Source organism: Lygodium microphyllum, chromosome 18 (assembly GCF_053477565.2).
Source record: "Lygodium microphyllum isolate KBCC chromosome 18, Lygodium_microphyllum_v1.1.10, whole genome shotgun sequence".
Classification (NCBI taxonomy): Eukaryota; Viridiplantae; Streptophyta; class Polypodiopsida; order Schizaeales; family Lygodiaceae; genus Lygodium; species Lygodium microphyllum.
In genome coordinates, this window is record NC_141152.1 from 57,800,871 (window position 1) to 57,872,959 (window position 72,089).

Here is a 72,089-nt window from a genome sequence, read left to right on the forward strand (position 1 = left end):
CTTACACAATGCCTTAATGAACTCTTTGGTATTGGAGCTCCACAATATTCTCTAAACCACTTGATTGAAATTAACCAATCAAAACCATTGTTTTCTCATCAACACCATATCATCTTTAAGAGCAAAACCACTGGGAAAAAGGAGTCAATAAAGTGACACACCTCTTCCCTTTTCACCAAAAAAAAAAAAAGACACTTCCCACCCTAGTTTAGAGATGATTGCATGCAAAAAATGCTTCATTTTAACTACTTTAAACTATGCCACAAATTCTTGTGTTAAAGATAGATCCAACATGAAAGCCTCAAGATAATGCTTAAAGGAGTACCTCTCTATCATTCATGTATTGCCACTCTTGTGAATCCTTTGTTTTTAACTATGCCCTACTTTTGTGTACTATGATGTATACAATTCAATTTAAAAAATATTATATATAGCTAATCAAGATAATAAAGATCAAATGGGGGACTACTAAATGTCCCCTTGTTGGCCCCTTTACTCTAAAGGCATCATACCTAACACCTACTTCACTTTAACCAAGGCTTTCCATCCTATTTGAGTGAATCTCATCTTGAGTCTATTAAGCAATGACACCTTGTACAAAGGCATGTGATTGCTTGAATATTGCTATGCATGCACAACCTACAATCAACATCCATACTTGCACAATGTGCAACAAGAGCATTTGATGTGTTGCATATCCTTCACTAAAGCATTCAATACAAAGAAGCTTTACATTTACTCAATGCGAACCATCCTTTCTTTTATACTAGGGACACATGATCAATGATAGATTGAAGAAAAGCCATATAGCTAGAAGTTGAAAGGCCATTGAAAAACCACTTGACAATTGTACTTGCTCAATATCACAATGCCTTTTTTCCCGAGGTCTTTCCCAATGAGCATGCTTTGCATTAGTGATAAGAGTGGGTAATATTGTTGAGATGTATGAGACTAAAGGTAAACCATACTCTTAAGTTGACAACATGGTTAGCAACAAAAGGTAATTCGTACTCTAAAGTTGACAACATGGCTATCAACTTTAGCTGAGGAATGCATACATGAAACAATGCTTGGTATGACTTCTTTTATCATAATAGTGAATTGTCACAATCTTTTAGCTTCCATCATCTTGAACCTTTAATTTTCAATCCCTAAACTCATTTTCTTGACTTTTCTTCTTATGATCCTTGAGCCATCCATTAGCAAGACTTGACTATTATTTTCATCGACACATACGGTCTAGTACCAACAAGTTCCACTTCTAATTTTTCTTGGCACACAATGAAGTACGAATGGGTTCCATTTATAACTTTCCTTCAAACAAAAATGTGATTTTTCCTCCCAGAAGAGCCAAAAGTCACCAAAAGTGTCTTTGTTCACTTCCACAAAGCCCCAAGGCCCCAACTCCTTAACATATGCATTAGATGTTAAACACAATTCCAGTTGAAACAAAAGTAACTATATAAAATAATGCATACCTTGGCAAAATATCCCTCTAATCGCTGCCTCTTAAGCTCCTGAAACAACTGCTTCACGTATACAATTGATTCGTCTTATTCATGCAATGACACTAGTAACCATGTAATATGCCCTTAATTCTTAGTACTAATGGAGCAATTTGAGGTAGATGAACTCATCGATAAATTATATGCCTCGCACGCTAGATTCCCACAAAACTATGCCAAGCATTCTCCAAAAGAGGACAATTTGCATTCCTTTTCAAGAATGTTCTTTTTGAAAATCGATACATCTTTGATTGTGAGGTAGCGCCAGGTCTGAAATTTGTTTAAGGTTGCAACACTCTTCACAGGGCTATTTACCCTTCTGAGAAAGGGTTGCAATAATATTGCCCTTCAAATAAATCGCAACATACATTAAAATATAGTTATGCATTCTTTCAATCTCTTCGTACAGAAGAGGAAGTTGGGCAATCAATCCTTCATATTTCAGGCCCAGCTTTGGTGATGATTATGACCAGAGAAGGTAGTGATGATCATCACCAAAGGGACTTTTCAACAGATCTCCCGGAAGGCCAAAAAAAAGATAGTGCTGCAAAATTTTCCTCGAGGTGAAAAGCCCAGGCCAGGATGTGGCCTCACCAATGAACTTTTCAACAACTATCCTGACAGTTCTTTCCTTTCAATGCAGCATTATGCATTAAGTAGAGGTATTTACATGCTTCCGCAAAACAGGATCACAATGAGCCCTTTAACTCAAACATCAAGGCCCTATTACTGCCATCTTTAGACTTTTTACATAGACCCTCTGAAGTCTCAAGTGTCCTGACAGTTAACAGCTCCTTAAGTGACTATCTGCCAAGAGGTGTAACATATGCCATACAGCTACATTACAAAAAATTTGATTGTAAAATAGGTTCATTTTCCTGCAAGCTTGCACCAATGGAGGTCCATCTTATTAATGGGGGGGATGTAAAAATTTTGCCTCACACACCTCACTCGTGCGAGCTTCATAAGTCGATGCAGGCTTTCTAATGAACCTCGTCTTTCCTACCTACATGTATACACTGCCCAATAGTGGTAATTACACGCTGCCTGTCTTGGACATTTCAGAACAAGCAGCTGGAAATATATATGTTTTGTATATAGATATCCAGAGAAAGCAACATTCCCAAATATTATTACTTCGTTACCTGCAGTCTAAAATTGCCATAACCAACAAATTCCATGTACTGTACACTCGTGGGAGCTTCATGAGTCAAAAATTGGTTAACACACTACACTCACGGGACCTTCAGAAGTCATGCGCGCTTTCTAACAAACCTCAGTTTCCCTACCTACATGTATACACTGCACAATATTGGTAGTTTACATGCTGCCTGTCTTGGACATTTCAGGACAAGCAGCTTAAGTATTTATGTCTTGTATACAGATACCCAGAGAAAGCAGCATTCCCAATTATTGTTCCTTGGTTACCTGCAGTCAAATAGCCAACAAATTCCACTATATTGTACACTCATGGGAGCTTCATAAATCAAAGCATTCCCAATGATTATTACTTGGTTACCTGCAGTCGAAAATTGCCATAACCAACAAATTCCACTGTATTGTACACTCAATTGCTACTGCAAGAAACCAAGATTGACACGCAAAACAATGCATAACAGCATCCCCAACACATGCATCACATCTTTTTTCCTGAAGAATCCACAGTAAAACAGCCCCAGGAAGCTTTGCTGAAGCCTTACCATAGCTGAGAATGCTTTGTACTTCCCAAGTTGCAGTTTACTAGTGTTGTTTTCATAGTTCAAAGTCCTCAAAAAGACGATTCCTGAAAAGACAACAAATTCAACTTCAGCTAAAAGAGCAAACAAGATGGTAAAACATATGAGCAGATGTTGGCAGAAATGGCAGCTTGCTAATATTTAAAAACCCAATAAGATCAAATGTGAAGAAAACAGGACCAGCTATGGAGGAGAGAGAAAGAAGAGAGTGACCAGTAGATTGTGAGAGCCAAAAAAAAAAAAAAAACAGGTGTACTTGCTGAACTGAATGATAGGTGAAAGTACAACTAAGGTTTAGGTCTAAGGTTTGACCTACCGACACTTCCACCAACTAACTAGAGTTAAGTTTATTTACTCTATAGCCTAGTGTCACTACTTTAATGCCCTAAGACACTAGGTGCACACACCCTACAAAGTGTCCACCCCACACAAATTACATTGGGTCCACACCACACAAATTACATTGGGCATATCCCCTATAGTACCAATGTGATGAAGTACAAGGAAGATCAATCACCAAAGGATAGTAAGTTGTTTGACGTTCGAAAAGCCTCAAACTTCTCACATGATAATGCTTTGGTAAAAATGTCAGCCACATTTTCCTACGTAGGAACGTACACCAAGCTGATCTCTCCTACATAACATCTTTCTCTGACAAAATGATTGTGAACCTCAATGTGTTTCTTGCGAGCATGACACAAGTTTTCGTGCTATTACAATAGTATTCTAACTATCAAGAAAAATGGGTGTAGGACCCTCCAATGAGATCTATAGATTGGCCAACAATCTGTGCAGCCATTCACATTCAATTGTTGCTGTGAAAGCTGCCCTATACTTACCCTCGCAAGACAAGGTAGCCACTACAGGTTGTTTCTTACTAAGCCATGAAATGCATGAACGGCCCAAAAAGAAAGTGTCACTAGTAGACTATCGAGTGTTTGAGTCACCAACCCAATCTAAATCATTGTAAGCCTATAGTTGCAATTCTCTCTCTCTCTCTCTCTCTCTCTCTCTCTCTCTCTCTCTCTCTCTCTCTCTCTCTCTCGCGTGCGCGACCGAGAAAAAATATGCATATGTCGAAGTACCTTGCAAATAGCGAAAGATATGCTTAATAGCTTGCTAATGTACTGTCCATGGGCTATGCATAAACGTGCTCAATTGAAATATTGTAGAGTGTATGTTAGGACATATGTTGCAAAGATAAATAAGATAGCCAATAGCCTGGTTGTAAATTGCAACATTAGGTATCTCACTATCATGCATGGACAGCTTCAACCTTGGCTCCATTGAAGTGCTCATTGTTTTACAATCTTGCAAGTTAGACCCTATACAAAAGCTTGTCCACATATTGTAACTATAACAGGCTCATACCATGCTGATTTTGGGTGAAGTAAATCCTCAAATAATAGTGTAGGCAGCCCATATTTAACACTGCAACAAGATGTTTCAAATCAGCCTAAAAATCTACAATTTATCCTCTTTTAGTTCATGAGCAGCATATCATCTACATAGAGAATGATAATCAGCGAGGCCCCCCCCCCCTCTTAGTTAGTACAAATTAATGAGCATGGGACCTGAGAAAATCAATGGATGTCAAAGGCAAAAGATGCAATTAGTTATGTTACACAGATACTAGGTGGTATTTGGTACCAGTTATTGGCCTAAGTTATTTATTTGACCGTAAGTGTTAGTTGGTAACAAATGGACATGTATCTGCACCCCTAAGGATTGTTGGAGCACAAGGATTTGGTGCTGGTTGTGTAAGTTCTGATAGTGATCGTTTTCATGTAAATACAACAAATGCACCCTTTTAGCAACAACCTATTTATTATAATTTGACACCCATAGGACCATGAAAGGACTATGATGAAGGTGGAAAAAGTGTGGAGTTTGAGCCTTTTAAGGCTGCACAAGATAGGCTGAACGCGCCTACTTTTATTCAACGGTTTAATGCAACCTATTCTAGAGGCAACTTCGCAAGGCAAAAACATTCTTGAAGGGAAATCCATTGCAGTGATGGTCTACACTTCTCATTTGGAGAAAGGCACCTACCTACCACTTGGGTCAAGTTCAAGCAAATGTTTGCTTCAAATAGGTTGACAAATACCTTTGAAGTAGATTTTATAACAACATGCAATCAATTAGATTCCAAGGATTGTAAGAGCTTGGATCCCATTACTTCTTATCGGTCAGTACACCTCCATGAGTAGGTGAAGAAGTATATTTGTGGTTTGCCAAAGGGTATACGGGATTTTTGCATAAAGTCCAGTGTTTCTAGCATGTCTCAACTCATACAAATTGCTACTACAACTGATGTATTGCTTCGTGGAAAATATGTAGGGTTCTAGGACATTGATGCCAAGTTACATATCAAAGAGGCTAAGGCTGAGAAAAAGGACAAATGTAAAATAAATGCTGAAAATCTAAGCAGATCTGAAAATAGGACTGGAAAGCGGAACAAATGGCAAAGAAAGAGTGGGAAAATTGATGCATCATGTAAGGAATTAATGGTTGCAAATAAATGTTGGATTTGTGAGCAGGAAGGGCGCATGACAAGGAGATGCCCTAATAGGCAGCAAGCTGAAAAAGATGATAATTGGGAAAAGTAAGGCAAATCCACTACTCATCTAGTGTCTAATATAGTGGCGAATCAGCCCAATGATGATAGTACTGAACTTTGTAAGACATGGGGCAAAATTAGAGATCAGCATGCATTGACTTCTCTTGATATGCCAGTTCGTTTAGGTATCAGAGAGGATGAGATAGGATCCATGGGTGAGATTGGTATGGCATGTAAGGGACATGCAAAGCCAGTCACTCCTATCATTGGAAAGCTTTGTTTGCACATTCAAAATTATGTGGATAGCAAAGAGTTCTTTATTGCTCCTTTGGAAGGATGTGATGTCTTACTAGGTATACCTTGGTGCCATCGTGTGCAAGTAGTGATTGATGCACATGATAAGATTATGACTCTCTTTTATAGAGGCAAAGTTCATACTTTGGATGTAAAGTTGAAAGGGAAATCTATCCTTGTTGTATCTACTTCTGCTATTTCCAAAGTAATGAAAAGTCATCTTTCAGCTTAATTGGTTTTCACAAGATAAGAGTAATAATGAAAATGTTGGGAATGAGACTCGTTTAGATAAAGACTGCATATCATTTATGCAAATGTATGCTGATTGCTTCTCTCAATCACTTTTGGGACACTTACCACCTAAAAGGCCTGAGAATCATGGCATAAATCTCATCCTTGGTAGTCGCCCTCCTAATAAGCCACCTTATAGAGTCAGTGCAGCCTAGCAAGAGATAATGAGTCAAGTTAATGAGTTGTTAGAGAAAGGGCTGATTCAGCCCAATTCATCTCCGTTTCGTTCTCCAATGCGTCTAACAAAAGAAGAACGGGTCATGGCGCATGTGCATTGACTATCGTGCTTTGAACAAAATCATGACAAAGAACAGATTTCCAATCTCTAGGATCGATGATATCTTGGACAGATTGCAGGGGGCAGCCATTTTTGGTTGCACAGATGTGAAAAGTGGTTACCGTCAAATTTAGATTAGGCCTAAGGATGTATCCAAGATAGCCTTCCAAACATCTTTTGGTTTGTATGAGTTTCTTGTCATGCCATTTGGGCTTATAAATGGTCCTCCCACACTCAATAGAATGATGGATCACATCTTTCAACAACATAGGGAATTCATAGACACTTTCTTTGATGACATGATTGTCTTTCAAAAAATGAGGTCAAGCATTGCAAGCATTTGGCAATAGTATTCAATGAGATGCGTAGGTATCAATTGTTGATTGATGACATGAATAGTGAGATCTTGTTGCATGAGATTCACTTTTTGGACTACATTGTACTTGCTAATGGCATTCGTATGGATCCTACTAAGGTTAAGGCAATTCATTCATGGCCACATCTTTGGAATGTCCACGAGATCCGTAATTTTATGGGTCTTTGTTTGTACTACAAGAAATATGTATGGGACTTTGCTGAAATTGCTTTTCCATTGCATGTCTTGCAGAAGAAGAATGTGCCATTCAGATGGATAGTATTGGAAATTTCAACATTTAATGCATTAAAGAATAAAATTACTTCAAATCTTGTGCTTGTATTGCTTGATCTTAGGAAGTCATTTGTTGTGTAGTGTGATGCATGTGGAAATAGTATCGGGGCTGTTTTAATGCAAGATGGCCGTATAATTGCTTATAAGAGCCATGTTCTCCATAGTGCAAAGAGGAATTTGCAGGTCTATGAGCAAGCAATCTTAGGTGTAATTTATGCACTTTCCACATGGAAACACTATCTTTTAGGGGCTGATTTCACGATGCAAATAGACCAATATACATTGTGTTACTTCTTGACTCAAATGAAGTTATACGAGAAGCATATGTGATGGGTAACTTCTTGTCTATATTTCACTTTCAGCTTCTTGTACACATAGATAGCAAAAAAGAATGTAGTGGCTGATGCACTCTCTTGTAAGCCTCATTTATCGGTTGCTGACATGGTTTATCACATTGAGTTGGATGCCATGAAGGATCAATATGCTCTTGATTCGAACTTTGAAAATGTATATAATAAGCTTTGCAATGGCCAAAGACATGATCACCTAGTACTTCGAGAGGGCTTTCTGATTATACATGGATGATAGTATATCACAAAGCATTTGAGGGCCAAGGTGATGACTGAGAGTCATGCTCCTTCTTATGCACGTCATATAGGTATCGATACCACAATTAAGACAGTTGAGCACTTCTTTTATTCGCCATCTTTGATACATGGTGTTCAAGAAATGCATAGTATTGTTGGGTTTGACTTACACCTATGCTCACAAAGGAGTGTTGGTGATCCGCAATAGGATACTAGGTCAATTTTTACTCTCCTAATGAGAGTTTTTTTCCCCGATTTACATTATTTTCTATTTTATGTGTTTATGTTACACAATTCAGTCACTTATCGTGTTTTGTACCTTTCGACTATGAACGCACATTCGCAACCCTAAGGTCTAAGGGTTGTACTTTGTACTTTCATTATACACTTTGGAATTACATTGGGAGTTGTGCTGTGTCTTTACTCTCACTCACTCTATTGTCAACTCTGTACTCTCAACTGAGAGCTTTCGTCTCCATTCTCACATTTGGTATCAGAGTTGTGGGCTCGCACGGTCCATCCCAACCTCTTGGAGATCTTAGTCAACTCTAGCTCTAGCTTCTAGCCAACCACCCTGCTAACCAACAGCCCATCAGTTGCCACCAATAGCACCACCTCAATCCTACTACTCTGAGGATCAGTGCCGCTTGTGCCTTGTGCAATCTCCTATGGATTTTATCTTTGAGCTTCCACGTACATCTATAGGGAAGGATGGGATATGGACTATCATATCCAAGTCTAGTAAGCAAGCCCACTTCACTCCAAAGAGAAAAAAGATAAAGGTTAACCATATGAAACGTATTTTTATACAACACGCGTTTAAGTACCATGGTATGCCAAAGTCAATCATTAGTAATTGTAACCCACGGACAATAAGTTTGTTTTGGAAACAACACTAAAATTCTCTTAATCCTTTCATCCAAAAACTGATGGTCAATCCAACGAGGCTAACTCCACAGATTTAGATCTTTTGAAGTGCTATGTATCAGAGGACAAAGCATAGTGGCAATAGTATTTGCCATTGGTTGAGTTTGCATATAACAATACGGTGCAGTTTCATTGGTAAGATTCTTTTTGAGGTGGTAGAGGGTGGCAAGAAAGAACCCCCTATTTTGCACACAAAAGATAAGATCTTTGAGACTAATAGCTAAGATCATAGGATAAGCAAAAGAGAGCAACTGATTATCATACGTGTGCTTTGCACTTTGTAGAGGGCGATTATGTGTTGCTACATTTTAAAAAGACACTGCTGAAAAGGACGAAGAGCAAAGAGAGATTATATCCAAAGCTGAGTATTCGATATTATGGGCCATTTCAAGTATTGGAGAGTATGGATGATGCATGTTATGGGTTGACCCTCCACACTAGCGAATACAAAATGCCTTTCATGTGAGCTTGCTTATGCCTTTTCATTGTGATGTGCTAGAGGATGTATCTACTGAAATTCAGCATGAGGTTGAACAACTCAATGAGATACTAGTACCAAATCAGATTTTGACACACAAAGAGCGGAAGATCAGGGGTAAGGTTTCTATACGATACTTCGTGAAGTTTCAAAACTATTCACTAATGGATGCCAAATGGATGGAGGATGACTTGGCAAGATCCAAAATTGTTGTAGCTTTGCCTTGATGATTTCCAATTAGAGCCAACTTTAGAAAAAGCTCAATCAAGGTCAACAAAGCAAGGGTCTAAAGTATTACTTGATGATCATGAGGGAGGTAGCACCTCTGCTCCTCAGTGATGGACAACTCTAGATGTAGTGGATCTTAGATGTATTCAATATACATTCACGGTACTTTGGCTGACAATATGTTTGCTAGACGATTACTATTCAATGACCTAGGTGCTATGTTTGGTATACATATGGTATGGTTTATTAGTTGCAGCTTTGAAACTGTACATCATCGGGGGCTAATTATCGAATGTTGATGTTCAGTGTATGGTCATTAAATTTAAGTGGTATTCAATGGTTATAAATTAATTGAGCTCATGATTAATGGATCCATCGCATGATAAATTTGCATGGTTACTTGGAACGGGGAATCGGAATGAGAACGAAAATGGGAGGGACGTCCAAGGGCAGGGAACCCGAATGGGGGGGAAACGACACATGTCTTAAGTGCCCCAAGAATGCCCTGCATGACCCAAATTGCCCCAATAGCCTCCCAATGCTACAAATAGCCCAAATTGCCTTAAATGCCCCAATATTGTCCCAAATTGCTCTCAATGCCCCAAAAATGCCAGAGATTTCCAAATGCCTGGAATATCCCTCTAATGGCTCCAATACCCCTCAATGCTCCAAATTGACCCAAATGTCCCAAAATTGACCCATTACCCCCATAGCTCCAAATTGCCTTGAATTGCCCCAAATGCTCCAATTATCCCAATTTCCCTTTAAATTAGACAATATAAATGGATGATTACCTTGAAATTGAGGATAGGGCTGAAATTTCATTGTGACTTGAAAGAGTTGATAATGCATCAAATTTTAACTTTGCATGGACTCATGATTGACTTGTGGCTTGTCTTGACACTTTGAATCTTCAACGAGAGAGAGAGAGAGAGAGAGAGAGAGAGAGAGAGATTAGTGTGTGCACATTAGGCAATGGAGATGGGTGAACATGTGGTAGGAGTGTGACATAAGCAAGAAGAAAAAACTAGAAAAAATGTCAATTTTTGGTCAACACGCTTGAAACGACCGTTCCAAACAAGGAACATCAAGGGGAACGGCAAGGAACGTTCCCTAGCCATTTCACCTTCTCAGAGGGTTTGAAACGCATTAGGCCGTTCCTACAAGCCCAAACAACCGTTCCTTGTTTCTATATAAATTTGGTAATATTTTTTAGATTCTTATTTTATGTTATATTGGCTGGTAATTTTCAATATGTGTTGGGCATATCGAATGGTTGAACAGTGTGCAATGTTGTGTTGACTATGATATCTTGTGAAAAATTCCAATGCAATACTTTGCTTTTGACGCATCTAGTAGTGTAATCAAGGACATATGCAAGGATTTTAAGGGGAAAGGCTATCATGAGGACATGTTTAAGTAAATGTTGCATATGTGAGGTGCAATTGAGGTTAGTGCAAAATTCAAATTCATGAGCCCGAGACCCGAGGAAATTAGTGGATGTCAAACGCAAAGTTGTAGTTAGTTATGTCGCACAGATACTAGGTGGTATCTAGTGCTAGTTATTAGCCCGAGTTATTTATTTGGCCACAAGTGTCACTTATTGATGACACTAGAGATGTCGCATTTAATGGTACTTAACATCAATCTAATGGTGAAAAATGCTCAGGGACACTTGGGTTACTAGTTGGTGAGACTATTTTTCTTGATATCAAAATAATTATCATATTACTTTTCAATAATTATTGACCGAAATTCAATATAATGTGGACAATGCTGGAAATTCAGTTTAGAAGGCTGCCACACTAGTCTTGTAATTTGCCACAAAAGTGGCAACAAGCCACTTCAATGGCTCAAGTCCTATTTCACTACATTTGAAAGAACATGTGCATGTGATACCCAAATTGGATGGGACTTTTCAATATTGTTAGATAGTAGAATAAAAGGCTTGGGCCGAGTTTCAAGTGAAAATAAATTTTCTATAAAGATTGGATTTTCAAACGTACATGAAAATTGATCAAAATAACACTCAACGATGCTATTTAAAGCTCTTAAAAAAGTGACATTCTTTATCTTATTACAATTCTGTTAATGTGGATGCATGTCATATATATCAAAGTAGTTTTCGTAAAAGTTTTAGCCTGATAAAACTTTTTTTAAGATGGTTTTGATTAGAAGCACTAAAGTTTTGGATTTCCTTCAAAAATGGTCTTAAGAGTGAACATAGAAATATATACTTCCTAGCTTATTTTGATCCTTTCTATCTTTTTTCAACTAGTATCTTATATTGATCATGTTTCACTAAAACCATTTTTTCTTAATCTTTCTTGTTGATGAGAAATGGAATTTTTTAGTAGGGGTTTAAATTGCCCCAAAAGTGGCTTTTATACTATAAGACTAGTGTTAAACCATAAAGAGCCCTATGCAACTTGCAAACCGAGTGCTCGTTTTCTTTCACTACAAGCCCTAGAGACGATGAAACATAGACATCCTCATGAAGGTCACCATTCAAGAATGTTGTCTTTATGTCCAATTGATGCACTTTCCAACCATAGTTTGTACCCATAGCAATAGCACACCTCATTGTACTCATGGGGGATATAGCAACAAATGTCTCCACATAATCTATGCCCTTCTTCTATGCATAGCCTTTTGCTACTAAACGTGTCTTACACCTATTAATGGTACCATCAGCCTTGCGCTTGAGTTTAAAAACCCATTTGATGCCAATAGCTTACGTGCCACGTGGCAACTCGACAAGATCCCAAGTACAGTTAGTGGCAATAGAGTCCAACTCTTCTTGCATGGCCTGCAACCAATGTGCATCTTGATGTGCTTTATCAAAAGAAGTAGACTCATTATCATCCAATAGTGAGCTCACAACCATATGCTCATCGAAAGGAGCCTTCATTTTTACATTATTGTCAGCCAAATGTGTCCCCTTTGCAGCATGTACTACCTGTCTAGCAACCCTTCTAGTGTGCTGAGGTAAGGAAACATTAACTTTGCTCTCACGGAGAGTCTGTAACAGCCATCTAGGGATTGTTTTTGTTGCATTTATAGCAGCCCTTTCTTGCTCCGCTGCATATTCCACTTTGGGATGCAAACCATGATCAATTAATAGCTGTTTGCAAGCATTTGGAGCAGCAATAGTCTATTGTAATAATTGTTAATGTGAAAAGGCTGCATTTTCAGCAAAGATAACATCCCTACTGACAGAAACTTTGCGATTGCGCGGTTCATATAACCAATAGCCTTTGCTTTCCAAATTGTAGCCCACAAAGATACATTTTAATGTCTTATCATCGAGCTTTCAATGCAGCTCTTTTGGCACATGAGCTTAGGCTATGTATCCAAATGCATGAAAAAAGTCAACCTTTTTCCTCTCGTGCTAAGCCTCAAAAGGAGTGACAATTTTAAGTGCCTTTGCAAGTGCACAATTCAATAAAATGTTTAGCACATTGAAAGCCCTCAAGCCAAAATATATGTGGCATCCCCTTACATTTCAGCATACATCTAGTCATCTCCATGGGTGTTTGATTTTCCTTTCAGCCATGCCATTTTGTTGAGGCATCATCCTCATAGTGGTCTGGTGTGTGATACCATGCTCAAGCAAGAATATCTCAAATGCACGAGTCACGTATTCCCCCCTTAATCCGTATGAAGTGTCTACACTTTTAAACTTGTTTTAGCCTCTAGCTTTGCAACCAAGCGTTTTAAAGTGCATGAATACCTCAGACGTTGCCTTAAGGCCATACACCCATGTATATCAAGAGTAGTCATCTATGAAGGTGATAAAATATAAATGATCCCCAAGAGCTTGTGTCCACATGGGACCACATACATTAGACTGTATAAGCTGCAATTTACAAACAATACACATTGTACCATCCTTTTTGAAGGCAAAACGATGCATATTTCCCAAAACATCTCTCACATGTATCACATGCATGGAGAGATGGGGTCACAATAGGAGGCAAGGCATCCACCATCTAACAATATTGAAGTGTTATCAAACACCAAAATTCATGTGATCATGATGGCATGCCATATTCTGCATATCATGCATGAGTGTGCTAACTGCAAAAGCATCATGAGATCTACTCTTATATGTGTCCAACAAGAAAAGACCCTTATACAAATAGGGTTGTCAAGTACAAAAGGTACGATTACGGTATGGTACAATAAAATACGATACTAATTGGTACCTTGCGATTTTATAAGGTACGATACGATATTCATCTTGGAAGTTGGGAGAGAGTGAGAGTGAGAGTGAGAGAGACTTGAAATTATGATAATAAGCATACGGGTTAGGAGTTGGAAGATATTGTGTGGTCTAGTCTTCATAGGCAAAAAATAGCCTGTTTTTTTGTGCGAATTGGTACAGATACGTACGAATCATACGGAACGAACTAATCCATACGTAGTACAAATGCAACTATGTATACAAAGTGCCTAACAAGCGAAAAGCATAATCAAGCTCTATCTCTCACAATGCACTTGTCATCTTCAAAGATGACTTGAAAGACTTGCTTATTGAATGCTGAAATTAACAAGAGAATTTTTGTTATCTTAGGCACAAATAATACATCCACATGCATAATGTCTAATCCATCTCTAGCCGTAATCAGCAATGAACCAATGGCACACACATCATAGCTAGAGTTATTTGCACAAATAAATTTGTTCTTTGTAGGGGCTGAATGCATAGTGTAGAAATTACACAATACAGTGGACAGAATCTAAGCAAGAGTGAAGAATACACAACAAATATGAGAAGAACAGAAATAGATTTAATTTCAGACAAACTAATATAGAGATGGCTTTGTTTACCCATGTGCTTCCATTGTGAAACTTAGATGGCAATCCAAACAGATGATAGGTGAAGAGCTTAAGGCTAGTTGAAAGAACTATGACAGGGTGAAAGATAGATTGACGATGGCTTTGAAGGGGTCTTTCTTTTATAGCCTGAAAAGGTGGTCTAGTCGGCCTGTTTGACCGTACTATGAACCTTCCCTAGTCAACTTGTTCCCTTTACAGTCGAGCTTTTTGTCATCCGGTCACATAGACGTCATCTGACATACAAGTTAAGACCCAATCAATATCCACACATGGCTTCTTCTCATAATGGAGGCCTTACAACTTAGAGCACTATGGACCATTGGTGGCAACTAATGAGGATGGGGCATTAAGCATATCTAACATAGATGTGAATAGACACTTTCGTGAAGTAATGTGCCTTGATGCCCCATTGTCCAAGTACCATGTATGCTGTGTTTCAACAGCATTCTTTCTAGTTTGTTTCTCCTACAACAAGAAACCTATCAACCCCACAAATATGAGGGACTACTATGCCCCTCTCAAAGACAAATTCAACGTATGAAACCCAAGGTAAGACTTGCAAAGAGAGTTCAAGGTGACGTTTATCATCTCATCATCGATCACCATCTCATTATCTGCCATAGTATCACCCTCATCCATCTCTCAAAGCCTCCTAGTCGAGCTAAATTGCTAGTCACAAAATCCCAAAGACCCTTTGCAACAAGAAGATTGAACACCATAAAACTCCACAAGGAGTAGTTGGTGCCATCATATTTATCCTCCTAAGTGAGGACACCCAAAATGTTACTGTACTATGGCCTTGCTGAGCCATTGCTGCAATAAATGCACAAAATACAACAAAGCACTTCCAAACTAAAGTGCAAGATGTACTCTTACAAGTACCAAGATCCCAAAACAATATATAAATGCAAGTACCAAAGCTGTCAAGTGCCTTGAAATGACTGCCAAGACTGCACAAAACAGTGCCAAATCTGTAACGCACAACAATTTAGTGCTTTAACACTGCACCAGCCTTGGAATTCATGCCAAATACAAATTTTTGCAATTTAATGCTGAAAAGCACTAAAACTTCCAAAAATTTCTCTGCCAAATCTGATCCAAACAGCAATTGAATGCTGTTGATGTGCCTGTTTATTAGCTTGGGATGTGTGCCAAACCAAATCCCTAAATTTTCTCCACAATTTCCAAAAATAGAACAGATTTTATACTTACAACCTTAGAATTTGGTGTCGTCTCAGGATACATGCAAACAACAACTAGCAACTAGGCATTATGTGTTGTGTGTTTTGAAAGGCAAGGCTGAAGAGATGAAAGGTTGAGAGAGGTTGTATCGAAAGTTGAGTATGAGATATAATGGGCCCTTCCAAGCATTGGAGAGAATCAACGATATTACTTATAGGCTTAAATTGCCTCCACACTCACAAATGCACAATATCTTTCATGTGAGCTTGTTGAGGTATTTTCATGGTGATGTGCCAAAGGATCTATCTCCTAAAATCTAGCCACATGTTAAGGATGCTAGATGAGATATTGGTATTCGAGTAGATTTTAGCACATAAAGAAAGAAAGATTAGAGGTAAAGTTTTCTAAAGATACTTGGTGCAGTTTCAGAACTATTCACCAAGGGATACTAAGTGGATGAAAGAGGATGACTTAGCAAACCATCCTCGATTGTTGCAACTTTACCTTGAGGCTTTTCAATTAGAGCCAACTTTGGATCAAGCTTAGTTAGGTTTAGCAAATCAAGGATCTAGAGCATTATCTAAGACTCAAGGGGAAGATAGCCCTTCTACTCCAATGATGGACAACTCTCCTATACAATGGATCTCAGATATATTCAATATGCATCCAAGGTACCGTATTGACAATATGTCTGTCAGAAGGTCATTATTCAGTATTCTAGTCATTGCAATTTAGTATGCCAATTGGTATACTTTTCCACTGCAACTTCGAACTATACATTTGCATAAATTTGCACGAGTGTATGATCATCAAAATTGATGATCAATTGCTGGTTTTCAATGCATGATCATTGCTATGGTTGGTTGGCCAAAATAGTTGAGATATGCTAATGAGAGATACATTCTATAGGTTTCTTGCAACAATCTTGGATTCAACATTATGCTTTAAGTATGCTCGCTGGAAATTTTCAGCAAGTGTTTGGCATTAGCATGGTTGAGCAATAGGAGCTGACTATGATGCCTTTTGGGAAATTCCAGTGCAATATACTTTGCTTTGGCACATTCTGGTGCAATCAAGGATGATTGCAAGGGCTTCAAGGGGGGAGATTTATTACAAGGACATGAAAAGTTTACACTTTACTTAGCATTTGATCAAATCTGTAAATGTGGCTCACAAATATGAGATGCAAGTAGGTTATTTCACAATGTGGGTCCTAAAACCCCGAGATATCAATGTGGGACTTGCTCATTAGTGGAGAGAAGTCAATCAAGTGATTGCCAAAGTGTCATGTCCAAGCCATGACCAACAAAGGCACCAACTAACATGGAGGTATGTCAGCATGGCAGACTAGTGGTATGTTAGATGCGACACATATGGACATGGCAACCACGGCATCAGATATGGCAATTGTGACCAGTGCCGCAAGTGTATGGATACACGATGAAGGAGATTGCTCACGTGGCAACTCTTTTAAATAAATTCCCTTTTTTTTTGCAGTGATGTGCAAAGGCAAGCTACTCAAGAAGCAACAAGTGATCACAATCAAGGTGGTGTGTCAAAGCAGACATGGGCGGGACTTTAGCCAATTCAACTAAGGTACAGTCTAGGCCATCTCATGAGCTATGCGTTGATGTCCTTTAATCCATGATCTGAGCTCCCTAGGCATTTAAACTGTCATTAAATGCAATTGTTGCCCCTAGTATCCTAGGCACTAAGTGACACTAGGGCTAGGGTTTTACTTAGAATTTTCTATGACGATTAAGCCATTAGGTTTTCTTTTATTACAAATAAAAAATTTGTGCGTCATTAACACAAGTGTGGCATTTTCATTGTGATCACATTGACCATTGTATTCTCTCTCACTCATTAATACATCGCCTCTCATTTGTGATAAGTATTTTTGTGCATCAATTACTTATTTCATTCTCTACTAAGATTAATTAAGCAATAACTCCATACCTAGGCAAACAATGGTATCAGAGTGGCTTACCTCCATTGCCCTTGCTCACAACCACCTTCTTCACGACCATCGCCATTGAGCGTCACACCTCAGCTAGCTGCCTTTCGAGCCATCACCACCGTGCTAGCTTAAGTTCTTTCAACGACCGACACAGTTTGCTCCAACCATCTTCGACATTGTCCATGCATTGTCTACAACATGCACTGACACTTGTTAATCGATTTCTAGTTGCGCCCTCCTTTTGAATTGTCGAGCTGATCAACCTCTGCCCACCAAATCATACCTTGTAATCCTGTCACGTCCTTGTAGCCCTATGATCCCACTGGCTACCAGTTGTACAACATCTTGCTCACCTCTTGCCGCATTAGATCCGCCATCTTCATGTTCACATCATGCAATCATTGGTACTCTATTGGCCTAGGTGTGGAGTAATTGCACGATTAATTTTAAAGAGAAGAATTAATCAATGCACAAGAATGCTCAATTACAAATGAGAGGCGATGTATAAATGAATGAGAGAGAATTCAATGCTCATTGCGATCACAATGAAAATGCCACACTTATGTGCTAATGTGCACAAAGTGTCTTTTTATAATTAAAAGTAAACCCTAACAACTTAATCGACATCGGAGATCCTATGTAAAACCCTAACCCTAGGGTGACTTAGTGCCTAGAACACTAGAGGCAACAATTGCATTTAATGACAATGTAAATGCCCAAGGAGCACGGATCATGGATCAAAGACATTAATCCATCAACCAACACTGAGTAAAACCACGCAAGGCATCAAACAACTGTGACTCATCCAAAGAAACTGCAAGTATGTAATCATCATCAGAGATAGATTGCTACACTATATCGATCTCTTCGATCTTAACACTGGACTTAGTATGAACAATGCTGAAATCATCAGACTTGTCTTGCGCTTTTCCTTTGATCTTTTCCTTATGCTTGTCATTGCACATTTTATGGCACTACAGCCTGGTATGTCCTACTTTCCCATAATAATGGCATTCCAAATCAGACTTATGTAAGAACAAATACTTGGCAATGAACTTGTCACCCACAGAGCACAATTGAAGGCCAATCCTCTAGCAAACGAAGGGGCAAATTGGTTAAAAGGCTTGCTAGCCATTTGTAATAGCAAGAGACACCTAAATCAGTGGAGGAGATGGAAGAATCTCAATGTACTTCATCCATTTGCAATAAAAGCAGCATTCCTTAGAGGACATCTATAGGTATACAAAGATTTTGACATCAGTTTGGTTGCGAGTAGGGATAGCTAATCAGTGGGTGGCCACATCGAACTACCTCTATCTCTAAGTCAAAGAAATCCCCTATTCCAATAGTTTGGCTTGTGCAATGGTCCATCTACATTTCAAAGAGCAATAATGGCAATTTTGACAAACTTCCTTCACAAATTCCTCGCCATTTTTTTGGACAATTTCATAGTATATTCAGCCATGGAAAATCACCTTGAGTATCTCAGAAAGATGTTTGAGGGGTGCAAGGAGTAGTGTCTGTCTGAACCCATACAAGCATCTTTGGTGCATTTAGAGGAATGTTGTTGGGACATAATATATCCAAGAACAGGATAGAGATGGCAGAAGATAAAATTATGGTAATCTTAGAAGCTGAAAACCTCAAATATTCAACAGAATTAGTTTTCTAGGGTTCATTAAAATTAAGGTATCTTTAGAAGGTGAAAACCCCAAATATTTAGCTTTAGTATTTTCCTAGGGTTCACTAATTCCTATACAAGGTTTGTAGAAAATTTTGCAGATTTGGCCAGCCCACTGTATGAACTCACAATGAAAGATGTCAAGCTTGATCACACAAAGAGCTGCAAGCAAGCATTTCAGAAATGAAAGAAGATAGCCAGTTCCAGACCAGTGTTGTGCCAGCACAAATGGGCTGTTATCTTCCATCTATGTGGATACGTTTGGCCTGGCCCTGGGAGCAACCTTAACACAACCAAAAGGGGATATAGATTACCCGGTCTACTATGCAAGCAGGAGGTTCTCCACAGCAGAGCAGTACAAAAACTGCAGGGATTTGGCTTCAAAACAATTCACAAGCCAAGGAACACACACTTTGGAGCAGTTTTCCTATCAAGACCAACCCCTGCAGAAAATACTGATCAAATCCAGGACCAGCTACCAGATGCCTATCTCTTCCAGATCTCAACAATGGCAAACCGAGCAGATACGGTCATCATGTACCTGAGAGCAATGACTTTCCTCCAAGGATGGACTGAAAATCAGAAGAAGAGACTGGTGCTACAGTCAGTCAAATTCACATTCATCGATGATAGCATGTGCTGATTAGGCAGGGACAGACTTCTCAGAAGGTATGTTCCAAAGGCAAAATGAAGGGTTCCGGAGCTAGCATGTGAAGACGACTTGAGAAGTAACTTTGCAGGAGACAATACAGCTAAGAAGTTTAAGATTGTGATGGGGAAGTGTATCTGCAGATGCTGAAAGATTCACCAGATCATAAGGCATACACTAGAGACTAGGAAGGCCAACTGATTTTGACCAACATTCAGCCGCTCAAGCCTTTCATGCAATGGGGACTGGATTTTGTAGGACCACTCAAGACAACCCCCATGAAGAACAAATATAAAGTAGTGGCTACACACTATTTTAAGAAGAGCATCTCACAAAAAGTAACTCGAAAACTTATTTTCATAAATTTCATAGCGTCATAGCTCTCTACTCCACAAAAAAAACCATTGAAACTGCAATTTCACAAAATCCATAGATTTTTGTGTTGATAAGATCTCAGCTCATGAATCTTCAGTCCTTACAATTTGTTCAATGTTCTACATACTTTCAGCTCACAAGTCCTCTGCAGTGCTCCACAGAAACTCAACTTCTTCACAACCATGAAGAGCATCAAAAAAACTTGATGGGGATGGTTGCGACCAAAAACCCATGAGTATAGCTAAACTTTGTAATCAATGGTTATAGAAAGCCCATATATTTTGCAATACTGAAAAATGTGTACAATGATAAAGATGCACACAAAATTCGTAAGAACAACAGTTCAATGATGAGATACCTTGAAAAATCCAGATGTTGCACCACAATCCCATTCATTATCAATTCTTTAGAATAAACCTTGAAACCTACAAGATGCACAGACATATATTACATGCAAGAATCACGTGACTGATCAAGAAACATAATTTTGCAAGTCAACAATTTTATTTTGGACAGAATGTAAGTTGAAGACTGAGATTACCTCTCTTTAGAAAAGGAAGGCAAAACTTGTAGTCCTTTTCACTTGCAATAACAACCAATGCTTCTTTGTTTTTCATGGCATCCAGCTGCAAAGATCTGAATTTCCCTTGTGCTGCAACCTGCATCAAGTTTATTCAGCTGGTATGTTCCAAGCCTGGCACACGCAATACTCACAACCACACATCTTGTTTGAGACTCCCCACACATTTTTTCATGGAAAGATATTGTAATAATTATAAACTAAAAAAGCAGGTAAAAACACTAAACACACAAATATACTCTCTCTCTCTCTCTCTCTCTCTCTCTCTCTCTCTCTCTCTCTCTCGGTGATAAAATATTGTATTTATTCTAGTACAGAGTGGCTTAACACTCTCAATGAGTAAAGCAAGCTCACAAGCACTCCTCCAAAAGATCATACATAATGAGGCCCACCCAATCCGCGAATGACAAGGCTATCAAAGAGAGTTTGATGCAACGACCCTCTAACATGTGTAACAATCTAAAATAATAGCCTCAAAGGTAGCCAAATTGCAAAGTTTCCAAATTGTCTAGAGTGTTCTGTTTTGTTTTGTTTTGTTTTGTTTTGCGAGTTGGGCCAATGAAGTAATACTCCATTGAATTGCCTGGACAAGGCCAAAATCTTTACTACCAGTTTAATTGGAGATGCATGGAAAACTTTTAGGTTTATACCTACTCCTACACCAAAAGGCACACCTAGAAATCAAGGGAGAAATCTCTCCCTTCGTGTGGCTCGACACCAACAAAGTGTCCTTTCACACCAATAAGCACGGTGCTAGACTTGTAAAGGACTTACACCAATACTCCTTGGAAAAAATTTGAATCCTAAAGAATGAATTGCCTTACTCCAAATCAAGGTAACGGATGTAAAGCAGAATCTAGTACTAAAGACGTGATGAGTCCACATCTCAGAACCATCCTTTCAAACAAGGTATACCTAAGATGATACAAGAAGCTAATAGCATCACAACTTTTGTGGATTGGAGAAATCAGGCGGTGTAATCCATGTGAAAGACCATTTGATATGGCTACCGAACAATGATATCTTGCCTTGTGAAAATGTGCTAGCGAAAATGTAGGCAAGCCTCAATCTCTAGCGCCAAAAGCAATTGGGACTTGGGTTACATGAAGAAGAATTATATTGTCCTAGTGGGGTTAAAATAGATGGATCTCAAGCTAGTCAAGCCAAATGGAGAAGTACACCCCTATCTATGTTGGATCCTAGAGTGAAAAGGACTCCATTGTCATCTTCTAGTAGACAAAGGGATACATATCAAAGCGCAAGTATCCATGCAAGGTTTCAAAAGCAAGCTATGGCAAATGTAACTAGAGAGCTCACATAGTTATTCATTTGATCACATTGAAAGGAAACTATCAACACACAATTAGCTACATAGGATCCAAGTAGTAAGGTCCCTCAATTGAGGCATTGCACACATGAGAGCTTAGAAGAGAAAAAGCATCCATAAAGACTAAAGTGGAGCCCGTGAAAGAAACTTGGATCAAATATGAATACACAATTTTATGTAGTACTTGGTGGAGTCAAACATTCATAGAAGGAATGTCCACAATGTTTTAGTGACTTCATGCAAATGCACCATGTCCATTAAGGCCATTGATGCCTCTATACAAGAGGACATCATGGACATAGGGATCCAAAATGTGGTGCATGTAGTAACAGATAATGAATGCAATTGTGTGGCCATGGAATATATACTTAAGAATGAGTTTCTTAGCATGACATGAACTCCATGCACTTCACATTACCTTGACTGGCTCATAAAAGATGTTGGTTAAATATCTTGGGTGGACAACAACTTCCAAACAACAAGTATGGTAGGATTTGTGAAAAGAGAGATCATCAATCACCACCATGTTTCAAACCAACAATATACTTGAGTTACTCAAGCCCTCTTCTACAAGACTTACTAACATGTTTAATGTATTAGAGAGGCTTATATGGATCCATTCAAATTTCATACAAACCATTGCATATCAAGAGTGGCTCACATAGAGTGAAAGAGAGTCTCCAAAGGCTCTTATATTTAGGCACAATATCCTAAATGAGAGTTGGTGGCTTGAGGCCAAGGCATTGGTAAAGATTTTACTCCTATCTACATTGACTTGTGCATCACCAACATAGAGGGGAGTAATCTAGGTCTTCTCTATGAGTACATGGATAAGATTGGGAAAGTTTTGCTTCAAATTAGCTGCTTGCTCTACAAGACAAGTTACCTTGTGTATTATAAATGTTCATTGTTGATCTATCGTGTATCTATTGTTTAACTTTTGTCTATAGTTATTATTCTTTTGCTTATGATCTATCACCTTGGTTTCATAGAATAATGAATGTTGTTGTACATGCACTACATTCTCTTTAGCACAATGAGGAGCATTACAATAATGAGGAGTTTGAGAAGAACTTCATGGAGTATATGCAGTGCATCACAAGTGATGATAACTTCAACTTGATGAGGAGGATAAAGAATGATTTGCTAGCATTTCACAATCATTCTCTTCATTTTGACCAACCCATAGGCTACGAGAGATACAACTTCAACCCGTCTCTTGGTGAGAGAAATATAACAACTATGCTCCTACTTGTAAGAGTATGCAACGGAAGAGAAACACGAATACGGAGAGAGAAGAAAAAAGAAAAACTACAATGAAAGAAAAGAATGGAAGAAGAAAATTTACATTGAACTTTGAATAAACGTTGAATACAAGGTGGATTGATTAACCCCTCCACACAACCCAAGGTATCAATGAGGGCATTGGATCACGTTGATAATGGAAGAAAACACCAAAAGACAAAGATGAGTCCCTGAATGTCGAAGTCATCATTGCATTCTGTTCACGTACGGATCATTTCGTACAATACTGTTCCATGCATTCATTCCGTATAGTTTTGTTCAAGACCTCTATGTTCAACCTCCAGATACCTTCCATTCAAGCTTCATCTATAGTTTCTATTCAAGCTCATCTACAACTTAAACTACTCTCCTTCTCCTTCTTCCTCTTCATCTCTCTCTTTCTCTTCTTGTCCCTCTCTCTCTCTCCCTCATCCACGTTCCATTCAAGCTTCATCTACACTTTAGCCTACTCTCTCTCTCTCAAGTTGAATATGCATTGTTGGGCCCTTTCAAGTGTTGGAGAATATCACTGATATTGCATATAGTTTGAAATTCCTCCACACTAGCAAATACAAGATCAATGATATTGCATGTAAGCTAAAATTGACTCCACATTGTCGAATACATAATGTCTTTCATGGTGGGCTTACTAAGCCCTTTTCATAGTCATGTACCAAAGGATATTTTTGTTGAAACACAGCTTGAGGTTGAGGAGTTGGATGAGATTTTGGTACTCGAGTATATTTTGGAATATAAGAAAAGAAAGATTAGATGTAAAGTTTCCAATAGATATTTGGTAAAGCTTCAAAACTATTCATTAATGGATGCTAAATGGATGGAAGAGCGTGACTTGGCACACCATCCTCAATTGTTGCAGCTTTACCTCAATGCTTTTCAACTAGAGCCAACTTTTGGATCAAGCTTAGTCAAGTTCAACAAAGCAAGGGTCCATAGCATTGCCTGATGCTCAAGGGGGAGGTAGTGCCTCCACTCATCTAGTGATGGACAGCTCTCATATTTAGTGAACCTTGGATGTATTCAATATACATTCAAGGTACTATTACTAGCAATATGTCTGCCATGGGATCACTATTCAATGTACTAGAGTTATCCATCACTAGATCAGTGGAAGTGCATCGAAGGTACTATTGTTGCACTAGCATTCCCTCAACATTCTTTTCTTTATTCCAACCATCTCTCAACCATTCTCTGCAAATCTCAACCACTCATAGTTTACTTCCACCATTGAAGGCGAGTAGCAAAACCATTTGCTATTGTAAACCCTAATTTACAGCAGAAATTAGGGTTTATCAGCCACCTTAGGTCCCGTGCCAGAAGATTGAAGACCTAGCACTTGAAATCAACAGCTAAAATTTGAAGATTTACAAAGATTTCAAGAGGCCAATCCATCCCAATCGAATTTGGGTTCATTTTGACCAGCCAAGGGTCAATTGGAAGTGAATCCCTTGTTAAATCAAGGGGCAATCCAGATCGAAGGCTTGCTAATCATTAGTCATCCCAATAATCCAAGATGGATCAAGACCATAGGTGGTTGGCCTTACTAGATTCAATCAACTTCTAAAAGGTTACCCACCAGTTTAGAAATCCCTGAAAGCAAGACCACTTTAAACCTTTAAATGACCACAATCTCTATAATTTGCAATATAATGCATGCTGATCCTCGCATAGGGCATCAATCATATCAGAGTGCACACCAGAAAAGAACAAGGACTCAAAGGAAAAGAGAAGATGAAGACAAAAGAAACACAATGAAATTGAAGAAACAAAACCAACTACAAGGCTGCAATCTGCCGACCCCTACACACAAAATGGAGTGTCAATGAAGGCGCTAGGCACAATGCAGGAGGATGGTGACAAAAAGACGAGGAAGGCTGGATACAATGATGACTGAAGATGGTTGAGAGGGAGGCTGAATAAATAGACTGTGCCCCAAGAAACTGGCCAACCAACAAACTGGCCAACTTGCATTAGTCCTGCATTAAATGCAGGTCGGACTGAAAAAAATCAGCTGCCTGACCTGAAAGTAGCTGCCCAGCACTGCCTGCCCGGGGGGAAACTGTCCGCCCTGCCATGTGGCTCTGCTGCTTGCCCAGAAGAAGGTGAAACAGTCTGCCCAGTGTTGCTCAATGCCACACACAGACTGAGAAAATGCAATACACAGTAAAGAGTCAGCATCTCCACCTAAAATGTCTCAAAGAGATAAATTGATGGACAAAGACTTTGTTAGAGCTCCTAATGTCTTCATCTGACTCAAACTGAGGCTCACAGGCAGGAGATGACAATATAAGACACACATGTCTGCTAACAGATACTGTCATGAAGTTGACCACGAATAGAATTCTTGCCCAGCAATGTTTCTTTGATCTAATACACAGTACTTATGAGGATAAACGGCTTTGTTGGTCCTAGTATTCAAATCCAGAAAGAAAACATAGTTTACCAAGATCAAAGCATACAGCAGGTAGGGCTGAATCTTTTGTTTCATGCCAACTCACATGACGAGCTAAAATGTCGCCAAATACATTCTCCGACCAGAACAAGGGCAAACAATTACATTGGTCCTAACAATAACCTAGAGACATGTCTTGCTCACCATGCTTGAGCATAGAGCAGGTAGACTCCATAAGCCACTAAATGTTGTGAATCATACAACCCAAAATTTAAGCTGACATGTATCCTAAGTACACATTTAAATGGGCCTCACATTCTAATAACTAGGTTTGCCAAGTGATCAAAAATGATTAGGCTTCATAGATAATTTATACTAATGTATTAAAGTATGGCACCACAATCACAAAAAATGATGGTGATATCTTCTGAACTCTTGTTCCAGCCAAAAAAGGTGATACTAACTCGAAATGGCAAGCTTTAATGTTGCAACATGAGAGATTCGCAGAAAGGATGTTTCCATTATCTACCTGACCACCAGCACTTTCAATAATGGAAGTGATTGCACTTGCATCAGGAGATAGGCTGGGGCCCAAGAGCACTCTCATGCCCTGCAAGCAACATGATGCGTCAACAAACAAAACAGAAGGCGGGAAAACAACAAAGAAGTTGAGAGAAGAAGTGTTTAGTTACAAAGCTGAACATACCCTCAAAAGTGGTTTCCGCTGTGCAGCAGCAAGTGATGACTGCATCGAAAAACCCAGCTCTTTTTCTTTCTTTGCATCATACAGAATATAATTTTTCTCGTCCACAAAATAGCATGCTTGACCACAACTATCCAACCACAAGGGTGTGACAACTGGTTTTCCAGCTGCAATGGTTTCCAGCATGTTCCGCGTACGGACAAAACAATGTGCTACAAAATGTGTACAATCTGGAGCTGATGTGGCAAGATGGCCGCCAAGCTTTGTCAAAATCTGGTTACAATACAGCAGGCTAAATCAGACCTCTCAGAGAACAGTGTCAACTTTCCAGCCTCTTTCACACACAATCACACAACAGTTATTAGATAAATACCTTCTTTTGAGCCTTGATAGTGTCCTCTGTTAAGCTATGGCTCAGTAAGACTCGAACAGAGCCTGGTTCTCGCTTTCTCCTCCTTGATTCATGCATTGTTTGAGAGTAATATAGGTTCTTTAAGGTTTCACCGGCTGTTTCCTTCATGTTGGAAAAGTTTTCTCTATTCATGTTAGCAATTCTCTCAAACTTATGTCCACCACTGTCCTGCTGAGAACTCAGCCTTTGGACAATAAATCCATGAGGTTGTTTATCCTTATCAACATTGCCACTTGGCAAGACCGTCTGCCCCTCCCGCACTTGATCGGCCACTATGTTTCTTTTCACCAAGCACAGACTGCTTCTTGTTCTCCTTGAAATAGACCCACCTAGATGACCACCCTCATTTTTGGGCTCTTTCCCTGCTCCATTTAGAAGAGTATCTTGAAACTTCTTTTTGAGAGTGCTAGAACTGTGGATTGTTTCAGGCTGTACTTTATGAACTGCCAAAGAACATTCTTGCATAACTCTACCTCTTCGCTTCCCACCAGTCCTAGTGCCTTTAAGAATTGTTATGCTTGTGCGTGAAGAGGTGACATTTGACATCAAACGTTCACTAGCTTCATCTTTTACCCGGTTTTCTGCAAGTAAACCACGTGTCACTGGTCTTACTCTCACATTTGACCCAGGTATGTCCCCAGCTGGAGAGTTTGCTGACAACAGTAGATTTTTTTGTTTGCCCCTTTGGCGTGTATAATCCAGGCTAAACTGTTCTATGCAATAATTTTTTACATTTCTAGTTGTCAACCAGTCATTCACTCCAGCACCAGTAAAACTAATCACATCACTTGCTTTTGACATAGTTTGGGGGCCAATTCTTACCAAATTCTCGTTCCTAAGTTTTTCTTCTGTTAACTCTACATTTTGGTTTCCACATTTTTCACAATCACCTAATCTTTTTTTTTGATCTTGTGTTTTCAATCCAGTTCGGGGGGCTCTTTTCACAATTTTCCTACTTGCAGATTTCTCCTCTTTTCCGCATTCATGCTTTTCTTTGAGATTTTCACCTTGCTTTAATTTCTTGGTGTCACATCTCTGAAATAAAGCTGTTGTCTCTTGTTTGGTATCAAGCTGAGCACCTTTTCGCTTCCCTAGCATTGCCTTCTTGGCAGAAGCCTCTTGCTGGTTTTTTATTTGGTTGGACACTGATTCAACCCCACTTTTCTTTTTCTGCTCATTCCCCATACAAAATTGGTCAGTATTTTGTCGAATAAGATTTATTGCCTCAACTGCTACCTGTGTATCATGACCAATTTCAGATGGTGTATCAGTGTGATCATTGTCAGTGAGGTAATCATAATGGTGCAATTTTGTGCCGGTTTTTCTACCTTTTCTGCGGACCAAAGCTTCTATCCTGGGAGCTCTACCATTTTTTTGTATTTTATCCAGCTCTGCTTGGAACCTGTTCTTAAGCGACACAGCCAACATAACATGAGTTTCTGTAGCATCTTCAGAGCTGGTGGAAGGTTTCACTTCTAAACCAGCTGATCTTTCATCCCGAAGCGAAAACATAAGCTTTCCTGTACCTATAGGTACATTGTTCCTTCCCTGTTGGTGCAAGCCAGAAGTGACAGGAGGACTTGGAGATTTGATCTGTTTCTTTCGATCCTTAATCTTCTTGATTTTGTTATTAAGTTTCTTTGCTGAGCCAGAAGGCCCACAAACAACCTTTGAATCTGATGAAAGGTCAGCTTCATCTTGCTGACTGTCAATCCAATCATAAACATTCATCTTATCTTGCAATGTTTTCATTTCCGCTGTGTGTGCCAAGGATTGGACACCCTTGTTGCTGTGGGCACATTGAACACCTTTAACAGAGGGCTGAGGTGCAACATTTGGCTCAGTATCTTGTGATGTACAAGCCGCATTCAACCAGACAAGTTTATCAACAACATTCAAGGCATTCATTTGTGAATCTTCCCCAGGTTCCTGTGACTTGAGGTAGCTTAAATTTGCAGAAGATGTTCCAGGTCCAGTTGACAATGGACCCAGTTGATCTAAATTTTTTAACCTTTCTCCTCCCAGACAGGTGGCACCCTTCAGCATCTCAGAATCCTCACCAGAACCACTATTTCGAGTTTGTATGCTGATTTTTGAAGTCCTCTCTTGTAAGTTGTGAGCTGCCATATCCTGTTGAACATCTACCCCTGCATAAATTGGCTTAGAATCAAATTTTAGCTTCCTCGCTTTCTGACTATTATGTTGATGACTAACTTGTCCTGTAAGTGTACACTTTTTACCAACAGAGGCATCACTTGTTTCTCTTGCCTCATCTGGTAACAATAGACCATGATGCTGACTACTCATGTGGGAGATAGATTCCTGCAATCCCACTGTAAGAGACTCATATGAAATCAAGATATGTTCTGCATTATTCTTCCCAGTTTTTAACTTCTTTAGCACTTTACTGTGAAGGGACAGACCATCCACTGTCTGAGCTGTCAACTCAATGGTTGTATCTGAGTCCTCTTGTTCTGGTAAGCATTTTATTAGGGCAGCAACATGAGCTGCTGCGCAAGACCCAGAGCCATGTGAAGATGCTACACAGTCAGAGGCATTAGTTTTGGATCTTGACCTAGAAGTAGACATGCAAGGAGAGTGCTTGTACATATCACAAGCAGTGAAGAGTCTTTTAGGAGTACACGTAGGAGAAAGGCTAGCTTTCATTGTTCTTGACTTACTTTCCATCTCAACTTCTGTCCATTCCTTCAGTTTCTTGTTTGCAACCTTCATGGTTGCATCTGCCAGCTCATCAGGCACATTAAGATTACATTTTTTAACAGCCTTCTGAACTGCTGCACGTAGCCCAGAAGCACGTAGTGAAGCTGCACGTACAGAAGCGATACTTCTGGGTCTGGATCCAGATTCAGACACATGCGGAGAGTGTCTTTCAAGTGCAGTGGGAGCTACACTTGATTTGGGACTTTGCAAAGATGAGTACATACCCTGTCCATCTTTACATTGCTGTGTCAATCCATCTAGAGACCACTGTCTCAAGCTATGCTTCTCTAAGTCTGATGCTTCAGACAACTTTTCAGACAAGAAGTCAAAACCTGTAATTAAAAACCCAAAAGGTGTTGATATTCCCTTTAGATCTTCTCAATGGCTAAATTTGCAAAAAGTTCGGAATACACTGAGAAGATCTAAATTTGCAAAAGTTCGGAATACACAGAAGAAGGTTTGAACATGAAAAAATCAAGTGAGATGCTATGTCTGGAAGTGCAAAAAGAAGGCAGGCCACAAGTTTGTTTGATGGATGTCCTACATGGATTCAAACTCCACAAAAACCATCCTGAGAGTCAGCATAAATTCGCCTGAAGATCATTGCAAGATAAACTCCATCCCAGCCCTTACATGGTATCTGAATTAACTAATTTCAATGACAGGGGTTTCTGCACATGTCAGCAGGTGCTAGAGTGCCTGCCAAAATCGCAAACAATGCATGCCCTGAGGTGCAATACAGTCTGCAAAGGACAGGTAGACACTTTAATCTGATTCTGCAAAGCCATTCACCCTTCCTGCACATAATTCACCTTGCATCCCATCAAACAGTGGATTGCTTATAACTGTAGGACGCAGCAAGGAAGCAGACATGCCAACAAGCAGTTTTTTGTTTGTCAGCAATGAATGGCGCAGCCATAAAAGGGCACATTGATCTGGCAAAGTTCTTCTAGAGGCAACTTAAAAGTTCACAAATTTCACATGAAAACCGAATTTCAAACGCAGTAAGAAAAAGGTAGATTTGACAAGGACCTGATCTAACCTGTTATATATCTGCAAGGTCTTGATTCCACTGTTGCGTCATGCTCTTGTGTACTAACAGACGTGTTCTGAACTCCTTGCAAAGAGCCACTCGTTTTTACCCTTTCATATATTCCATCAGTATGACCATCATATTGCACTTCTTTTTCATGTTCTGAGCCAATACAGTCTAAGGCACCATCATCTGAAAGAATTTCCGTATCTCCAGAACATTCATTGTCACTGTCAATAACCAAAGTCCTCCTATCCCCTTCAAGCAGCTGAGTTTCCTGCTGTGTTTCAGGAGATGATAGCTGCATTGTTGATTCAGCTTGAAGCACTAAACTCTCACAATCCCCTGTCATGAACTTACACTTCAAAACAATCTTGTTACTGTATAGGGACCTTATAATTGCTCACAGCCTGGTAACAGCCTGATCATAAGTCATATTTTAGGAACAAGCAAAGGACATTTTTTGGTCATAGAATAACCGAACATAAGAAATTTGAGCTCTCCTTCCTCCCTCCCTCCCTCTCTCCCTCCTCTCTCTTTTATTTTCCATATGACTGTTAAAGAATAAGCAGAATTGCAAGTGGCCATCTGGCGCACATGCAAAAGCAACATACTATATAAAAAGCTGCCAGCCTGATAGCATATAACAGATTTGCTGAAGCCGCCTCCTGAATACTGAAAGCACATCACGCAAACAGCGACAAAGTCATTTTAAGCTAAAGAAAGTGCATTAACATTAAACCTTTCATAAAGCTCATCAAACAGCCCCAAAACTCAAATGCACAAGTGTGCTTCTCAACTGACCCGTAACAACTACAAAGAGAAGCCTTAAAATAGCCCAAGATTACGCTATGTTTTATGCTGACCAAAATCTTGAGATCAAGTATTGGGCATCTTTCTGTTGAGCCAAAAAATGCATTACCTTCATTAAAACATCCCCAAAACTCAATTAATTAATGAATTAAACCTTTTATTTTAAAAAATATGTTCCCACAGAGTATCAACGTCCCATAAGCACAAACCCTGATTGGGAGGACTCAAACTTTCTATAAATAGGATTGTTGCCCTCCACTCCGTCACAATCTCGCTTTTGCAACTTACAGGTGCCAAGGCTTTGTTGTCCACACCCTGTGCGCAAAGGTTATCTCAACCAAAATTGCCGACCATTGTCTTCTATCATCAAGTGCCTACTATCTAGTCTTCTTCCACAATTTTCCATTGTTTCTTGCCACTCAACAATTGTTGTCCAGCCAAGCAACTACTATCTATACTATTCCTAGCTGCCGCTAGCTGTTAGCCCATCCCAAAGGCTGTGTTTGCTGCTGTTCTTCACCCTCCAGCCTGCGTTTACCAGCCAAGAGGTGTTGCCTACAGCTAACAACTATTTGACAAGCTGCATTTTGACCAGCCTGCTACTGCCTTGCATATTCCTTGCCTCGATGTGTTGTGTTTGCTGTCAAGAACTTGTCGACAACCTGCCGCATCATCAGCATACCTACATTTGTTGATTTCACACTATCTTCTATGCGTCTAACACTAATCCAACACATCACTGCTGTGTTTGCTATTGCCAGACACCTTCAGAGGTTACCTCTTGCATTTTAGGATCTATCATTGAATAGACACACTCTCTAGCTCATACTCTTTACCACAATCCTTGAGAAACGGAAGTTCGGAGGTCTGTATTCTTCATTGCATAGCGTGTTTGCTACATTGAGCATTGTATTCTATTTAGTATTCATGCATTATTATTTACTTTGTTCGTTGTCTCTGCATTACCCTAACCCTAACTGTGCTCTTTATCAATCTGTGCATTCGTCGTAGTTTGTTTTTGTGTTTTCTCCGATAGAGCATTTCTTTACATGGTATCAAAGCTAGGTACTCACTTGAAGAAACCTAGGTCCTAATCGAAAAGCTCACCTCGAATGTAGGGAGTATAGAAGAGACAATGATATCAAACACTTCCACACCTAATTAGTCCCCAAAGAAGCCTATGCCGAGAATTAAGCACGAGTGGAATCCATTGCTAACTCCCCAAGGTTTTGACATGGCAAGAGATCCTTCTGACTACCTTAGGAGACATGCATCATTATTCCATCATCGACAATAGTTGTGGCTAATCTTGCCTCACAAAGCTAGGAAGTCTAAAGACCTTCATTGACAAGCCTTTAAACAAAAGTTGCTCACAACACTTGGGAGATAAATTGGAATTTAATTATTGGTTGATCAGCCTAATTTTTTCGACATAAAAATTATTATTAACTTAATTTTTAAAATTTTAAAGCTGAACATTAATTCAATAATGTAGATAATGCTAGAAAATAGGATTAGAAGGCTACCACTTGGTATAACTTGCCCATGCAAGTGAAAAATATGTTTTTGAGGCTAAGGGAAGGAGAGAGAGAGAGAGAGAGGGGGAGGGGGGGGGGGGGGGGGGTTCATCCCAGCCTTGTGCAAGCTGAGACTCACAAAGAGAAGGCTGCCATAGTTACTACAATAGTTGATAGGCCATTTTCAACCAGCAAGAGACCCTCTAGGAGCTGGTGATATGCCCTAAAGAGACTACACTAGTAGGTGACAACAATTTGAGGGTTGTTTCAACCAAACAAACATCATATTCTGTGTGTTTCATCAATGGAGACAACTTTCATGGCTGCCTAGACACCACAAGAGCTGATTTCTTCCATTTTCTCGTGATGGAAGTTTGAATTTTCTCTCTATTCAATATTCTCTCTCATTCTCTAGCCATTTCGCAACCTTGCTTTAAAGATCTGGACATTCCAATCCCTCGGGACTGAGAAATTGCATTTTTCTCTGCTGTAAATTCTAATTTATAGTAGAAATCAGGGTTTGACAACAACCTCAGGAAGCATGCCAAAAGATTGAAGCCTCAAGATCCACATAGCAATCAGCCTTAAAGATCTTATAGAAGATATACTTGATTCTTACTCATGAGAGACTCCACGTAAATTTGATAACGTTGCAAGGCCGTCGAGACCATCTATCATGAGGACATAAAATTTTACTTGCTTTACTTATCATTCACATTGATTTTTAATCAAATGTTTAAGTATATGTTGCACATGTGAAATGTAACTCAGATTATTTCATATTTACAAGCCAAGGACATGAGGAAATTAGTGGATGTCAAAGGCAAAAGTTGTCTTAAGTAATATTTCACAAATACTAGGTGGTATTTGGTACCAAAAATTGACCTAAGACATTTTATTAGCCATAAGTGTCAATAGGTGACACTAGGGATTTGACACTTAATGGTATCTATCGCCAATCCGAGGGCTAAAGAAGGCTCACTTTTGTGTACAAAATAGGAGGTACTTTCTTACCACTCTCTACCACCTCAAAAGGAGCCTTACCAGTGAAACTATGCACTATGTTATATACAAACTCAACCAACGTCAAATATTTTTCCTACTATGCTTTGTGGTCTTAAATGTACATGAAAGCTCAAAGATATAAAACCATAGCAATGCTCTACCAAGGCCTAGCACGGATAGGTAAGGGCACAATAAACCCGGCATCTTTTGCATATCATACTTGACTTTCTCGCATACTATGCATGTCCTAGTGAATTGGGCTGAATCAGTCCTTTCTCCAACAGCTCATTAACTTAACTCATTATCTTCTCTTGTTGGCCTGCACTAACTCTGTAAGGTGACTTATTAGGAGGGCTACTGTTGGGGATCAAATCTCAGCCATGATCTTCAAGCCTTTTAGGTGGCAAGTGTCTCGAAAGTGACTAAGAATAGCAATCAGTATACATTTGTAAAAATGGCATGTGATCTTTATCCAAGATATCACATTCCAAACATTTCCATTATCACTCTTATCCTTATTGAAAACCAAGTTAGTTGAAAGATGATTTTTCTTTACTTTAGAAATAGCAGAAGCAGATACGACAAGTACAAATTCCCCTTTCAACTTTACATCCAAAGTAAGAACTTTGGCTCTATGAAAGAGGATCATAATCTTATCATATGCATCAATCACTCCATACACACGACAGCACCAAGGCATACCAAGCAAGACATCACATCCCTCCAAAGGACCAATAAAGAACTCTTTACTATGCACATAACTCTAAATGTGCAAACGAAGCTTTTCAATGATAGAAGTGACCTACTCTATGTGTCCCTTGCATGCCATACCAATCTTACCCATGGGCCCTACCTCACCCTTTTGATGCCTAAACAGACTACCATATCAAGAGAAATGAAATTTGATCGTGCCCCTAGATTTAAAAAAATTAATGCATGCCGATCTCTAATTTTGCCCCATGTCCTACAAAGTTCCATACTATCATCCTTGGACTAATCTACCACTATATCAAGCACTAAACTAGCTATGGTTTTGCCTTTCTTTCCCTAGTTATCATCTTTTTCAACTTGTAGCCTATTAGGACAGCTCCTTGCCATGTGCCCTTCCTATGTCCTGGAATCTTGCATCTTTTCCACACAGCAATGCATCAACTATAGTAGCCATTTCTATGAGCTGAGACATGCAAAAATAGTAGACTTTATGCAAAAATCTTGTATACCTTTTGCAGAGTGGTTTCGTACATTTAGTACGATACGTTCAATATACAATATATATAGTATAGAATGTTCATAAAAATCTTAAGAATAAAATGCATTGTTTCATACGTTCATTTCAAAAATACATTTAAAATTGTACATAAAATTAGCCTACATACATATAAAATGAACAACTTAAAGATAGATCATGAAGAGGCCTAGGAATTGGAGAGAAGAATGAGAAGAAAGATAGAGGGAGAGAAAGAGGGATTTGGGAAAGGGAGAGGGAGAGGGAGAGAGAGATGATGTAATACGTATGAATGAAACTTGAAAGTGAGAGAGAGAAACAAGGAGACAGAGGAAGAGGGAGAGGGATAGGGAGAGGAGAGAAAGAGAAAGTAAGAAAAGGGGATAGGGATAAGGGAAAGGGAAAGAAAGAGGAAAAGGGAGAGGGAGAGTGTCATAAGGACATGTATTTTTAAAACCTCACTTAACATGTGGATTAATTTTTAATCACATGGTTAAGTAAATGTTGTACATGTGAGATGTAACTGGGATTAGAGTAAATTTACAAGCACGAGACCCAAGGAAATCGCAAGATGTCAAAGACAAAAGTTGCTATAGGTTATGCCACATAGGTACTTAGTGGTATCTGGTGCCAATTGTTGGCCTAGGTCATTCATTTGGCCATAAGTGTCGGTTGGTGACACTAGAGAAGTAGCATTTAATGATACCTAATGCCAATCTGATGGTCAAAGATGGCGCAAAGATACTCACGAATGAAAGTTGAACCGCACGAAAGGCGTAACGATCTAGGCACTGTCTTCACAAGGGATTTCACATGCCCCATGCTACTCGAATTGTATTCCATTCCACTTTTTTCAACAAAAAAAAGACATTTGTGGATAGGCAAAGCGGTTAAGTACTTGCCTAGACAATTTAATTATTAGCCAATCAAATTATTTTTTTAGGCATTGAAATAATTACTAGATTAATTTTTAATATTTAAAGACTAAAAATTAATATTTAACTATGGATAATGCTAAAAAACCATTTGGGAAGGCTTCCACTTGTCAAAAATTCCCGTGCAAGACTGAAAAATCTAGAGAGAATCATCATCATCTCCAGCAAAATGCGCATCTGCAGCTCTTCAAATCCTAGCCTCATGATCATAGGTGCCATGCATAGTCTCCATAAAACGAGTATGCTCCTCCTCCTACTCCATCTCCCACTGGGTAAATGGATCGGCCTGTGATGTAACACTTCTGCAAAGCATTCTCAAGTTGGCACTAAGAAAGACCAAATCATTTGCTTTTTCTACTCCAAGGCAATTCCTCTTCTTTGAAGCAATATGACTGTAGGTGCTTCATAATTGCTCCAAGTAAGAGAAGTTCACTGCTTGACTTAAGATACGAACAGCCAACTTCTGCAACTCTGGCCCATCTAATCCAATCCTATAGAGAGCAAGCTGATCTCTAATTTTGCGCCTAGTGTCAACATCAGACACCATGCGCTCAAGAATTTGCCTCCAATGGAGATTAACCTCAGCATCATTTTCTTGATCCTTACCCTAAAACTTAGGGTCCAAAACAAATGCAACTAAATGTAGAGGTGAGCTATAGGCATTCCACCTCTCAATACACAAATCATAGATCTTCTCATATTGCTCAACATCAGGCACTAAAACTTTTAACTTTTCAATCATCCTATCCATTGCCTCATACACTTTGCCAATACATGGCTACATACCATCAACGAGCCTCAACAACTGTACAATAGGCACAACCATTGCATCAAATTTTTTTACATTATCCCAAAATTCATTGCTCTTTGCATTTTCTCTGTATGTTATGCCCACAGGAGTGACTACCAATGAAGAAGTACTAAACTCATCACTGACAAACAACTGTCTCACTGCACCCATACATTCTTTGAGGCGTCCCAACATCAAAAAGTAGGCCAGCCGTGTGTCTGAATACTTCAACATCTTTTTTGACATTTTTGTAAACTCATAGCGAAGGTATTGATGATTTAAAATAATAGTAACCATTTGATTTGTATCATGTATCATAGGATGGACCCATGATAACTCACCAATATCCTTCAAAAGGTTGTTCAAGCAATGCGCCATGCAGTAAGAAAATGTGATATGGTTATACACTCCCTGAACAATGACATCTGCTGCCCTATTTGTGGGCTCACCATCAGCCACAAAACCAACCACCAAATGTGGCCCAACAATCTCAATGGCAGAGATCCACTCTGTTGCAAGCTGATCTGCGGACTTTCCAGTCCCTGAAGCATCATGGGATGACGTAAAATACATCTCCCCTCAAGAATAAGCTACAATGCCATGGATAGACCTCTTTCTCGTGTCACTCCACCCATCAGCGATAAGTGTGACACCATTTTTCTCCCAATCTCTCTTTATGTTTGTTGCAGCTTGCTCCACAACACGCTTTTCCTTATGGAGTAAGGTAGTGCGTAAAGTCTCAGAAGAGGGGGGCACATAGTTAGGCCCATACTCCCCAACCTTCTTCGACATGGCTCTAAGGTACTCCGACCTAGGGACATAAAATAATATAACATAATAATTATCATGATGACATGATTTTAGAACAAGTTATAAGTTTATATTTTATAAGTTATAACCAAGTTATAAATTTAAAAATTATATTATTTAAGGGAAAAAAATGTAAATAGTAAAAATTCGAGCATATCAATTTATCAAGACTCAAAACCTGGCTGTATGAAAGGCAATATGGTCGTGGTAGAAGAAACGAGCCACTGTTGAATCTGTCTCCTCTTTATTGATTGGGTCTCAACTTCCCTCAAGAGTAGTCTGGCATCTAATGGTGGAGGATAAAGGCACTAATGGTGAATATGGACTCAATCCAGCGACTTCATGTGGTATGGATGCCACACTACAGTAGATGAAGCTCTAGGCCTATTAGTTGTTGCTGTTGTTGTTGCCGTTGTCGCAAGTGTAGCTGGATCGACTGCCACTCGTGCATGTCTCGATGTAAATAGAGCCTCTTGTCCAGTCACACGATCTAGAAGCTTCCTTCTCTTTTCCGGTGTGACATTGGGACAAAATTGCACTTCCAATCTTGGTTCATGCAATAAATGGACCCTTACTTTATTTGTGTCACTCGTACGCCGATATGGACACAGCTTACATGACCAAGGGTGTGATCCGCCTCTACTTGATGGGCATTCAGCATTTACCTCATCCCACCACAACCATGTGTCGAAGTATATGCCTCTCCCTCCGCCCCGACCAGCCGGTCATGAAAAAGCCATACCGGTTGCTCAGTTGCCGTTGCGAGACCCAAGTGCCCGATATAGGGAGGCTAGGAGCCTAAACTGCAAGGAGCAAGAAGGAAGAGAAGATGATGATGATAATAATGAAGAAGAGGAGATGGAGGAGGAGACAAGAGAGAAAGAAGAAAAAGAAAAAGAATACGAAGACGAAGAAGGGCTACGAGGCGAGTTGCAAGGCAGCCAGTAAGGCGAGCTACACGGCAGGCAGTAAGGCGGGCTGCGGGGGGAGTAGGAATTGGAAGTTGGAGCAAGTAAAGCGGGCTGCGGGGGAAGTTGGAGTAGGTGTCGAGGAGCAAGTGTCAAAGCAAAAGCGTGAATCAAGCGGGTGGAAGTTACATGAGAAGCGGGCAACGATGATTGTCCGTCCCGTCCGACAGATAAGACGTTCTGAGGACGTGGGGACGGTTGTCCCCTTGTGACGAATCTGAACAGGGACGTCCCCCGTTCCACCTCCGCATCCAGCACAAGCATCTTGTTTCGGTACAACGTTCCGACATCCCGGGGGACCCGGGACGAGCATCCCCTGTTACTATGCTTCAAATTGTTGTTACACGTTGTAGGATTGATCCCTAGTGGGGGTTGCAAATCACACTAGCACCTCTTCTTGCTCTCTAGCAACCTCCTCTCTCACAATGACTAGAATAGACTTCCACTAGCACCTAAAAACGTTTTTCTCGCTTGCATAAATAAGTTTTGTCAATTAGCAACCTTCTAATCCCATTTTTCAACATTACCCAACTTAATTTAATTTAATAATTTTTTTAGTCCTCAAAAATTTAATTTCACCATCCAATAATGAAATTGGTTAGGCCAATTTGTCTTCCAAGTATCCTTGAGCACTTATTGACTCCTAGACTGGCATTGATTAATTAATTAATGCCTAATCTCTAATGTCACCACTAACATTAGTGACCAATGAATTCCTCTAGGTCCAAATTTGACATTAGATACCACCTAGTACTTGTCATGCATAACTTATTACAACTTTTACCTTTGGCATCAACTAATATCACGAGGTCCTAGGTCCCACACTCTAAAATAATTAACTTGCATCTCACATGTATAAGTCACATTAGCACATTTGATTAACTTTTAATCAAATACTAAGCAAAGCAATAAAATTTCACGTCCTCGTGACAATCAGACTGCCTGGCGACACTCTCTTGCATCGGCTCAGCTTCATCCCTAGTGTCAGCTCATCTAGGCTTACGTATTTGAGTTTTGAAGCCTGGGATATCCTACACATCTGACATCATGGTCTCATATCTAGTGTCAGCATCTAGACTACTCTCCCTGCATTTGACGACTCTACTCACATTTCGTTTTGCAGCTAGACCACTTCTTGATATCTAAGGACTCTAGTTTCCTCCCTCAACAACTGGAGATCTATCATTATAATCTCCAACAGCATCAGAGGACTACGGTTCGCTCCCTCAATAGCTGCCTTTTACCTTCCAGAGATTACTTCCATAGCCTACTATCCACAGGACTGTGTTTTACTCCCCTCATTGTGCAGATTTCCCACAGGTGCTGCCATCTAATTCAAAAAGGCCAGTGCAGTTATCTTCTAAGCTTCAGCTCCGCTGTAGCAGCTTTTCTTCTCATAGCATGATTCAATGCTTCATCACCGTGTTCTTGTATTTTTTAGTTTCTCTTTTTTCTCAGTGTTCGTTGTACACACTCAATGTTTCTCCCCGCAAACCCTACAATTTCTCCAGTCTCTTAGTCATTTTTTGCATGCTACCAAAGCCTTCTTTTGTTAGTCTTTTTTTTTTTTTTACAAGGTGCAACTGAGGTTAGAGCAAATTAATGAGCCCAAGACCCGAGGAAATCAACACATGTCAAAGGCAAAAGTTACAATTAGTTATGTTGCACAGATACTAGGTGGTTCTGATGTTAGTTATTGGCCTAAGTTATTTATTTAGCCATAAGTATCAATCAATAACACTAGAGATGTGGTGTTTAATGGTACTTAATGCTAATCTAATGGTCAAAATGCCATACAAACACTTGGGAGATGAAGTGACCTAACCAATTTAATTACTGGCTAGTTTTTTTTTATATAAATAATTATTTAAATTATTTTCAAAATTATTAAAATTCATTTAATGGACTGGATAATGCTAGAAATTCAATTTTGAAGGATACCACTTGGCAAAACTTGCCCATGCAAGTTTGGGAAAGCTGAATTGGGGTTGAAGGGAGAAGGAAATCTCATTTTTGTATTTTGCAACTGTTGGGAAGAGAGGTTGGGCACCATTTCTCAACCATTAGAGACCATTTGGTGAAGGGAGTTGCATATTCCTAACCAAGGGAAACTAGTGATCATGGGGCTGATGCACTTTCTCCTGAAGATTACAGCCTCTAATGCTCCCTTTCTGTTGGTGAATCCATTTCGGGCTGGAAAACTAGGTCAACGGCTCAATTTCACTAAATTCTCACGACAAATCTCTTAATTTTCTCTATCTCTCTCTTTCTCTAATCATTTCCCAGTTTTGCTCCAAGTTTTACAACAATCCAACCATTGGAGGTGGAGATTTTAAGTGAATCACTACTATAAACCCTAATTTACAGCAAAAATTAGGGTTTAGCAATTGCCTCAGGAAGCATGCCAAACATTGAAGACTCCAAGACCTGAATTATTCAGGGCTAAAGGCAATTTTCAGCTGAAATCAGGTGAAGGACCAGCTAGCCATCAAATTTGGAGCATTTCCACTCTTCTTGAAGTGGGTGAAGGCCAATTGATTGCTCGAATCAAGGGGCAAATCAGCTAGTCACTTTGGACAACAAGGAGAGTTTGGATTGCGAAGGGGATTGGGAGAATCCCATTGTAAATGAACTTCTACTTCAACAAAGCTAAAGAAATACCGAAAGGGGTGCTAGTTTTGGGGCCAACCGGGTGTCCATTGTCCAAAGATAAGTAAGTAAATTTGTATTTTCAGTTTTCCAATAAATTTGTATTTTCAGTTTTCCAATAAATGCTTGCTGTTCAATTGTAATTAGGGAATTACCACCCATCCACTTAAGGAAAGCTACTCTCTCTCTCTCTCTCTCTCTCTCTCTCTCTCTCTCTCTCAATAGGTAATTGTATTAATTACAAAAAAAGTACAAGATTACATACTTACAAGATACAAATGGCTCTAGGCCATTGTATATAAACTCACTTTACAAAAGATCAAATAACTAAAAGAGTACAAAAGTCACCACAAAGAAATAACAGAGATTGCCGTATGCCAAGGAGCTAAATCCTTCCTAGGGAGAAGATCAACAAGCTACACAAGATCTAACTACCAGTGTAGAAGACCCTTGAGTTTGGCTATGTATCCCTAGACAGTTGCGGCAAAGTCAAAGATGAAAGCATTCCAAGTGATCCAATTATTTCAACAGCCCCAAAATCCAAAACAATGAAACAAGACCTTCATATGTGGCTACATCAAGGTGGGATATTTGGCCCTAGCAAAAACCCAATCAAAAGGGCACAATGATTGCCAAATATCTATCAAAAGAGCCCAAATTTTCCTAGCCAAGGGCAGGAAATAAATCTACAATGCAAAGATTTCACATTGGTTGCACAAAAAAAGCAATCGCCATTTGAGATTCGGTGCTTAGAAAGGGCCGAAGCAAGGGTAAGCCCACCAATGATCACTCTCCCAAAGAAAGACCTTGCATTTGAGCGGGGTCTCGTTCAACCATCTTTCCATCACTGTCATTTTCAACCAAGCCTTGGATTTATGCATGCCCCAAATCGCATTGGCTTTAGTAACCAGCCAATGCTTGTCGTTAATCAAGAGATTATACACTTTGTTAGCAAAAGCCTTTTGAAGACAAAGATAACTAGCAAGATCCTAATCTTGCCAAGGGCAATCCAAGTCAAGTGTGGGAAATGACTGCATAGGCTGCATCAACCTTTCAATCCAGCCCCACAAGTCGCAATATCCACGAGGAATCCGAAAAAGCCTCTTCGTCATACAAAAAGACATCAGCCCTTCATAGCTCATCAAAGTGGCATCCACAAGAAAAGACAAACCCAGACATGCCATACAATTGAACTTGGGCTTGTCCTCCTGTTTCCCATCCCAAGAGAGCAGCTGCAACACCACCAACAATTCCAACTGAAAGGAATTTGCCTCCAAACGATCCTCTCCAAGATGCCAACGGGCCTTCTAAAGAACAAGCCTCCAAGAAGAAACCAAATGATTTACCAAAATGGAGGAGGGTGTGAAAAAGTAAATATCCAAATTAAAACCATGCCACCATGATGCCTATATGCTAGTCTTACCATGTACAATACCTCGGTCCTCCAAGAAAAAGAGGACTATAAAGACCCAAGGATGACGATTAGTACACATTACTATGAAAAGTGACCAACAAAGGGCCACCATATGGGTCTATACATCCAAAATCGCCCCACCACCTTGTTAGCAGTATTGTCAACTCATATGTGTATGTATGCATGTCAAAGTGGGTTGGGCACATCCCAAATTATTTAGGATTTAATCTACCATTTTATATGCCTTTATTTTGTCATTTTTGGCATTTTATGGCTCGTCAACCAACATTAAATGTTGGTCGACTTGCAACCATTTATGGCATTCTTTTGGCCTATTTATTCAAGCTCCTCCACAGTCTCTCATTCATCACTTGTAGATCCAATGTATACCTTGGTGAAGAGAGAAGCCGGTGCCAATGCCCACGCAGCCAAGGACTCACTGTTGTATGCAACTATCTCATGTTTGATATATGGATTCAATTTCCCAAGCACTCTTCTTAGTGTCTTCTTTGCAGTGTGCTCTCTCTTTCTTTCTCTTCTATCTTGTGTTCAGCAATTTATTTCAACACTTGTTTATACTTCCATTGCTACATCACTACTGACATGGTATCAAATTATAGGATCTCTGTTCCTGCCATTTGCTTATACTAATTTTAGGACTTCCCCTACCTCCCACTAATCTATCACCTAGTACCTACTCCCATCGCCTTGTGTGTCACACCCTCTGGAGGCTGCATTTTGCTCCAGCTACCTGTGTTTGAAAGGTGAGAAGGATCGAAGCTTGCACGCGAGCTATGGCGGGAGAGCAAGAGCAAGAAAGAGAGAGACAAGAAATGGGAACTCCAACAGTCACAATGTGTGACCGGGCCTTCCTTTATTCAAACTGTCACTAAAAGAATAAAGAATAAAGTGACGTGACGGGCACCCGCCACCTGCAGTGTGCAGTGGTGGGTACTGTCAGTGTAGTAATACACGGGGCGGCAACCTCCCACTTAAAGGCGAATCTGCCCTAGTAAGAGAAAAGAAAAAAGAAAAGACAGTACAAATGTACATAGGTACAAGGGATGAGGAAAGGCAGCATCTCATCCAATGCCCATCAATCTCCTGAGGAAGGCAAAGCGCTCAGTAGTGAGGCTTTTCGTAAGCAGATCTGCAGGATTCTCGTCAGTGGAGATCTTGACAAGGTCAACAGACTTGTCCTCCACAACACCACGTATGAAGTGATACCTCACCTCAATGTGTTTTGTCTTCGCATGGAAGACCGGATTCTTAGCCAACTGAATGGCACTCATAGAATCCGAATGCAGTGTAGGTATAGCATCAATCCCAAGGTCAGCAACTAGACGGCCTAGCCATATGGCCTCCTTGCAAGCCTCAGTGGCTGCAACATACTCGGCCTCAGTGGTAGACAAAGCCGTACACTTCTGAACCCTGGACATCCAAGAGACAGCCCCTCCAGCATAGGTGAATACATAGCCAGAAGTGGAATTCCTACTATCTGCATGTCCTGCATAATCGGAGTCAGTGTACCCCACGACCCCTGTATCCTGGCTGCCATAGCAAATACACATATCTGCTGTGCCCTTCAGGTACCTCATGATACCCTTCACGGCATCCCAATGTCTGCTGCCAGGTGTAGCCATATAGCGTGCCACAACACCAATTGCATGCGCAATATCTGGACGAGTGGCTATCATGGCATACATCAAACTGCCCACGGCTGAAGCATAAGGGATCTTGGCCATCTCGGCCCTCTGCTCATCTGTCTACGGACAATCGGCCTGTGATACATTCACATAAGAAGGTAATGGACAGCCAATAGGCTTTACGTACTACATGCGGAAGCGCTCAAGGACTTTATGAATGTACTCCCGCTGTGAGAGATACAAAAGCCCCCGATGCCTATCGCGCTTAATGCGCATCCCAAGTATATGTGAGGCCTGTCCCAAATCCTTCATCTCAAAGCTCTTCTTCAGCTGAGATTTAAGAGCATCTAGCTCATCATGAGCTTTCCCTGCTATCAACATATCATCAACATAGAGTACCAAGATAAGCAAACTGCCATCACGGGCTTTCTTCGTGTAAAGACACGGATCCATAGCACTCCTGCTGTAGCCCTGTGACTGCATAAAGACATCAAACTTATGATACCATTCCCTAGGTGCCTGCTTCAAGCCATACAAGCTCTTCTTCAACTTGCACACTAGGTGCTCCCTGCCAGGTTCTGCAAAGCCCTTAGGCTGATCCATATAGATCTCATCATGCAAGTCCCCATATAGAAAAGCCGTCTTGACATCCATCTGATATAGATCTAAGTCAGATCTAAGTCAAGCTGTGCAACCAAAGCCAAGACTAAGCGCAGGGTGGTCATCTTAACCACAGGAGAGAAGACCTCATCAAAGTCCACACCATGTTCCTGCTTAAAACCCTTTGCTACCAATCTAGCCTTGTATGCCGGCTTGGGGTATCCAGGGGTACTTTTGAGCTTGTACACCCACTTGCATGGCAAAGCCTTCTTGCCCTTAGGCAAGGCAACCAAATCCCAAGTCTCATTCTTATGCAGGGAGTCTATCTCAGACTGCATAGCCCTCTCCCAGGAGTGACTGTCACCCCTGCGCATAGCCTCATCATAAGTGAAAGGCTCTCCTGCATCTGTAACCAAAACATAATGCATAGAGGGCTGAAATCTGTCAGGTGGACGTCTGTCTCTAGCAGACCGTCTCACCGCAGGCTCTGCTGCCTGTCTAACTGCCTGTCCAACACCCTAGCCCTGTGGAGGAACTGTTGCAAGCTGTACTACTGGCTGTGCTGGAGCTCTAAGCTCCTCCTGAAAGATCACTCTACGGATCTCAACCACCTTCTCAGGCTGCCTGTGCATCTTGTCTTCATGGAAGACGACATCATGGCTGCGTACTATTTTCCGCGCCTGCGGATCCCATAGGCGATAGCCCATCTCTCCTGACTCACCATAGCCAAGGAATATGCATTTAATGCTCTTTGGATCCAATTTACTCCTCTTGTCCTTGGGCACATGGCAGAATGCCTCACATCCAAAGACACGGAGATGTGCATAAGAGGGTGGCTTACCAGCCCAAACTTCCTCTGCAACCTGGAAATCCAATCCACTGGAAGGCGATCGGTTTATGACATGCACTGCCATACTAACTGCCTCAGCCCAAAAACTCAGGGGTAGGCCTGCATGGCTAAGCATAGAGCGCACACGCTCCTGAATAGTCCTATTCATGCGCTCAGCCAAGCCATTCTGGGGTGGGGTGTAAGGGGCGGTCAACTGACGCTTAATATCCCTGTCATCACAAAACTGCTCAAAAGCATACGAGACATATTCTCCCCCATTGTCAGTCCTAAGGCATTTCAGCCTATACCTAGTCTGGTTCTCAACAAGAGCAAGCCAACGCTGAAAGACTGCCAAGACATCGGACTTTTGCTTTATGGGATAAACCCACACTTCTCAGAAAAATCATCAATGAAGGTAACAAAGTACTTCGCGCCACCCATAGACATGCAAGGCATAGGCCCATAAACATCGGAATGCACCAATGCCAAGGGCTCACTCATGCGTGACCTACCCAATTTCTTATGCGTAGACCTATTCTGCTTACCATAAAGACAATGATCACACGAGTCAAAACATGCATAATCCAAAGGCGGAAGATACTGCAAACCAGATAACATTTTCATTCCCTTCAAAGACATGTGCCCTAAACGAGCATGCCAAAGTGATACATGTGGGATAGAACCCACTGCCAAAACATGGTCAACTGAGGACCCAGATACAACAAGAGGATAGAGGCTGCCAACCTTGGCACCTCTAGCAAGCACAAGTCTGCCACGAGTAATCTTCCAGGCAGAATCCCCAAAACATACATGAAATCCTGCATCATCCAGCTGTCCTGCAGACATAAAACTGCGCGTAAGCGCAGGTACATGACGTACATCCCTAAGCAAAAATGAACTGCCAGTGGAAAACTGCAACTGAATATCACCCATGTCCACAATGTCAAGAGACCTGTCATCTCCAAGTCTGACTGAAACAGATATCGTGCGGTAAGAGTGGAACCACTCACGGTAAGGCGTCACATGGAAGGATGCTCCTGAATCCAATAACCAGCACTGTGCATACATACTAGATGTCTCAGTCAAGTGTGAAGCATCAGAAGAACTAGCTGCAAGTATAGACTCATCACCACCATCGGACTCCTCAGTCTGCGTGACATTAATTTCCTCAATCTTGACGCTGGACTTCGCAAGTACTATACTGCGATCAGAGGACTTCTCCTGCACTTTATCTTTCCCCTTATCCTTGCGCTTCTCATTGCGTAACTCATGACACTGTGGTCTAATATAGCCCTTTTTCCCACAATGATGACAAGTGACATTTTCATTGCGCCCACGCGACTTACTACACGACTTGCCACGAGATTTAGACCGACCCTTCTGCGAGTCACGGCCACGGTTATTACCACGATCATTCCTGTCATTCCTGCCTCTAACTGTCAAAGCATGACTACCACGAGAGGCATCCAAGTTTTTGCGATTCACCTCTTCCTGAAGAAGAGCACTCTCAACATCTGCCAATTTTAGAGTAGCACTAGAGGCACAAAGAGCAGTGCGGAATACATCCCATGACTCATTCAGAGTCCCAAGCAAGAAAAGAGGAGTTACTTCCTCTCCAAAGGTGATATCCTGCGAAGTCAAGTTCTTCACTATAGCGTGAAACTGGCTCAAGTGAGCAGACATAGTCGCATTATCCTTCATGCGCAGATCCATAAGCTGCTTCAACCAGTACATCTGACTCGCCGGACTTTTCTTATCAGAAAGATTCTTAATCTTATTCCATAGATCCCATGCACTCTGTGCTTCCTCGAATACATTATAATGTACCTGTTCAGTGAGAGACAATACAATCGTGAACTTGCATAGCTCATCAAGTTCAAGCCAGTCGTCATTGTCCATAGTCTCAGGCTGCTCCCCACTCAACCGAAGTGGCTTAATCTGAGATTTTTGCACCAAGACCTGCCAAATTTGACTCTTCCAATAAGAGTAGTTGGTACCATCCAACTTTGTGATGTTAAATATGGCATTATCAGTCGAAGAGGACGCCATAATGCAAGCTGGAAATGCACAGACAATGTAAAACTGCTCGCTGTTTTACTGCAGAAAATGCCCAAAAATGACCAAAACGGGATCCAAAGGGCGAGCAAAGTGTGCCAAAAGTTGCTGCCCACTTAGTACTAGGTGCGGTACACCAAATCAGGATATTTCAGCATGAAAAGTATACCTCAATCCACCAATAACTGCTTGCTGTAATAAATTTTAAGTATGCAGTCTAGAGAGCAAACTGTCCCAAAATAGGATCCAATGTCAAGCAAACAATGCTAGGTCCAAAGCCGCCATGAAACGGACATAAGCAAGGCCAATGACAGTGAAAAGAACATGAGCTCAACACCGAAGCATGTCAAAATAACATCTGCCAGTGAAAGGCACACCCCCAGACACTCTAGGCAAAGTGTCCCTGTAACTGCCAAAAACTGACACAAATAGGTGTCTGCTCAAAGAGAAAGATCCAAATATGAGACTCAGCTCATAAGCATCCTATGAACCAAGAGTACATCAATGCATATCCATAAAGATCGGAGTATGATCCCAAAGTCTCAATGCATATGTAACTGCTCAAGACATAAACTGCTCCAAATACATGTAAGTGCTCCAATAGCATGCAACTGTCAAAGGTCAAGCAAGTATGTAAAATGCTCCCACTGGCACAAAAGGCGTACAAAGCGAGCTCAGAAGCTCAAACAACCCAAGAGAAAGCACCAGTGATAAGTGACCCTATCATGCATCAAGCACATCCAAGAGAGCATGACATACATGAAGCACCGGTCGTATTAACCATGAAGCAATACATAAGCCCAAATAAGCTCTCGGTCAACTCAATGACATCCAAATAGCAACCAAGATCAGAGATCAAGTAAGCCGGGAATGCTCAAATACATCCAAATCCAAGCTCCAAATGTCGGTATGGCATACACAAACCAAATAGCAGATGTCACGAACCAAAGCATGTAATGCAAAAGCCTAACTGTCAAGCAGAGACATGAGGCATAGGCGGTCCACGAGCATGCCAAGTCGGTCCAAATGCCAGTGAAGACGGAGCTAATGCGAAGCTCAAAAGCATCCCATAATCTCATACATATGCTCCAAGTCGTCCCCAAATGTCAGAGACATCATGCCAAAGCTCAAAGCATACATCCGGTATCGGTAGGTAAGTGCCAAAGCATGTAAAGTACCTTCAGCCCACTGTTATTCCAGCATGTATTTACTGTTCTAAACAGTAGATTTCAGCACCGAATTCAAGCCAAAATCATGGTCAAACCAAATGCATACATCCCCAATACATCCGGGTAGGAAGTAGACCGCATACGGGCATCAAATAGCTCCAATGGAATGAGGCATAAGCAACAAATGTCAGTGTCAGGGGTGCTGCCCTGTTTCCAGCACTATTATGCAGTGAATGACAGTTTAAAAACTGAGAATGATCAGCTCCCAACCTCAATGTCAAGCCAAAGCATCAAAATGACATCCAAAAATGGCTCAAACGCCCTCCAAATAGGCCAATGATGAGTGCTCCATGAGCAACAAAGCATTCACCTGTAAAACGTGGAGGTCAAAGTCTGAAAATGGGCGCCATATTCAGCGTGTTGAGGCCTGGAGTGCTGCTGCCAATCATGTGGAGTTAGGATGGTTGGGGGGGGCTCAATGATGGCCCAAGGTAGGCACATACCAAGCCATGAAGGCCCAATGCAAAGGGGAGGGAAGATATGAGCTATGGAGCTCAAGAAGAGTGGCTGTCCTTTATTCCTGCCCTATTTCAAACTGAGAATACACTCAAATGCCTGCAAATGCTGAAGCAATACCTCAAGGGCAAGGCCCTGATGGAGCTCGGAAAGCCGAGGAGAGTCGGGAGCTCGAGAGGTCGGCTATGGCTGCCGGGATGGAGACCCAATGCGTGAAGCGAGTCGATGCGAAGGTCGAGAAGCATCGAGTCGAGCTCGAGTAAGAGAATGCCAAAGCTCTGATACCAGTTGAAAGGTGAGAAGGATCGAAGCTTGCACGCGAGCTATGGCGGGAGAGCAAGAGCAAAAAAAAGAGAGACAATAAATGGGAACTCCAACAGTCACAATGTGTGACCGGGCCTTCCTTTATTCAAACTGTCACTAAAGGAATAAAGAATAAAGTGACGTGACGGGCGCCCACCACCTGCAGTATGCAGTGGCGGGTACTGTCAGTGTAGTAATACACGGGGCAGCACGGCGGAGGCGCCTTTACCCCCAACAGTGTTTCGTTGTTTGCTATATCTCAAGTAGGTCACCTGCATTTAATGTTGTCTAAACCTATGCTTTTACTTGCAATTGCTACGTTTTCTGCATTTACTCCTCCAAGAGGCAAGGCGACAACATCTACTACCTTCTCTTTTCTACTGTCGATTTTGCATGATCAGCTTGTGAATACTACGTGAGAACTCTTATCTTTGTGCAGTCTTTGCTATTTGGTTGGTTGTACTCTCTCTCTCTCTCTCTCTCTCTCTCTCTCTCTCTCTCTCTCTCTCTCTTCCATCCTCTATCTTCTCTTCCTATCCTCTCCATATGGATCCTCTCCATATGGCTCCTCCGTACACTTCTACTGATGATGGCTTACATGGACCTAACTATCTAACTTCAAGTCCTGCTATGAAAGCTTGGTTTGTGTAGAAGCAGTTATGGTATATTGCTTGTGGAGCTATTCCACGTCCTCAATATCCTTTTCCAGTTCCCGAAGATTTTGATGAAGATAATCACGAAGAAGCTATACTTACATGGGGTACGGATGATGCACATGCTTATTACACTCTTCTTCGATGCATTTTTAAGTTCTACTAGCAATCACCTCTTGCAAGACATCTCCAGAACTATGGTTGAAGCTTCAGTTATTGTACAAGGCACCTTTCACCATGCGTGCAGTGACACTTTATGGACAGCTCTTGTAGATGAAGTTTGAGCTTAAGGACACTATTCAATCCTTTTTGCTCCATTTTACATAAGTACATGACTAGCTTTTACACATGCAATCTATCCTTCCAAAGACACATCTTGTAGGGATGGTACTCTGCAAGCTCCCCCTAGAGTTTGATGGAGTGGCCAATGCTTTGAGGGTGTAGACATCCTCTCCACCTGTGAACTTCACACATATGTCCTCAATGCTGCTTGAGCATGAGGCATCTTTGCGTTTACAAGGGAGGCTTCCATCTCATTATGGAGGTTCTGATGAGGTTGCAACTTCGAAGAGGCAACAAGAAGACGAAGTCGAAGGCCCAATGTTATCACGTGGTAAGAAGAGCCACTTACGGAAGGATTGTACAGTGTTAACGGCTTCAAGGAAAAAGGAGAAGAAGACGCAAGATCTGGACTCTTCTGCTAAGTCACTCTCTTCCTCAAACTCCAATTCAGATCCTCCGGCCTAAGCGAAGGCCAATGCGCAGAAGGGATCATCGTCTTCAGATCAAGGGAAGGGGTTGGTTGTCTCTTCCTCTATTGCTTTCTAGCGCAAGTGATGCAGTCATCCCTCGCGACCCTCCAATGCTAGAGAGGGAGTATGAGAGGGTGGTGAGATGGAGTAGTCGAACCTCATCTATACGAGTATACAAGTGCATACATTCCAGAAAGGGACATCCCTGATGCATCATGGCAAGTTTAAATCCTAGAGTTGGGATTGACATCTAGGTTAATGATGAGCTAGTATTTAAAATTTTAACAGAGAGAGTTGGCTCCTAGTCTAAGCTCACATGAGGGGACACTTTGGCGGCCTAGCCAAAGGCAAGGAATCCATGGTCACATATGTTCAGGGGCATGGTCTTGTGTGCTATTGCAAGACATTGATTATGGACACATAGAAATGTTATGGTTCTTCTCTATTTTCAAGAGCTGGTACGATTGACATTAATATCAAGTCCTCTCCGAGACACCTTGATGGTGGCTTGGATCACCCACTACTTGGGTATCCATGATTCTATTTTGGTGGTTCTATGTTGTATGGACTATGATGAGTCATTATCATTATATCATTGTATTGTATCAAATCACCCATGATATGAGAAAGGCTGTTAGCAATATTGTCAGCTCATGTGTGAGTCTATAACATAAGGCATAGCTCAGGATGCAGGCTGTGAGATCTGATGACAATGACAGGGGGCAGATAACAGACAGCAAAACACAGCAGTAGCTGCAGTCATGATGACTCTTGGGGTTTGTCACAACAGCAAAACTGCAAAACACGACAGCTGGAGGTTACATAGAATCAATTGATGCAGTGAATCAGTTGCTTGGTGCTGGAATAGCAACGTGTGGATGCAAACCCGTAAAATGCAGCAAGATATCAATACCTAGCAACAATTCCAGCCACTTAATCTCTTGGACAGGTCCTGAGCTGATGGAGAGAAAAACATGGGCTTCAAGGATGGAGACGATGATTGAAAGTAGGGGGAGAGAGAATGGTCATAATTCTGGGATACTCCCTTGCGGGCCCAAAACTCAATACTCCCTTGCAGGCCCATAACTGAAACCCAAAAAGAAGGCATCTTCATACACTCAAAATGTCCAATCCCAAAGAATTGGACAAAGGGTGTTGGAACAAACTATCCTAGGCTCTACCATGATCACAAAGACAATGGTTATCTTGTTTCGAATACTTCTTTTCTGGATGGCTCATATATACAGTGCAGATCAAACATCGACAGGACGTGGTAATTAGGAGATGTTGCATGGCAAATAGTATCTAGCTTGGGATGCATTGCGAGCAAAGTAGCCCGCAAATCTCTGCTTGGCGAGATAAAAGGGTTGCATGCTATACAATACATGAGTTTTCACCTGGAAAACTGCCCGCTTGGGTTTTAGCTCTTCCAATTGGCCAACTGACACAGACACACTGTGCATGACTGACAGTACCCTTCTGTTGTATGATAATTATGTTGCAAACAGCACAAAAATGAAGAACTCAACAACGGTTACCAATTCAGATAACATGTTATCTCTTTTATTTCATATTCAGCTCCCGGATATCAACGAGCTGCAAGAGGCGTTATCCATTAGCCACACCATTGGTTCATCTCTCCGCCAAATGAATTAACGAACTCTGAAATTACTTCGAGGTATCTGGGAGAATAATTGTTAAGTATTTGGGATAATAACTAGTCTCGACAGATAGATGAATGGAAGCAGTAAATGTCACGATTATTATGCATAAAAGCCCTCTTCGATGAGGACTAATTACCAACGCGCAATAGCGAGCAAACAAACTAAACGCAAAGCATGATCTGAATTAAGGACTAAGGACCCCCTCTCAATCCAGCTCTAGGGTAGCATGTTCTGATTCTAACAAGCACTCCAGTATTAAGCTGGAAATGCAGGAAGCTTCTACCCCCTCTCAATCCAGCTCTAGGGTACCATGTTCTGATTCTAACAAGCACTCCAGTATTAAGCTGGAAATGCAGGAAGCTTCTACACACAATACTTCTCTGAGTGTGAAATTTTTGTAAAATGTTGCCAAAATGTAAATAACCGGCACAATCAAAAAGACGAGCTGTAACAATGAGGATGGGAGAATGCCCACTCACGCGTTCTTCATGGGAAGCCGGCTTGTTGCTCAGACACAGACACGCGGGGGGAGGGAGGGGGCTGGAGAGAGAAAAGGGGCGAGGGGATACTCTCTTTCCCGCCCGTTTCCTTCTTGGCGACCCGTCTGTAACGACAATTTGGTCCTTTTCTGTAAAACAACTTCATTCATTTCAACCAATGCAAAGTAAAACAACTTCGACACGAAAGGAACCTCGCAAGATTTTGGCCCAATGCTTACTCATTGTAATGTGCAGGTTAAGATGAAGGATTTCACGTGGAACACCAAGTCCTTTCTGCTCCCTCTACCGAACTTACCCAGGGATAACAGTAAACTGATCGTTGCCCTCAATCAGAGATGGCTTCTGAACTCGAATAGCTGTCAATGGGAATATCGTTTTCAATAAATTTGGACCCCCTATCTCCCCCCGAAGATCTCTCATCTGCTATGACTCATACTCCATAAGGCAGTTTGGACCCAAGACAGAGTAGAACGTATCGGGATAGGAGATGGCCTTTGTTCACAATGCAAGAGGAATAAAGAAACCATCGTGCACCTTTTTACTTTATGCCCAGGTAACAGGTGTTATTTCACCTAGTTACAACTTACAAGAGTTCATCTCCCCCAGCCATCCATATAAACTGACATGGAAAGAAATCCTCCTAGGGGAAGCAAACAGCCTCTCCCCCTCCTTGTGGACCTTGATACGCAAAATGTTTCTATGGTCCGTATGGCTTGTTTGCAATGAAAAAGTATTTAATGGTAAAAATGTTGATTGGCTCCCTCAACTTAAAGTGGATCTTTGTTGGCAGGTTCAAAGGAATGCTCGGAAATTAGCGACGCATGACGTGCAAACCTGCATCAAACGTTCGAGTATCAAATGCTCGAAGGAGGAAAGAGAAGCTAAAATCAAGGAGATTATTGAACTATTCCAGAGCATTATAAATACTGCAACGACTAGGGACTACACCATCAGGATTCCCGCCGATGTCTTCTCTATCTCGTCGGATTGGGGCTCACCATCAACAATTTCTCAGGCCACTGGGAACCCCTCTACAATGGATAACACAGTGGGTCAAATGACTAGTATCCCTCATGCCACCATACCCAATAGCTCCCTTGATAGCCCTCTCTCTTCGCCACATCTGAACCAACCTGTGCAGCTCCCAGTATCCCTCATGCGGGTCAAATGACTAGTATTCCTCATGCCACCATACCCAATAGCTCCCTTGATAGCCCTCTCTCTTCGCCACTTCTAAACCAACCTGTGCAGCTCCCAAAAGCTTAGCCTCAGGCCCCTTCCATACTCAATATTGTTAATGGACCTCCAGCTGTGCCTCAATCAAATGAGCAATTGAACTCACCTCGTTTCATCCAATTAGAATAGCTCCACCAAGTCCTATTGTATAAGTTTTTAGCAAAGAGGTAGCATTGTAAGGCATGTGATTGAGTGATACGGGCAGGATCCCCAATTGTACATACTTATCTTACTTTTATATTTCACGCCTTCATTTTTAAAAAAACCTTACTACTATATTATTATATTGTTATTTTGGTTGTAAATTTACTATCTTACTATATTACTATATTATTTTGGTTCCAGATCTTACTTTACTACTATATTATTTTGGCTGTAAATTCAAAAAGCCTTGAATTTTTAGAGGGCTTTTTAAATCTACCCCCATCCCAAACTTTTTATCACTCACACACTTTTAATCACTCCCTCTCTCTTCCCCCTCCCCTTTTTAATTAAACTTCCCCTCTTTTTTAAGTGCAGGTTTTCTCTCTCTTTCTTCTCTCTCCCTTTTTTAATTAAATCAAACTTTTCACAAACGTCTCTTTCTCTCCCTTTTTAATAAAATCTCTCTCTCTCTCTCTCTCTCTCTCTCTCTCTCTCTCTCTCTCTCTCTCTCTCTCTCTCTCTCTCTCTCTCTCTCTCTCTCACATTAGATTAAAATTTTTAATTAAATATTTTTAAAATAATTTAATTTTCAAACATAGAGAATACGAACACATAGGGAGAGAATTATAGAGAGAGGAAATTTAAAATTTAAAAGAGAGAAAGAGAGAGAAAATAAAAAAATTTAAAGAGAGGATGAAGAAAGATAAAGAAAGAACAATAAAAAAAAGGAAAAAATAGGGGAGAGAGAGAGAGAGAGAAAAGGAAGGAGAGAGAGAGAGAGAGAGAGAAGAAAAGCTATAGAGAGGGGGGAGTGAAGAAAAGAAGAGAGAGAATTATATGTTTGATGAAGTAGAGAGAGAGAGAGAATTATATGTTTGATGAAGTAGAGAGAGAGAGAGAATAAGGAGATGAGAGAAAATAAACTAAAATAACATGCAATGAGAGAAAGAGAGAGAAAATTTGAACGTAGAAAATTAGGGGGAGAGAGAGAGAGAGAGAGGAAAAAATTAGAAACTGAGAGGAAAAAGAGGCGAGAGAAAGAGAAGAAATGGATTGTCGAGCAAAGTTGTCATGTGGTAGCACGGCAACTTCACTTGTTGCTTCATGGCAACAAAGTTACTACAAAGCGACCTAATGTTCCACGCACACACGCGGAATGCTAGTATTCACTAACAAGAACTTGGACAAAAAATATAAAAAAAAGTGCATGTGTTGACCTTATATGAAAGGATACTCCTAGTCCCTTCCAAAGTGCTCGCCCACACAGAACCAAAATATTCAAAGGGTAACTCAACCATGATTGTAATAAGCCCTCTTAAGAACGTTGGGCCAATCCAAGAAGGCTCAAGAGAATGGTTGATGTATTATAAATATAATTGTAACAAACGATAGTCTTTGTCTTGACAAACAATTCTTGAGCATTTCACATAAAGTGGTGGAAACACATATTGTCAATCATTGACTGACAGTAACTGATTTCTCTGTCTCTCTTCTAACGCATGCTACCTTTTTATCTTGCTGAGAATGAATGTTGGCGTGGTGCTTCTTTGACCATAATCGATGATCAAGACTGTTAAGCATCTACCATTGTCAAAGTGACCCGATGTCCCATCATCTGTGTCACTAAAGTTGTTGATGCAACACCTACACCCTCTGAACAGATGAACATTGCAACCCCCTTGATGTTGTGATGATGTGTTGCTTTGCAGCTTTGACAAACACTACAACCTGCAATCCCTAGTAATGTGCTAACATGTCACTCTGTAGCTTTGACATATGCTGCAACTTGCCCTCCATCCTCAATGGATGAATGGCAATCCATAACACTGTGGTGGACGTGATGTCATGACTTGCTAGCTTGATATGCCACGACAGACATGGCAGGCCACAAAACATTTGTTTATTAAAGCTCACATTTACTTTAACAAAATTTACTTTTAGGCTTTCTTTAAACTTGCTTGGTGGAAAAGTCTTTCATATTCAAATCCTTGTCTAACTATAAAGTAATTGTCTCTAAATATGGAAGGATTCCAATAAAGAATGCATGAGGAAAACAACTTGTCTATGTAGGATCAAATAAGTCAATCTTTGAATGCATTAATGATTTAAGTGACCAATTCTAATCATGCTTTATTGTCGTTGTTAGCCAATCAACAAAATCAAGCATCCATTAGGACGAATACACCTTTGGATGGTCGTGTTCATCTAAAATCTTTTTCAAGCCTACAATGGAAGATGTGCTTACATGGCTAGACCATTTTGAGGACATGGCCACATACCACTAATGACAAGAAGATCGAAAATCACACAAAATTCAGACGGTATTAGAAGGAATTGCTACAACTTGGTATAAACAACAAGCTAAAAGAATTAAAGTAAATTGGTCTAAAACTAAAAGGCAATTAATTAAAAGTTTTGCATGACAAAATGTAATGAAAATAGCACTTCAGCAATTAAATAATTATAAGCGATTGAAAAATGAATCCATTACATAGTTTGTAATAAAATATAATCAATTGTTGCTTAGAATAGATGCAACAATGTCTAAAGCAATGAAATTGCATTTCTTATGGCCTCATTTATGACATGACATTACACATGGAGACCAAGATCAAGGCCCAAAAACCATTGCATGAGGCCATACAAATTAGACAACGTATAGAGAATAACATATCAAATGAGAACATGATTAAATTTCACACAACACATAAACAACAAGATAAACTTACGTCGATGGACATTGATATTCGTTAAAATGCCCAATCTTTCAAGAAGCTACCACAAAGAGATAATCAAGGGTGTCCTAGATGCTCTAATTGTAATGTGTTCGATCATGTACTTGAATACTACAGGAAACCCAAAAGACTAAGAACAAGCAACGTGCAAAATTTACAAATCCAATTGAATACAATAGCACATCTTGGAGCAGTGTCGGAGGGGTTTTAGTCAAAAGGTCGTATCCATTGGGGATCAGAGAGAGAAGGAAGTAGAGAATAGGAGATAGAAGAGAACAAAAAGAATAGACAATAGGTACACAAGATGAAGGCAAAGCTCAATGAACCACCAAGGATTAGAGAGAGAAGGAAGTAGAGAATAGGAGATAGAAGAGAATAAAAAGAATAGACAAGAGGTACACAAGATAAAGACAAAGCTCAATGAATCAAAGCACTATGTATTGATTGAACCTAAGAAGATAAACAAAATCATTGTGTGGGACTACTCGGAAGCAATCTCCAAGCATTAGATCTCCTGGAGCTCCCTGGTAGACAAAAAACGTGCAGTAAACATTAACTTCTTCTCCGATGCTCAAACCACAAATATAATGGTTCCGTTGGCTCCAAAAGGGGGGTAAAACCTAGGACACCTACTCAGAATTCTCCCAGATCGCTCTTTCTTCTTCTCCCAGTTTGGAGTATTGTTTGCTGCTTGTCAACTGCGATTGCGCACCATGCAATTTTGAAAGCTCTTCTTTTTCATGAGATCTCCAAAATTGGTTGAAAAAACAACTTGCTTTTTGCATGCATGTTATCCTATTCTAAAAGTTTTCTATAGTTTTTTAGGATATTTACGAGAAATAATATCCAAAATATGCTAAATTTGTCCAAAAATCTAGTATCTTTGAACCATCCATACTATGGACACTAACACTAATGACTAATATGGCATTGAGTCTCTAGATTAATAAGAAAGTTGGATGACGTGGCACTCTAGAGTTTTTCACACTCTGTTCGCGTAGCGGCACGACATCCACCCCCTCTAAATCTGCACATCCTTTGATATGTACCAAAGTCTTAATTGTCACCATATTTTGAGTCCTCCTCATCCTATGCAACCATATCCATTGCTTCTTCATCTTCCATATCTTCTTGGCTAGCCCTTGTATCATGGCCACTATTTTCTTCCAATTCTGGCAACTCATAGGCAATAAATTCCAGTCTCTTGAATAATTTGATTCTTTTTCCCGCTATCGAAAGTTTTATGGTTATCCCATCCAACTCAATTAATGCATAAGTAGCATTATCAAACACATGTCTTACCACATAGGGTCCAAACCATCATTGGGAGACTTTACGCATGGCACTATGTTAGTTGTCTAAAATGCTATCATAAATCAATACCCAATCCCTAAGTCTTTTGTCAAACCGTTTCTTGTTTTGTATCCTTGTTGTCCTTAACTCTGCAACTGCTGCTTTTATGTCTTCTAACTTTCTTTTCAACTCTCTAATACATAAGATCAACAACTTCTCTCGATTCAACTCCTCTTCCCAATGTAGCACACTCCATGTGACTGTCATATTTTTTATCAGCATTATAGCTTTTTGACCATACATCAATTTAGTAAGCATATATCCTGTAACAGCACTATGAGTTGTTCTGACAGTCTACAAAGCATAAGGGAGCAATCGTGGCCACTCTTTTACCTTCTCTCTGCATGCTTTTGTCAATGCCTTCACGATAGGTGGGTGATCTCTTTCACTTTTTCCATTTCCTTTAAAGTTATAAGCTAAAGTGAAAGCAAGCTTTATCCCCAATTGTGCAAAGAAATCATAGGCTTCATCTGCATCCAGTTCACCCCTATTTACTGTAATTTTTCCCACACACCCATACTAATAATAGATCTCTTCTAAGAGAAAAATACACACTGCATTTGTTGTCTTGGTATATAGAGCTCTTCCTTCCACTTGATTAGTCAAAGTCTTCAATGGAAAGTATAAGATATCTCATTTGCCAAAGACCTGTAGGCATCTTGACTGAATCCACCACCCACCTAAAATGAAGAGACAAGGGATATGTGAGCTACAATCCATCTTGATGTCTCATAGATGAATACATTTAACATATCGTACATGTTTCCACAAAGTGAGCAATATCCTTATACATGCCATGCCACCATCAATATCTTTCTTTGATATTTGCAAAAGTACCCCAAACACCTCTATGGCCAGCCCATAAGCTTTCATGAAATTCTTGCATAACATTTACTTGTGAAGCTCTCTCACCTAGAACTCACAATGCCATACCTTGTTTCTTCTTTGTATGTTTCCATAAGTATCCATCTTTTAAGAAAAACCCATAGGCTTTCCTCTTGATCTTCTTAAACTCCTCATCCGACACTCGTCTCTCTTTGTTAATCGTACTAAGATATTGACCAATTCTCAACCACTCTCCTACATATTTGTCTTCCAGAAATACTTCTACACAAGATACATAACATCTAAAGTGTCTTCTCTTTACTGTCCAAGCTTTTGTTAGTGCTGTAGCAACTCCTTGCATTGCTAAATTCACTCTTACAACATCATTTTTAGCTACAAGAAAGTCATCTTCTTCCTCCTCATCCATCATCCCATCTTCATTTTCATAGCGTGCCCGAGATAACACGTCTGCCACTGGGTTATCTCTTCTTGCAATATGCTAAAATTTAAGGTTCAAAGATTTAATGTATGCAATCTATCGGAGCATAGCAATGTCTGGGGTAGCACAACTAGTAATCATGCCCAATACATGTAAACAATCAGTCTCAATGACTACATGAGCGCCCATAAAATACTCATTATCAGATTTAAGGGCTATCACAATTCCCCATAATTCTCTTTTTACCTATGGATATATTCTCTGTCATTCGTCAATACTTTAGCACCAAATCAAATTGCATATCTTTGTCCTTTCTCATCATCTTGCCAATTACCCATCCAATCTCGATTGGGCTCATATCAATAGTAATAATAATAGGCTTTCCATGTGAATAATCAACCATTCTCAATGTAGGAGAAGATTTCAAGTGTTGCTTTCATTTCTTCATTGCTTTTTGATGCTTCCTTTCCCAGTGAAACCTCTGACCTTTCCTTAAGAAAGAGATAACATATAGCATCAACTACATGTGCAAAGTAAAGGATCCATATCAAATAGATAACACATACACCCAAGAATCTATGCACCTCAGATATATTCGTGCATACATCTTGCATTCTATCAATCCCATCTATCTCTTCTAGTGATGATCTTCGCCCATAGGGCCCACACATATGCTCAATAATCAAAATTTCTTCAACTCCAAAGATTGACTTTTGTCTAGAAAGAGTTAAATGCACCTCTTCTAGACACATCAAAATCCTTTCACAATCAACAATATGGTCTACAATAAAATGTCTTCACCCATGAGCATCGATCTCTTCATTATTTTCATCCATTGCACATCCTTTGATTGGAACATCATCCAAGAAGGGCATTGTCAATTGTGGTTTAAAATCCATAAGTACCCTATTCATAGCATTTGTCATGTGTGCCACTTAGTTTGTTGCACCCTGCGGGAGAGTACACATCCGTACTAACCCCAAGGGAGTCTTTATGGCTGTGATATCCCTACTCTTAATTGCAAGCTGAAAATGATCATAACCCAAGTAAAAATCACCCAAAGAATAGATCGCCCTATTTGCAAAAGCCTCTACAAATTCATCAACCACATGACCTGCACCCACATTTTCTATGGTCACTTTACTGTTTGGCTGCATGTCTTGAATAAATCTCAAAGCCCCATTCTTTTTGGGCACAATAAACTAACGATTTGAGTACGAGGCTGAAGAGGGCTCCAAGATGTCCATGCGAATCTTTTCATTTAGGAAATCCATTAGCTTTGGCAAGTAAGCTTTAGAATAGGGCTCAAGTTCCATGGTACATGTAGCATAGTAAATATTACCATAGGATAGTAAAACACCTTGAAAAAGCACAAATGTTTTTAATAATAGTGTCGAAAAAAATCAATGAAGCTTACATACAAGGTACCTGAACAACTCAGTCACACTCGCATCGTTTCATCTGTATTTTGCTTGCACACTTAGGAGTGCAAGTAGTGTCTTTAGGCGAGATACTCAACACCCATCATATAATGGTATGGATGCTTCCTCTCTAAGCGGATTAGATGTCTCAACATCCATGGGCATTAATGCATCGACCATTGCCTCCATCTTAAGCTCCAAGATTGTAAGAAAGTCTAGAAGGTTGCTCTTCTCCTCTAGTATTGACGGTATAGATTGGGTAGTACCTTCCAAGTGGTGGATTGGCTTAGGCACTCCATCCATCACACGCCCATGAACTCTTCTAACTAGCCACAAAGGGTGCACTCCTCCTTGGGACGAGACGTCACCTCCTTGGATAGAAATTTTGCCAGTCACACCTAATGTTTTAGTATATGATATTCAATTAGTTTGCGAATACAATGCATGATTGATATACACTTTTCTTACCATTTGCTCAAATTTTGAGATCACCCGATCAATGATCTCTGATTGAAACTCGCCGCAGCGTCGTACGTGTTCTATAGACAATTGGCGTTTTCATATAAGTGCCAACTTACATTCAGAGTAAGGATATGGGACACACTGATTAAGATACGCCTCGCGATCTTAAACATCACGACCTTCATCGTTTTCCATTTGGTCTATGTTACGACAAACAATTTGTTTTTGTTATCATTCTTTTTTTCTTTCTTAAATTGTTTGAGAAGGGATTTCTTCTTTTGTAACTCAACAAAATTAACGTATGTAAAGTCTCCACCCACCCACAAATTAACGTATGTTGGAGTATTTCCCGTCTTGTGGTATTGTATCGGATCTCACCGGACCTCGCCACCACCACCACCACCACCATACTACTACTACTACTATTATTACTACTACAAACAAGAAAAGAAGAAGTTAAAGAACAAGATCTTACCTTCTCTTTGTTTTTTATCCATTCATTCTCTTCTCTCATTCTATCTCTCTCTCTTTTTCTCTTTCTTTAGTTTATTCCCTCTCTCTCATTCCTTATTTCTTTTTCTCTTCCTCTCCCTCTCTCATTTCCTTTAACAAAACATCTCTCTCTCTCTCTATTACCACTACCACTACCACTACAATAAACAAGAAAATAAGAAAAAGCAACAACAACAATAATAACTACTACTACTACTACTGCTGCTACTACTACTGCAACAACAACAACAACAACAACAAACAAGAAAACTTAACAACAATAAACAAGAAAAGAAAAAAAAACTAATACTACTACAACAATAACAAAAAACAAGAAAAGAAGAAATTAAACAACAACAACAACAACTACTACCACTACCACTGCCACTACCACTACCACAACAACAACAAACAAGAAAAAAAGAAAAGAAGAAATAAAACAACAACAACAACAACTACTACTACTACAAAAAACAAGAAAATAATAAATTAAAGAACCACTACTACTGCTACAAACAATAAAATAAGAAATTAAAGAACTACTATTACTACCACCACTACTACTACTGCCACTATAAATAAGAAAAGAAGAAATTAAAGAGCTACTGCTACTGCTACTGCTACTACTACTACTACTACAAACAAGAAAAGAAGAATTTAAAGAACTACTACTACTATTACTACTACTACTACTACTACTACTACAAACAATAAAAGAAGAAATTAAAGAACATAATCTTACCCTCTCTTTGTTTTTTATTCATTCGTTCTCCTCTCTTCCTCCCTCTCTCTTTCTCTATTATGTTTAATGTTTTTTCCCTCTCTCTCTCGTTCCTTCTTTCCTTTTCTCTCTTCCTCTTACTCTCCCTCTCTCATTTTCTCTCTTTGTCTCTCAATACACATGATTTTTAACAAAAACAAGCAAAAGAAAAGGAGAAAAAACAAAAACAAAGTACCAGGGAACAATGCACTCACCGCAAAGGCCCGAGGATGGATTCAACAGCTCCTCTTCGCCCTCCATACACTTCCTCCTCTTCTTCGCAAACGGCGGCGGCGGCAGTGAGAAGCTTTCATTCTCCCTCTTTCTCTCTTTCTCTCCCTTTCCCTCTCAAACACAAGATGCAGTTCGCTCTCTTTCGTTCGTTCGCGTAAAATGATGCGCTCGGGTTTTAGCCCGCGTTTTTTTACTTGAGTACCGTCACTATTTGCGACGCAAATAGCGATGCCGCTAATTTACATCGGAAATCGCCGTCGCTATATGCCTGTATCCTTGTAGTGATTATTAAAAAACCAAAAAAATACAAAGACACAACCGATTGCTACATAGAACTAAAAGAAAAACAATTGATGTTAAGATTAGCAATCCACAATAACTTGAAAATTGCAAAAACATGACAAAACACTACTATGATGAAAATAAAATAAACAAGGAATATAAAATTAGAGATAAGGTATAAATTTACTACCCAAATAGAAGGAATAACTTAAATGAATCACTACTATAACATAAATGGATAGGTCCATGGATAATAATTAATAGAATAAGGAAAAACACTTATGAAGCAAAAAGAATACAAAGAAACACAAAAACAATAGCACACATAACAAAAATTAAGGAATTATTTTCAAATACTAATAGTAATATAATGCAAGATACACAAGAAAAGAACCACAGTAGATGAAGGAGCAAAGAAAAGCGACATTAAACCTTGTGGGCTAAAGGGGAGGTGTGAAAGGATAGTCCTAGTCCTTTCCGAAGTGCCCGGTCACATGGAACCAGAAACCCAAAGGGTAACTCAACCATGATTGTAACAAACCCTCTTGTGAACCTTGAGCCTATCCAAGAAGGCCCAACACAATGGGTAATGTATCATAAACAAGAGGTTCAATAGAAGGAAATGACAATCTTTGGCTTGACAAGCATTTCACACTAGTTTATGATTAATGCTCACTAAAAACTTTTTTCTTTGCTCAAAATTTTCTATGGATTTGGGAATCAAATTAGGTTGGTTGCACACCACTGCTATACTTGCCTAGTTTGCGCCCAGTTTGGTGGACACAAGAAAAGTTGACTTGGATACAGCCACCTAGTTACACACTAGGCGGTAGACACTTTTCTAGCCATTAACTGTCGATCCATGATCTATCTATAAGTGTTTATACATTGCCCACCTATCCGCTTGATACTTCCCAAATTAAAGCCTCAAAATTTAAATGTACATTAATTAAACCCTCAAAATCTCAATGTGCGTTACTTTATATTATATTATTGACATAGTAAAACATTAATTATTATTGACATGACAATGAAACTTAAAATATCTAATCAACACAATCATTGACCATGATTAGCAAAAAATAATGTCATTAACACAAAAAAACACATGAAACTAACAAAACTATCACAATTAATTTCAAGCATGGACTTTGATATTTGACAAGCATGCTTGGCATTGATTGATTAATTACAATTGAGGCACTAACTTTACCGAAAAATAAATAGAGAGTAGGGGAGTCAAATCCATTCACCATGTTGCGAGGCATAGATCTACCCAACTCTCTATGGAAAGGTGGAAAGATGGAAAATTAATTGATACACCACTCCTTTTTCCACCTTTCCAACTGCAATGCAAATGTAAGAGAATTCTAGTCTTTGTTATATTTGTTGTTGGTTTCCTCCACAAGGTCAAAATCTCCAAATACCATTTTGACATCAGTGTTCTCTCTCTTTCAAAACATGTTTCGAGCAACATTGTCCCTTCGAGTTGCTCCCCCTGATTGCTTGGATCCCAGTGCAGGCTTTGCTCTACTAATTGAGCTCTTTAAATTGCTTATGTGGTATCGATAATTATTAATGTAGCAACCTTTGCCAATCTAATTCTCAAATTGTTTTCTAAGTACATGTCCTGCCGAGGTGCATTACTTTCCCTCTCAAGTTCTATTATCACTTCACATATCTATGCATAATCAAAACTATCTATGTGAGTAATGCATATATTGTGTAGAACAAGGCATGTTGCCACCATCTTCGAGATGTTTTGTAGAAGCATATCACATCTCTTCAATAATATGAAAATTTTTGCTTCAAGGATTCCAATGGCTCTTTTGATTGCCATACAATTGGTTGATTGTATGTAGTTCTAATAATAATATCATGCCGCCTCACTACCCTTGAAAGGAGGTAGCATCTAGAAGCGTGTAGGATAAGCACAATCACCTAGTAGATAATATTGACCCAAAGCTCTATTTGCGCATTGTTTTCCTAAATCAGATCCTTTAGAGACATTCCAATCATACATAGAACCCGCCCAACCAATGTCATAGTCCCAAACAACACAATTGACTGCCATAGTGATTTGAAGAACCATTAAGTGGAAACCCGTTCTATTAAAATAATCCTCATAGTTTTCTCTTAGAGCAATGATCGATAAATGATTGCCATTTGTTGCACCAATAACAAACAATATACCTTGAATGCCTTGAAATGCATCTACAAATTTTTGCATTTGTTGTGTTGTTGGCCAATTTATGTATGCACAATGCAATCCAAATGTGATCAATGCATCACAAAAGTCCAAAATAGCCATTTGTGTAAATGATGTCAAGACTTGTACAAATATGATGTGGAACCTAAATTTGAGCCGCTCACAAGCCAATGTGGGGCCACACAAACTCGCTTCTCAATAGGTTTTGCTCTTTAATAATTCATGTTCTATTAAAGAGTGGGGATAGATGGGTGGGACATAGGGCTAGCATGAAAATGCCTAATTAAACTGATGGGGTATTTTAGGTGTTGAGAGATCGAATTAGGGCATTAGTTGTCAATAATCAAGTCTCTCTTTATCCTTCCTTCCAGTTTTCATGGCTTCCCTTCTCTTTCTCTCTCTTTTTCTGCCTACAGACAAAGTAGCTTGGTCAAAAACTTGGTGATCTTATATTGAGCACTTCCAGTTTTTACATAATGCAACCATTGTACCTGTCAATGGAAAATTGATTTTGTTGACAAACCTTCATAGGTAATGATTTCCACCACTTCATTATTTTCCAAGACATGTGCCAGAGACACAAGGAGTACAAGTAGGACCAAGGTAGGTAATCATGCCAATTTCTAGTGTGTTGCTAGCTTCAATTGGCAGAAGCTCTTATAGATTTAACAAGGTAGCATCAATTTGCAATGTGGTAGTAGAAGGGTGTTGCTTAGATAATTGCTGATGGAAGATTTTAAGATGCTAGACACATATGATATTGTTGAGGGCACTGATGAGATAGGCATTAATGGAGAAGTAAAGGACAGTTGATGTGCATATACATATATATGGTTGAGAAGCAATACATTTAGCCTACTAGGTGGACATTCCATACTGGTTTTTATGTAGTAGGACCCCTTTGAATAGTTGCCACACTTGCATGAACTCCATGCTATAGGGCTAATTTGTCTTTAGGCATTGTTTGACCATATCGCAATCATTCTGAGGTGGATCTTTGATTGTTAGACTTCAATCTTCCATCACAGTAACAAAAGGGCCACATTGTATGCAAAAAAACAGTCATGGCTCCTAGTTCTAGCTCCTTTTCTCACTCTTAGCATCCCAAAATGAGTGCATTGAATGCTACTCCATGGAAACAAGAACCTATCAGGGTTGAGAGACACAATCGACTAATTGGGAGTTACAATAAAGTAATGTTGAAGATGGATCAATTGATCTCAACCATCTCAGCTAGCACCACTCATGCCAAGGCAACCAATGACAAACTTGAAGCCCCCCTACCACTCAAGTTGGTCAAATGATTGAACTAAAAAGGATCGATCTATGTGATTATGAGCAACAACATGGTCATTCTCATGGAAATTATGAGTACCATGATCATTGGTGTGGGTTCGATGAGCAAAGGCAACACCATGTGCCTACTTATGGTTAGCATATATATGATGATTGCATATTATGAGCATCAACATGTATTTGATGACTATGCACATTTGTATGAGTTGCATTATGGTCCCAAGCATGGATAACCATTTAGGCAACCTTATGTACATGGAAAGCATCATGAAAATGTATATGAGTATGTACATGGGTCGCAACATCACTATCAACACCGGAGTGCTCGATGTCATCAGTCACTTGATCATTACTATGAGCTACATGAACATCCTTTCAAGCAACATGATGATTCTCATGGATGATGCCATGATGAGAGCATCTCACAACAACTTCACGAGAAGGGGCCCCTTTAGCCCATGGCCCTTAACTTTGCCACCCAGTAGGAGGCATGAATTTGGGGATCATGGACATGCAGCTTCTAGGGGTTGATGCAATGAATGCAGTGGTGATTGTAGCCTCATCTGCTCCAATCCTACATGGGATAGTGGTTCTTGATGAGTTTATGGACGAGCTAGTGCATGCTACTATGAGGGTCATTGAGGATATTGTGCCACAATCAGTGCTTACGGATGACACCATGAATCACTTCTATGATACAATGGATGTATTGGATCGCAATTATCCTTTTGACCCCAATGGTAGTGCAGAGACCCATACTTGTATGGACGACTCTTATGCTCTTAATGCTTACCATGTAGATTATCCATTTAATCCCAAGGGAAGGAATGGTTTGGAAAAGCCCTACCTCAATTAGCATTTCACCAATGTAGCCCCCCACCCACCCTACTTCAAGCATGCCATTTTGATTGAGGATTAGCTAACTTTGCCCTAGCTTGGATTATAGACAACTTGTAAATAGCACACTATTTTAGATTACTTTTAACCCTACATTAATGACGGTCAAGTTTCACATATATGGGCTGAAAATGCATTTCACGAGCTTCGTTTTGACATGTTAGATGCCTCAATTGGAGCCGCCTGTAGAAAATTATGACTAGTTTTCTCTAGTAGGCCTATTTTGGACAGCATGCTATTCATTGTTTGTTAGCACCTAATTGTCAAGAATTACTAGCCAAACTCATACGCTATCAACTTGCACATGTTGTATGCATCCTATACAATCTGTACACCCCAATTCCACATGAGATTGCACTTCCCTATACCTATATTATCCTTTGAAATATTGAATAGAGTAGTACTCTGCAACCCCCCCCCCCCCCCCCCCCCCCCTATGAGCCACACTTGCCAATAAGTCCTCTATTTGTTTTTTTGGGCAAAAAACTTTTGGGTTGGGATGGAATGCAAAAGAGTGGGGTTAGCAAGAAAATACCCAGTTACACAGACGAGGTATTTAAGGTGTTAGGAGACCAAATTAGGGCATTATCAATAATAAAGTCTCTCTTCACCCTTCCTTCTAGCTTTCATGGCTTGCCTTCTCTTTCTCTCTCTTTTCCTATATTTCTCTCTCTTCTATTCGTCTTTCTCTCTTTTTGTCTCTCTTCTTCTCCCTCTTTCTCTCTCATCTTTGAAGTTTTCTTCCTTCTCCTTCTCTTCTCTAGGTCTCCTTCATTACACATTCTTACATCGCGTTTGTGGTGCTAGCTTCACAATGAGATATTCAAATGTGCTCATGTTAACTCATTTAAATATTCTAGTTGAATATTTTTCCAAAAGCGCCTACTTCATAAAGGTTTGAGGTCTAGGTAGCATAATCGATAGGCATACCTTTGGTGGGCTATCCTAGCTCAATGAGAAATGTAACCTCAAGCCATGCACTCCATCAATATATGCAAATTCTTAGTGTCCTCATCAACATCATCAACATCACTTAATAGTAACTCAAATGTTGCCATGACAACAATTACAACTCCAATGACACAAATTATCAATAGACTTTTGTGGTCCATTCGCTCATAAAAGGATACAATAAAATATTGTTAGACAAATCAAGAAGAGATATATAATTATACTTAAACACATTTTTTTAATTGGACTTAAATTTTTAAAGTAACTCATTTATCAATCTTTTTTAGGACTTTTGATTACATCCAACAAACCAAATAAGAAGGAGGCAAGTGTACCCATGATAATGAGCTTACGCTCCTCAAATGCTTTCTTTTCTTACGGGTTTGCCTTTTGGCTATGGCTAACATTAACCAAGCGATGCTTGCCATGTCACTAAGAGACTCCTCTATCTTTCTACCCTTCCTTTGGCATATTCCTGGGGTGGTTGCTCGATGAAGCTTGGCCTTTGGAGGCTCATTAGAGATAAAGTCTTTCTTCTGAGTACTTGCACATGGATCATTGGAAATGATTGTAATATTGTCTTTAGATGAAGACAAACCACTCATGGCCATGCATGTGCATCATAACAACATTGGCATGATTCCACATATATTCGTCCACAAGATCATACCATTGGCAAGTGATCTTATGATCATTGCTTGATATAAAATTGTGGGCCTTGTCCTTTCTATATGACTCATAGACATGTCTCTAGTTTTTCTTGCATGCCTTGCCATCCTTGTCAAGCATTGGAAACAATGATGCTAGTTGTGTGGCTACCTTAGACCAAATGTCTACTCCTTGCTTTGGTGGTTCGGAAAACTCTACACTCATGGATCCTTGAGTTGTATTATCCATGCATCATTCCATTGAGAAAATTGGTTTTTTGGCCTAGGGTGGGGTTTCTTGAGTATTTCCTTTTTGCATCCTTATTGGTTTAGGAGGCTTTGGACCAAATTAGAACTTGACTTGACTTTCGGTAACCAACCAACCAACCCTGAAGCAGAATAGAGAATGCAGCATGGACTTTCAGTAAGACCTTAGAATAGCCAGAACGTGCGCTTAGAGCCATATCATGCTACGAACGTGAGGGGAAGAGTGGAATTTGAGCATTTCCTGCATCCGCACCTCACTTTTGATTTTATCACCAAAGATGCACTACAAGAAAAGAAAAAGCCTGTTTTCGCACTGAGCACTAGAAAGCACGAAGCACAACTTGTGAATAAGATTGACAACTGCTTTCAATAACAAGGAACTCATAAGGAGATATAATAACATCAAGAAACCCACTATTAGGAGAAGATCCCAAAACATAGTTGGGTGCTTGAGAGCCCCATCAGTAGGACCTTAAGAGGACATGAAGATCCAAAAGGCGACAACATAGAGGATCGGACACTGCCATAGCTACTCAAATTAATCGACGACCTTGTGGAACTGGAAGTGGGAGCAATGTCAAGATCATGAGCCGACTGGACTTGGGAGAATTCCCAGTCTTAGTGCAACAGTTAGTCAATGAGTACGACTTGTTGACTAGGATGGTAGTTCATGGCAGACCAGTAGAGGAAGTGGTAGTAAGCCTAGAAGAGGAAAGAAAGGAGATTAGAAAGGCGCTAGAGGGCATAATTGCCTATAACCATGAGCAGAAGGCTAGGAAACTCCAACAAGATGTAGACATGTACGAGGCCTAGCGTGTACTAGCCTTAGGTGGTGCAGCCAAACCAGGGCCAAATGCAGAGAGAGAACGAGCAGTAGAGGCTGACTTATCGTTGAGTGAACTCATAGCCAAGCGGCTCATGGACAATACGTCCGCTGAGCAGAGTGCAATAGCCTTAGCCACCGCATTACTCTCGAGATTAGGGGTCACGCAAGGGGAAAAGGGGCAATCTAGAATCCCTATTGTAGCAAAGCAGCTAGACAAGTATGAACCTAGCAATGACCCATATAGCTTTGTGGAGCAATTTGCTATCACAGACCTTGCACAACGCTCTCAAGCTTTCGGTCTGTGCTTAGGTGATAAGGGGAGAATTTGGTACACTAGTCTAGATGCAGTTGAGTGCATGAACTTTGCCCATCTTAAGGACCTCTTTATCAAGAGATTCTCTGAGGCAGGGTACTCTGACAATCTCATTGTTCGGTTGACAACACCTAAAAACATGTCACATATTGCAAAAGTTTTCAACAACATTGTATACATCTGATACACCACTACCATATTTTTACATTAATTTAATGCAGATGCGGTGTTTGTAGTTGTTGTCTTTGGAGGCCGTGTCCTTGCAGTCTAGCTAGGAGATGTTGGTACAAGGAAGTTCTTGTACGAAAGGAAGGTGGAATTTTAGACAAAATCTGATAGGTTTACTTAGTGAATCTTAGCTATGACTGTTTAAAATTTTCCTGTAGGGATTATTATCACTTAGAGGAGATAGAGACCTTGTTATAAATTAGGAGTTTTCGGGGGAATTTTAGACTTGGCAAGGTCTGGACAAGTTGATAGGATATCTTAGTATTAATTTAAGGGATGGGGGATTTCACCAGTTATGCCACCTCCTATCTCCCAAGGATTAAATTACTTATGAAGAATACACATCATCATGATTGTGATTATTGTCTACAGTAATACTGTCGTGATGATCAAGGGGTGATCATTAGATCATTGGCGATTATTATGGAGATTCCTTTGGGGAGGTGTTGAATATCAGGTAATTGGAAAGCTTGAACTTTTTCGCAACCAACATAAGATTTTTTCAATGAGATAGTCAAATTGTCAAGGCCAAGAGTATTAGGGGACTTTTGGTTCATATCCCTATCAT

The 72,089-nt window shown here is 40.1% G+C and overlaps 1 protein-coding gene across 3 annotated transcripts; it reads right to left on the minus strand.

Annotated features, from left to right (window-relative positions):
* Positions 1 to 1,768: 1,768 nt before the first annotated feature.
* Positions 1,769 to 53,875, minus strand: LOC148020919 (uncharacterized). 3 transcript variants are annotated; one of them, XM_087698744.1, is made up of 10 exons: positions 53,723 to 53,875; positions 53,484 to 53,632; positions 31,306 to 31,366; positions 30,701 to 31,112; positions 26,899 to 29,990; positions 26,529 to 26,798; positions 26,352 to 26,432; positions 20,763 to 20,880; positions 20,580 to 20,646; positions 1,769 to 3,288 (listed from the first exon to the last, which is right to left on the minus strand). In XM_087698744.1, the coding sequence occupies exons 4-10, from the start codon at positions 31,041 to 31,043 to the stop codon at positions 3,258 to 3,260; spliced, it is 4,002 nt and encodes a 1,333-aa protein (XP_087554870.1). In that variant the 5' UTR covers positions 31,044 to 31,112; positions 31,306 to 31,366; positions 53,484 to 53,632; positions 53,723 to 53,875; the 3' UTR covers positions 1,769 to 3,257. The 3 variants fall into 3 exon arrangements, with proteins under 3 accessions (XP_087554870.1, XP_087554871.1, XP_087554873.1); XM_087698745.1 differs by lacking the exon at positions 31,306 to 31,366; XM_087698747.1 differs by lacking the exons at positions 31,306 to 31,366; positions 53,484 to 53,632; positions 53,723 to 53,875 and having other exon boundaries at positions 30,691 to 30,801.
* Between the last annotated feature and the right edge of the window lie 18,214 nt (positions 53,876 to 72,089).

Bases quoted from the DNA above. Each gene is read 5' to 3' on its own strand.
- LOC148020919 (XM_087698745.1), bottom strand. From the start codon at position 31,043: ATGACAGGGGATTGTGAGAGTTTAGTGCTTCAAGCTGAATCAACAATG. The intron at 20,881-26,351 runs GTAGATAATGGA...AACTTGATGCAG, and splicing joins TTGAAAGTGCTGGTGGTCAG to GTTGCAGCACAAGGGAAATT. The intron at 3,289-20,579 runs GTATCTCATCAT...TTGTCTTTTCAG, and splicing joins CAACATCTGGATTTTTCAAG to GAATCGTCTTTTTGAGGACT.